This window comes from Ambystoma mexicanum, chromosome 2q, assembly GCF_040938575.1.
Source record: "Ambystoma mexicanum isolate Mex_15411 chromosome 2q, UKY_AmexF1_1, whole genome shotgun sequence".
Taxonomy (NCBI): Eukaryota; Metazoa; Chordata; class Amphibia; order Caudata; family Ambystomatidae; genus Ambystoma; species Ambystoma mexicanum.
Genome location: NC_090924.1, coordinates 584,237,276 through 584,309,364, shown reverse-complemented (window position 1 = coordinate 584,309,364; position 72,089 = coordinate 584,237,276).

Below are 72,089 nucleotides of genomic sequence, written 5' to 3'. Positions count from 1 at the left end.
TGTGAATCAGGCCCTATGTAGCCACCAACACGGAACACACCTTCCATAATTAAGTACAGACAATGCATGTACTTAATGGATGCAGTGTGGACACAAGTTTAACTGCATTATTTTCAATTCGTAGTGGAAACAGGTTTAATTGCATCTCACTATATATGCATTTTAGGAGGCATTTAACATGGATTCCTATGGAATCCCACCTCTTAGCACCTGCTAAAAGCTGGCAGATTCCAAAGCAACCAAATAATGTAATGCCAGAATGAAAACGACTTGCAGGATTAAATACTTTCTTTTTTGCCAGGCAGAGCAGAAGGTGAAGGCTGAACCATCTATTTTGTATGTGAGGCTGATGTGTCTGCCAAAATGAGATAATAACGCCCTCCCCTTGGAGCTTTAAAGTAGGTGTAAACCCATGGTCAACCATGCATCAATGCTTTATGGATGGATATCTGTATGCATGCTTTAACACTTCAAGGATATAGAAAATTAGCCCCTGAGTGTTATGCCCAGTAAATGTCTTCCAGAGGAATTTCATGCAGTGTGTCTTTGTGCCAGACAGTAGAAGTGAAATTACAAGATTTCTATATACAGACAAATTGTCATGGTTAACCAGCCCAATACTCTCCCTTGCAGGCTATAGCCCTGATGTGGCTGTATGTGCATCCCTTCTCCAGAGTTGCCCCCGCAACATGAACATAGAGAGCTCCACAGACCTCTCTCAGCATGATAAGCTCAACCAAACTGAGCGCTCAGGTTAATGTTACGGCACTACAGGGAATGGGACTGAGAAAGGAAAATGTGGACAATTTACCATCTGCTATAAAGCTTATGGAGACCCATGTGAGGAAAGAACATGAACGATTGATGTCATGCCCAACCACTCTATACTTGTAGAACAATTTCATGCTGTTATTTGCAAATGACACTGCAAGTGTGGAGTAAGCCGGAGTCAGCATTAGGGATATCTTTTGCCCAATGTCTCCCCATACGAGTAGTGCTCTGCAACACACCAGACATGATATCTGCAACACTTCTATGGCATGGCAACAACAGCTCAGGATTGGAGCCAGGACTGTAAATAGCCAAAGGAGGCTGGTGAGATGTAGCCTTTCAATGGCAAATGTGTTGGTGCATCTGCTGGAGTCGTGTTAGCCTCAGGAATGGGCACTGAAAGCCTAGACCACAGTACATCACAATGTTGTGACTTAAATGTGCCATTATCTGATCCACCATGAATTCCATACACCCATTACTCGTATGCTCCCTCTGTTTGCTTAGGAGAATTTGCTTATGGCACCCCACTGTCATTTTTCCATGTAGTCAGTAATTCCCAAATCCCATAAATATAAATCTCCATTCCTGTGGATCTCTGCTACTCCAGCAACATACCATGAAGTGGATGATAGACAGAGGATACCAAAGTGTTCCAGATATAGGTGGTGTTTGTGTGACATAATTCAAGTGTGCCCTGTACATACCTAATGACTTTGTGCTCTGACCCACAGAAGACCATGATGACCTTGATAATTATGGGGGTGATGAGGATCGTGATAGCAGCGACAATCCTGGCCCTGACTTGGGTGAGTAGCCTGGTGCTCTATAGGGCACTATCTATCTACCAGTGTGCACTATGGAGGCCCAGCCCTCCATTGGCAGAAGACACTAGCCACATGGCACCAGTGACCAACACACATTCAACACCATTAAAACTACAGACATTGTTACAGTTTCTCAACCTGACATCCAGCAGTTGGGTCTGGGGAAATCCTGGTGGTGTTGGAGGTCAACACCACCGCTTTGATGGAGCAAACTCTTCCCACCCCAGGTAAGGAGCAATGCTGCATCTCCCCCAGAGACCTATGGTTTAATCCCACTCAAGGAACAGGCATCCATCATCCATTGTCATAGGCCATCCAGATGGTCCTGTTGCTGCTGCAGCATTGCTGACTGCCTAACATGCCCATGGATTCTTTTGTCAGAGTCTGCATCATCAACATCCTTATGAGACATGGGCACGATGCATCAGATAGCTATGTTGAGCAGCAAGCAGAATATGGTCACAATGAGGTGGAGCTTCTCGGTTTGGTACATAAATGCAAGGTAAAGCCACCACCTTTCTCCCCCAAAAAACAGCAAAATCAGCACAATAACTACCAGCTGTAATTCCGCCAAAATCCCCATGGAGTCCAATGGACTCCAATTAATGTGGGCTAACACTGCCTACCACCACTTGTAATGCAGCTACTAGTAATTCCACCAGAACAAGTGTGGGTACCAGTACTTCCGTTTGGTGGTATCTCGGTGGATTTACCACCAGACTCATAATGAGTCCCTTAGTCCAGTGTTAACCTCCTGAGCCTAGATGATGCCAAATCTGGCACCAGATAACCCCTAGCAGCCATGCCAACATGACCACATTAATTTGAGAAATGCATGTTTAATCCTGCCTTTGAATTCTAATTGTTGTAGTGCAGGCCTGATTGTAGTAAAGAGCCTGGTAGTTATAGTACCTGATTGCAGAGAAAGGGCACACACTGTGACTTGTATGATGTCTTTATCATAGAAATCAGGGTGAGAGGTCACATATTGTATATCTGTTTCATGGAAACGTATCATGTGTGTTGAGGAAGGGATTAGATCACAAAGAGGTTTTTAAACCTTAAGTGTTTAATTTGCGTCTTTTCTTAAAAACATATGTGGGGATAGAGTACCCAGAGACATTCAAAATTGGTTTTACAAAGCATATAATACAGGTGAGTACAAACCAGTCAGATATACAATATGTGACCTCTCACCCTGATTTCTACGATTATTAAAACATACGCCCACCTGGGTTTTTCAGGGCATAGCCAGGTGCCCTTATATATTTTGATGTCTTTATCGGACAGGGGTACATCCAGCAGAACTACCATAGGCCACACACTAGCTTCATATGCCAATTATGCTGTAAAAGTCCTTTTGTAGTCTTACTCCCCATATTTAGTCATGTTATTGAAATTGTAGCCACGCTTTCCCAGGTGCTGCCAGGGTGTGGCAAGTGTAGGCAATTGTATGCACACACTGCTGCCTTATGCCACTTTGTGGCCTAGAAGGCAGGTTTGATAGTTATATGTATAGGTGGGTATTAAATGTGACAAATTGCTTAAAATATGAAAGTTTGCATGAGCCAACCTGAAGTGAGGCCATGCAAGAAGTTTCCTAGTGCAGTGATTTCATTCCACAGAGCAACTTCCCCCTTCCCTGGAAGAGACTGTGCTATGGTGCCAGCACAGAGTGGTCAGTGATACCTCTATTCGTTTTAAGGATTGCTGAATGAGGTGGTTAATGCTCAGCACAGGAGGAAATAAAGAATACCCCTGCTTTGGTGCAGGGAGTCTTGATTCTATTAAAGACACAGAGGCAAGCATTATGCTTACTCTTCTTTAATTTACTCTTCAGCAGATTCAAATCTTTGTATCCATTTTCAGTAAAAACATATACATATACATTTTCTTAAGGACAACATAAACATACTCCATTTTTCATGAATCCCAGTGTCTCTGGTAGTGCTTATGCCATACTGAGGTCCATGTGGATTGCTGCCTTTGTCATTCCTACGCAGGCCTACTCCTCTTTCAAATGCCTCATCTGTAGGCTCACTCTCCTAGCCACTCCCTTACTGTGGCTACCATCTATCGGCCACCTGGGCAAATCTCCTCCTTCCTCTCTGATTGGGCGGAACTCTCCTCTTCCCTCCTGGTCTCGACCACTCAACTCCTCCTTCTTGGAGACTTAAGCATCTACATGGATGCTTCCTGTCCTTCCTATGGACTCTTTTGTGACCTGTGTGACTCGCTCTCTCTTTCTATTCTCCCCTCTGGCCCGACTCACTCTGCAGGGCACACTCTGGATGTTCTGATCGCTTCAGACCTTCCCCGTTCTATCCCTCTCACCACTCCTCTCTCCTAGAGCGATCACTTTCTTTTCTCCCATCTCTCCCTCTCCACCCCTCAGGCCAAGCCAACTCCAGCACTGCCACATACCTTCTTGGTTATCCGACCCATGAAGCGTGTGTCAGTTGAGGCTTTTGCCACCACTTTCTCACTCCCTCTCCCCTACGGCTGACTCACACCCTTACACAGCCCTCTCTATGCTCCACTCTGCTATATCTGATACTCTCAATGTTCTTACCCCTGTCATGAGGGTCTGCTTGAAGCCCAAAGCCAAGTGCAACTCCTGGTATGACTCAGACCTTGTCACCCTTAAATGCAAGTGCAGGATGGCTGAGAGGAAATGGCGTGTTTCCTGTACGTCCTCTGACAAACTGTCCTGCCGCCTGCTCCAAAGGCTATACAGGCTCTCTGTCCGCACCGAGAAAAGAGCCCTCATCAAAGCCTGCGTCTCTGCACCATCTAACAACTCGGCCAAACTCTTAAAAATCTGCAAGGAGCTGGCTAATCCTGCTGCAGTCTCTACCTCTCCTGTCCCCTCCCAGGCCCTCTTTATAGGCTATCCCTTTTGTTACAAAGGTTGTAGATATAGCGCAGCTATAATAGGGATTCCAATTTGGATCTACCCATGAAATATTGAGATTATTTCTTTTCTTCATTTTCTTAACCGGGCCTTTTAGCAGACCCTATTTCTAGGTTTCTTGAAGCTATAAGCATTGTGCTGTGAAAATATTGATTGTTACTGTGATAACACACTGTCCAACTGGCAAATATGAGGCAATAGTTTGATACACTGGACACAGGCAACACAACACGGTACTAGTACAATAGTGTGCAGTCAACACACTGTACCAAATTTGTTGAATCTGTGTATATTTTCAAAAAAAGTCACTTTAGAACTCTGGACTGTACGGACAAAAACAGTCCAAATTTAGTGACCACCTGTCACCACTGAACATGTAATGTCTTTAAATATGCACTAAATATTTGCAATACATGCTGTTCTGTTTACACCACTCACTGAGCTAGTGACAAGGTTTATTTTCAATTTATTTTCTATGTGTAATTTTTTAGTTTTCTACACCGAATTACTAATGTGCATACATGTGGCCTAATTAATAAAGGACGCCACAATTGTTTTTCCAGTACTTGGATTTGAACTTTCCTCCAACACTAATTTGGAGAAGTGTCAAAATTGTGACTACAACAATCAAGTGTAGTTCAAATGTTTGAGGACAGGACCATCCCTCTGTACAAGACCCTCCCAGGTCCTCTGCAGGGCCCTGGCTTCTCATTTAATCTCTAAAACTCAGGACATCTTCCTCTCCTCCTTCTCCCTATACTCCTTCTCCTCCTCTGGCCCTTCTGTGGCCACCACTCCACCCCCCTTCTCTGCCTTTCCCCTGTTCTCCCTAGACAAGGTTTCTAGACAAGTCTGATCTATGAAAGTCTCATCTAAACAGGTTCTCTCCTGTTCCTTTAAAACCATCAAGGACCATATCGACACTTTGGCTCCTGCTCTTGCCTCCTTCTGCAACCACTCCTTTGCCACTGGAAGTTTCCCTCCCCCGCTGAAGCACTCCCTTGAGCACCCTCTTTTTAAGAAACTGCCGACCCATCCTGCACAGCTAACCATCACCCAATCTACATGACTCCTTTTCTGGGCAAACTCCTGGAAACGCTGGCCATCTCCCAGCTTAATCTCCACACTGAATCTGCTGGTTGTCTTCATGATCATCAGTTTGGCTTCAAAGCTGCCAGAAGCACAGAAACTCCTCTCTTGAACATCCATCAATACCTGCTCCCCAACCTCGAAACAAACACCCCCTGTGTTCTCATCTTACTTGATCTCTCTTCTGCCTTTGACACAGTCAACCATGCCATCCTGCTCAACCGTCTCCGTGATAACCTGGGTATCATTGATCAGTCCCTGGCTTGGCTGACTTCTTTCCTCTCCGATCGACCCTCCCAGGTCCAACTTGGGTCCATCCTCTCCTCTATCTCTATCTCTACCTGTGGTGTTCCCCAGAGGTCCAACCTCTCCCCCTGACTGTCCAACCAATACCTGGCACTTCTTGCCCATCACATTGCTGCTCTCTGCCCCAACTTTCAGTGTTATGCAGATGACACTCAACTCATTTTCAGGCTCCCTTCAGCCACCTCTTTGCCCTCTCTCATCTCTGTCTGTCTGCTATCCAGGAGTGGTGTGCCACCAATGATCTCTGCCTTAATGCCAGTAAGACTGAGATTCTCCTCATCGGCACACCTGCTCCCACCTTTCCTGTCACTCTCTGGCCAGCCTCTCTTGGCCCTCTTCCTGTGCCCGCGTGTCAGGCTAAAAACATTGGGGTCATCTTCGACTCCACACTCCCCTTCTCTCCTCACATCTCTGATGTCTCTAAGGAGTAACACTACCAGCTGCACCTCCTCAGAGGTATTCTTCCTTTCCTCTCCTTCCCCTAGAAGCTCACTGTCTCCAGAGCTCTGGTTCTCTCTAGACTGTACTACTGCAAGAGCCTCTTTCTAAATCTGCCTGCCTCTATCCTCTGCCCTCTGCAGCTCATCCAAAACAGGACTCTGAGACTTGTCCTTGGCCTCAAGCCCAGTGATTGTATCTCTCCAGGACTGAAATCTCTGCACTGGCTCCCAGCGGCTGCAAGGATTAAGTTCAAACCCTTCTGCATTGTCCAGAAGGCCTTCTGGTGCCTGGGGCCTCAATAACTTCAACTCTCTCTTCCTAAATATCTTCCTTCTCGAGCTCTTCGCTCATCCGCCTCCAACTCCCTCAGGGTCAGTCGCTTCTCCAAGCAACAAGTTGGTGGTAGATCTCTTTCTTCGGCTGGGGCCTCCCTCTGGAACAGCCTCCCTGCCGCTCTGAAACTTGAGGAGAACCATCTCAGGTTCCGGAAGCACCTCAAGGCCTTCCTCTTTGCTTCTGCTTTCTCTCCTCCTCTCCCCTGCTGAACTCCTGGCTGAAACTGAAATTGCACTGGCCACCTGGCTACCCTCTGTTCTCGGGCCCAGGTCCACTCCCCGCCAGTTGCACACCTGCACTACCCCCCTGGCAACCTCCTGTTTTTGTATCCCTACAGCTGACACCTGTTGTCTGCACTTATCCCTGCACTTGCCACCACTTGGCTGCACTTCTTATTTATTTCTTATTTATTTATTTATTGTATTTATTGGTTTTTATTTCTTTTCTTTTATCCTATGTACTGAACTGTCCCCTCCCCGTCCCCTGCACTTGTGCGATCTCAATGTCACCTGGCCTAGTAAGATCGTTGTCTCTGTCCCCCCTCTGATCCCCCCTCCCATGCTTCGTCATGCCTTGAAACACTTGTGTATAGGTGCGTTATAAATGCCATATCATATCATATCATATCATATGTCACTTCCTGTCTTGGTCCCTTCCTCTTCTTTTGATGCCTTTGAACTGATATCTGCAGTAACTCTGACAACTTTATAACAAAACTTGAATAAGTATCGGAAGGTCCCTTTATCCGGTCCATTCATGCACGAATTCCTCGCATGGTCAACCTTGGCAACTTGGACTACCGCTAGCTATCACTGTGCTCTTCCGCTTTCAGGTTGTCTTCTGGTCCTCCCCTGTCAGAGAAGACACATGTCAGGGAGGGAAATACAGACTCAATGTGCAAAATAGCAAGGTCATACATCATTTATCACGACACATTAATTTCGATTGCGTCGATTGGACGGGATAATGCTCGCCTGCGTGTCTTTAATGGAATCAAGGCGCCCTGCACCAAGGCAGGCGCAATCTTTATTGTATGTTAAGGCCAGAGGTGAGCATTCATCTTGTTTAAAGCAATGAACTATGGCTCCTTCTGCCCTTGTTATAGGCTTAAAGTAGAAGGTCCTAAACGTATTGTCGCTGGACCTGTCAGCTGCTCTCAGTATGTCTTGCACGCTGGCGCTGGTTTTGAAAGATTTGGGAGCCATGGCAACCCTCAGTGAGTTTGCTCTAAATCTAGATACATCTACACCTGCTAGTACCATGATCTTTCGTACCCATTGCACTATGGTTGCTGCTGCTACTGCCCTAAAAGTTTTTCTGCGCATAATGAGTAGTTATGTCCTAAGCGCGTATTCCTTGATACATTCCACTAACATAGCTTGGACTGTTCTCGGAAGTAGGGGTATGAGATACTTGAAGTGTGACATTTGGTCCTTCTTACTGTGGAGAAAATCACTTCATCTAACCCAAAGGATTTCTGGTCTACCTCTAGTTCCTTCACGTCCGATACTCTTTTACATGATACTAAGCCCAGTAGCATGGCTAGGTTCCCTGATAATTGGTGGTCGGATAAGTCTCTATTACGGGGCCAGTTCAGGAATAGGCAAAGAACTGTCGATACGCCCCATATTTGGGCATATTTCAGAAGGGGGAGTGCTAGCCTTAACCCCCTGCATCAGTCTCACGACTGCGGGGTGTTCCCCTATAGGTGCTCCTTCTAAAGGATTGTGTCCTGCTGAGATGGCTGACCTGTAAATTCCAATTTGTACGAAAGGCTTTCCCTTCTTTGGCTAAAGCTGCTAGGAAATTGAGTACTTGTACTAAAGGGGCAGAAAAGGGATGAAGGTTGTGCTGGACGCCCCATATATTCCAAGTCCCCCAAGACGCCTCGTACCTTTTGAGTGTAAAGGGAGCCCAGGACTGTTTGATGAGCACCGGAGCTGAACTCAAAATGCCTGGCAAGGCCATTTGCTCCTGATATCCTGCACCCAATGAGCGGTAGCTGGTCGGTCTTTGTCAGAGGATGATCGTTCCTTGATGGATCTTGTATGAGATCCTTCCTGGATGGGCGGACTCATGGAAATCTGCAGAAATGTCCATAAGAACTTGAAACCACTCTTGCGATTTCCAGTTCATGGCAATCACTATCACTTCCGCTCTTTATCTCCTTATTTTCACTAATACTCTCGCTAGCATCACGGGGGTGGAGGGAGGCGTAGTGAATTGTGCCCGCCCACGACTGCAGGAATGCATCTGCTCCCTGGGCTTCTGGATCTAACCTCCAACTGAAAAATCTGGGTAAATGGTTAATCTGGAGGCAAATAGGTCGTTGTCCGGACTGCCCCAGAGAGATGTGATCAGTGTGAACACTTCCCTGTGCAACTTCCAGTCACTGGAGTCGTGCCAATAGCGGGAATTCCAGGCTGCCACCATGTTTTGGTTGCCTGCCAGGTATTACGCTGTGACTGATATCTTGTTCTCTAGGCAATAGTGCCAGAAGTCCTTTGTTAGCTCTGCTAGCATGTATGATCTCATCCCACATAAGTGGTCAATATAACGCACTGCTGATATGTTATCCATCTGATTAGGATGCAGCATTCCACTTTGTCTTTGGTGAATGCTTTCACTGTGAACGAGCCCGCAAGCAGTTCCAAGCAATTGATGTGGAGGTTTAGTTCCTCCTGGAATCATGTCCCCCCTGTTTCCAGCTGTCCACATCTTGCTCCCCAGCCTACTTTGCTGGCGTCTGACTCTATGATCAGCTCCGGGGTGTCCCCAAAGATGGCTCGTCCGTTCCACAGTTCCATGTTTTGGAGCCACCATTTGTGCTCTGATTTCGCTTCTGAGTCCAGCGGACCCAGCTCGGGATATCTTAGGCCCCCTTGAAGGTGGCATATTTTTAGTCTTTGCAGAGCTCTGTGGTGCAGGGGTCCCAGGAAGATAGCTTGTATTGAGGCTGCTAGGAGCCCTACTATTCTTGCTAGAGCTCAGAGCGATATTAAGTTCTTGGTTAGGGTAGTCTTTAGATTTTTATTTATTGCTCTTATCTTGTGATTTGGCAGTTCTAGTGTTCCTTTCGTGGTGTTGACTATGAACCCTATGAATTCTAGATGTTGTATGGGAGTAGGCTCTGATTTCTCCCGGTTTATTTGGAACCCTAACGAACGGAGTAGTTCGGAGGTCCATTGAGTCTGCCTGCCTAGTGCGTGTCTGTCTTCTGCTAGTATTAGGTTGTCGTCTAGGTGGACCATCACTTGGATGCCTCTCTCCCTTATGATGGCTGCTATCACCCTCATAATCTTTGTGAAAGACCACAGTGCTGAGGCTTGTCTGAATGGAAGGCATTTGCATTGCCATGTCTGCCCGTTCCAAATGAAGCTTAAGTATCTCCGGTGCTTTTTGGCTATCAGGATTGTTAGGTAGGAATCCTTCAGATCTAATCTCACTAACCAATCTCTCTTGGGGAGGATGTCCCTGAGAAGGTGTACTCCTTCCATCTTGAAGTGTCTGTATGTTTGCCAGCTGTTCAGCTCCTTCAAGTATATCACTGGGCAAACCTTATCTTTTCTCTGCACTAGGAACATGTTGCTTATGAAAAACTGTGCTGAGGTGCTGTGTTTGATCACCCCTTTGCTTTGTAACATCTCTAGCTCCTTGTCCAGCAGAGCTCTCTCCTCGTGCGCTGCTACGAAATGTTTCGGCCTTGTGTGCTGTACTGGTATCACGCAGAACTCCAGGCAGAAATCTTTTACTGCTTGTAACAGCCAAGCATCGCTTGAAAGCATTTGGCAGTTTTCTAAAAATAATAGCGTCTTGCCGCCCACGGGGGCGGGGGGGGGACAGGGCGTCAAATCTCTCACCTGTCGGCACATTTGGGTGGTGGCAGTAAACGCGTCTCCTGCCTCCTCTGTAGCCATGTCCGCGAGCTGGGAAGGAAGTGTCTTGTTGCTGTGATTCCTAGTAGTGTGCTCTGGGGTTTTGAGGTCTCCTCTGTGACTGAAAGTGACCGGACACACGACCTCTGTTGCAGCCGGTCCCGGCAAAAACTCTTGTGGGGAAAACTTTCTTGATGGATCCTTTGGCTTTTTCGAGCGCTGTGTAGGTGCCCACACACCTCCCCATCTCTTTGACAAATGCTCTGCCAAAAAGCAGGCCTTGTGCGGCTTCTCCTCCCTCGTAGGAGGCTAGATCTCATAGGTTGTATACAAATTGACTGTTTCACAATTGACCTTTTCACAATTGACCTAACTGACGATTGACCTAATTGACGATTGACCGAATTTAAAAGGTCAATTAGGACATAAATGCAGGGGGAAAACCCCCCACAAGCCCCCACCCAATCCAAAACCCCTGCAACCTCCCATCCAATCCCCTTATATTATTACAAACCAACCATATATATATATATATATATATATATATATATATATATATATATAAAATTAAAAGATTAAAAGGTCAATTGTACAGAAGGTCAATTAGGACAACTGTAATTCGGTCAATTAGGTCAAAAGGTCAATTGTGATTGGTCAATTTGGGTAATACTGATCTCCTAGCTTTGAATCAACCTTTAGAAGGCGGCTTCTTCTCCTCTTAGATAATAGGGCGCAATTTGCGTTACCGAGCAGGCCCAATTAGCTAGGAACTCGGGATATACCGGAACTCCAGTGTCCCTGGCCCTTTCTGCTGAGTCTATGATCTTAGCTATGGGTCCGGATAAGCCTAAGACTTTCTCCAGACATCCTCTCCAGGCTCGGTCCATGCCCTTTCTCATATCCCTGGCTGCTCTCGAGATGAACGTGGTCATCTTCAGGTCCAACTCTGAGGTCTCTGCCCCGTCTCCTGGCAATTCCGGTGTGGGGCATTCAGAGCACATTCGTAGGCTTACTTCCTTCTCGATGGGTTTGCGCAGACTCTGTGCCATGTATGCCGTCACTCTGGGTGATGGGCGCCAGTTGTTTGATCTTGGGTACACTAATGGCTCTGGGTCAAACATGTCTTTAAACTCTTCTTTGGGCACCTCTAAATGTTTCTCTTTGTGCTTCCATTTTCCTCCTTTGGACTTATAGAAAGCTTTAGAGTCTGAATCTTTGGATTCTGATGAGGAGTCATCATCCCCTCATGCTTGCTCTCGAATTCCTTGTGGCTCCACTATGCTGCTGATTATGCCTTACGAGTTACAAACTCGGTGACCGTTGGCTTTGATTGCAGTTGCTCGTTGACAAAATCAGAGGATAGGCCCTACTGTGGGCTCGGTGCTCCACGCATGCGCGTAAACACCAGCAACTAGTGCGATATTTCGGAATGCTAAAGGCAATCCAGAGCGCTGTGTAGTACTTATGAGGTATTTTCCGCCTGGAATGTCATCCGAAGCCGAAGCGTTAGATAGATACTCGCGGGCCTGGCTGCACTCCGGTTCTGTTGTGCCTCGCTGTGCATGCATGTGCTTGACTGAAAACAGCGAGTGGGGAAGTTACATATAATAAAAGAAGTGAAATCAGTATACGCACGTGTTAGTAACGGCCATGCTTGCCTTTGCAGAGTATTATTGCTTTAAACATCTGTGAACTGTAATATAAAATAAAATATTTATAACGAAAATACAAGTGTTATAGAGAGAGCCTATAATCAAGGTACTTAACTCTGAAGAGCAGAAAAAGAAAAAGAAGAGGAAGGGACGAAGACAGGAAGTGACACATGGACCTCAGTATGGCATACAGACTACCAGAGACACTGGGATTCATTGGAAATGGAGTATGGTTATGTTTTCCTTTAAAAATAAAAAAAAATAAAAAAAAAAATATATATATATATATATATATATATATATATATATATATATATATATATATATATATATATATATAGGTTTTTACTGAAAATAGATACCAAGATTTGAATTTGCTGAAGAGTAAATTAAAGAAGAGTAAGCATAATGCTCGCCTCCAGTCTTTACATTTACATAGAATTGACTAAGGACGAGCACGGATTGCTCTAATGGTTAAAGTAATGTTTGCAAAGCATGTCATGTGGCAAGTGCAGGGTCCCTGAAAGATTGAGGTTGAGTGTAATCTGTTCTCCTTGAACTCCTGTCATGACAGTCATGTGTGTCCCATCACTTCTGCATGTTGTCCCCCAAATGAAGGTGCAATGGATGAGATAGGGTCACATGCAGAAGAGGTCTGTGATGGATGGCATGCATTTGTTTTGTGGTGGGGTTTCATGTACATAGCCAGAAGTCAAGCCTGGCATCAGAATAATCCCTCCATGCTAGATGGCAGGTTCCTCCGAGTCAGGATCATGTAGTCACGGGTGGATCCGGGACATCTGCTACACACCTGCATCAAGAACTTTCTGCACATTTATGGAGTAATGATGACATGATCTCTTTCACTGGGTGCACAAATGCCAGGTGTGTGCAGCTTCTGGCCCTAACTATGTCGGGAAAGTCTGCATTTGCACAAACCTCTACTGTCATATGGTTTAAGTCCACAAGGTTTGTGGAGAAGGACATGTGGTGATGCATCATCTCATCACAATAACATGTGTAAAATGATCTATGAGAATTGGGACTTGGTGATACCATACACCAGGGCCACAGTGTGCTGAAATGTGCTGTTGGCATGGAAATGGAGCTTCAACAAGGGGGGAATGGATGTAACAGTATGCCTGTCAGGCTCAATATAGCGGTCAACTCCTGCTAAAAATGGTGGCCAGATACGTGCTGTAGGTGGTGAGCACCTACTTTTCTGTGAGGTTTAGGTGAAACAACCTGGGACTTTACACCTCAATCTCTTCTACCCCTCCTTCTCTATTGGTGCTGCTGCTAGGGAAGCAGGGATGCAGGCTGATGGGTTGACTGGAGTGGGGCGTGCAGGGCAGGATCTTCAGCTGTATGGCAGGCAGGCTGGAATGCAAGCAGATAGGCTGCCAGGGTGTGGACTGTGGGGCAGAGTGTTTAGCACCTGGGGGGAGCTATAGAACAGGCTGATGGGTTGCCTTTTGTTGGGGGTCTGGTGCAGGTCGGTGAGCTGTCTTGGGTTGGGGCTGCACAGCAGATCTATGGGCTTCCTGGTAGAGGGCTGTAGGGCAGGCTGGTGGGCTGGCAGCTATAGAAGGGGGTTTGTGACTCCTGCTGCGGCTGGGCCAACTGTGCTTGAACAAGGATTCTCTGTAGTTGCCTCAGTTGGAGTGAGCATGTTTATTCTCCTTTTGTGGTGTCGGAAAAGGGAAACTGTTAGATCTGTGGTTTAAGGGCTATTCACACCCTCTAGTTCCTATTTGGTGCCTTTGGAGGCTTGCTGTTGATATTATTAGCATGCTGTATTTCGGCAAGTTGTCCTGCCTGTGTGAATTACAACTTGTACTCATCAAAATACCACCTGCCTGGAGCCGGTAATATTTTCATGTGTAAAAGATGGTGCTAAAACAAGTGTGATGTTGCTGTATTATTCCATTCAGCATGTATCCAAAGTGTTAGGTGTAAAATTCAAGGTATAAGCTCAAGATATTGAGGATACCTGAAAGAAAATGTTGCGAAGTGTAAAAGCAAGGCTTAAATGATTTGTTTGGGGGAAGTATTAATTCTGCAATAAACATATTTGCTCGTACTCTAGGACCCCGGGTCTTAGAAAATGAGCACCCGAGTATGTAGAAAAACAGAAATAGTAAAACTCCAGAAAGCATGTGGTGGCATTTTCTACCCACTTTCTGGCATTGGCAGCCAGATCAGTATTTGCCAAACTCTCTTCAACATTTTTCCAGTTTACAAAAGCTGTCAGTAAATTACGAATATGTTACTGCTTCTTCTTTAAGGTCACGGTTACTTTCTCCACCTTTTCACTGCAATGGGAACTCCTGAAATGTGTGCAAAACCAACATTTTAGTGATTCCTCATTCTTAAATCATCATCCCACATGCAACCAGATAAGCCATATTCTCGTTGGTTTCTAGCTTGCATTTCACATAGTTAAATTGTGACCCAGATTCCTGAATTGCTAAGCAGCTGCAACACGTGCTGCCCCGAGTATAAGGTCTCCATTGCAGTTTACAATACCCTTCTAGCTGAATATAGCCTGTCCTGACCCTTGAATCTTGGGCTTGACCTGCAATATTGCAGAAACTAAAGAATATTGCCCTGTCATCCTGAGGCTGGCAAAGAAACACCGGAAAAATAAAAGTATGTGGCTTAATATTAAGTACTTCAGATACAATCATTTACGGTGCAGCAGCCCATATGATACCAAGCAGCTCACTGCACCCCCTGTTTTGCAGGGCTCTACGGGTGCAGTAAATCTGGAAGTCACAAGAGACAATGCATTGGCCATCCATGAATACAACTGTATCGTAGAGACACACCTGCGACACCCCTTGCAGGTCCCTTTAATTTACGGATATAGCTAATGCCTAGACATCAAGGAAATACATTTCAGTCTGCCTTTCAGCATTGCTGAAGAGGAAATCATACCCAATTTGCCTTCTGAGCATTAACAAGAACCCGCACTGACGGAGCTAAGGCAAGCAATAGCGTCTTTAGACTCCTTCATGATTCAAAGCAGCAATGACATCATTATATCAGAAAATAAGACAATGGGGGTCATTCCGAGTGAGGCATTAAGGGGTTAACGCCGCCGGTAACTGTGCCGGAGCCGTCAACTCCTTACCGCCTATTACGAGTCTGCTCGCGGAACCTGCTAAGGGCGCCTGGCTTTACCAGGTGCCCTTAGCGGGTCCCGCGAGCAGACCAGGGTGCTAACAACGAGCCCGGGTTCCTTGAATGAGGAATTACCGGGCCGTTCAAGGTTGGAATGGCCCGGTAATTCCGCATTTAAGGAACACGGACCCGGTACCCGGTAAGGGGGTAGCCATGCCGCTTTTAGCGGCATAGTTACCTCCTACCGTGTAATGACCCCCAATGTGGTCAGAGTTGGCCTTGAATCCATGTTAAGGCGGTTAAGAATAGGCTATTGGTCTGGGAAAATAAAACAACCAAAATTGCCAAACTAACAAGAGAGATGAGAACATTAGGAGCCAATGTCAAAAACCTAGAAATCAGGAACCACAAAAATGATTTAAGAATTTTCAAAACATTGGAAGACAACAAAGGAGGTGACATTGGCAAATTCATGCAGAGATTCTACAAACAGGTCGGAGCTCTTCCTCCAACATGTTTTCTGGATGTGCAGTGCACCCATAAATTTGGCCAAAAGAAAATGTCAGATGATACACAAGCTAGCAGGTATTATAATATATATTATCAGGTATACTCAAGTTCTGGAAATACTGCATATGGTGAAGAACCGCATTCTCCTGAAATGGAATGTCTCAAATAACTATATCAATCCAGTGGAAAAACATAAAAGGTTACAGGTTGTGCCCCAACTCCGTTCCTTCATTGAATACGGCCCAATTAGCCCAGACCATTTGCTTGTCAATTATAAAGAAAAAGTGCACCAAATAAAGAATCAGATGATTTGAAAATCTTCCTGAACACACTGGGCACTTTCAGAGCCTTGTCGGTATACCACCGAGATACTGCCAACGCAAATAGCATTACTGCTACTCGGTCCGGCGCTATCAGCGCCGGATATCGAATAGTAGTGGAGCAGTAAGTCCATTGGACCCAATGTGGTTGGAGGAGCTATTAGCGCCGGGGCAATTAGCCTGGGCAGTTAAGTCCTGGACCGCCTGCAACCACTAAGCAAGTTTCTATCTGGTTCAATTCCTTGATAGATATAGCTGGTTAAATTGTTAGATGGTCTAAATGGATGGACAGATGTCTTCTGTACATACATCCATTTCTTGTTGGAATCTCTATGAAATTGCTTTCTCATTTTAAGGAGTAATTTCAAAGGAAAGTGGGCAAGATTCTAAATACTCACAACTGAAAAGGGCCGTCAGGTTGGCTCTTCAAGCTGGGTGCTCTCATTTTGACTTTCTTGCAGACAACAGTCCAGTTCCCCTGACAAAATGTTCCCAAAAATGAAAGCATCCCAGTGGTATAATCAACTCTGCTTAATGAAACCAAACAATACGCTCAAACCTGAAGCACAATGGTATTTGAATAAGCCTGCTTGCTAGAATGTCCGTAGTGGTGCAAACTTAGGGGACGGCGGGCTTGTACTTCCAGTTCAGCAGTCATATGAACAGACATGGTTTTGTCAAGTTTGCAGAATTCTTTGGACTCCCTTGAAACTGCATAGACTAAAGTTTCTTCATGAATACAATTGTGGGTTTTGCAAACAGGAAAATGGGTCACTGCAACGTATGCCTTTTGCTTCTAAACACTGTAAAGGTGCATGAGAAGGCAACTGACCAGGAGGTGTCGTGGTAGCTGGCAAAGACCTTTATTGAATTAAACTACCTAGCTATCCCTAAATCTAAGAGAGGATTCCCTGCCTCAAACTAAATGTAAAGGATCTATCAGAATGTCAGTAAACTGAAAACCCAACGTCTTGAGTTAAAACCCTACTTTTGTCCCTTACACTACAACTAAAGAGTCTTAACCAAAAGTAAAGTTCTCTCACCAGGAGAATGACCCCCTTCTCCTGGTGTCTTAAAAGACAGTCTCTTCAGGGCTCCAATCAATACCAGGGGGAATGACTCCCTTCCCCTGGTCTTGGTTTACACATAGCTTCAGATGCGGACAGGAGGAATGACTCCTCCCCCTCACTTCTCTTGTAATGTTGAAGCTGGATCCAGCGGTAATGGCTCCCTTCCCCTGGACAATGGTTTCACTAAAGTTCCAATTTTGTTCAGTGGTAATGACTCCCTTCCCCTGGATGTTAGTATCAACAAAGTTTCAAATGTGCCGAGGGAATGACTTGCTTCCACTGGATATTAGTTTCAATAAAGTTCCAGTTGAGGTCGGGGGAATGGCTCCCTTCCCCTGTCTTCTTAGGTAACTTTCACGACAGTCCCAGCCTCTCATTAGCCCGTCAGTGGTCTTTTCATTACCACTGTTTGGAGAGTTCCTCCCTCCAATATTCACCTTGTACTTATTTGGGTCCCAGATGCTTTCTTTCTTGTCAGGCCCACTTTGTTCATTCTTCTCCCAAGTACTGCCATGAGGAGGATGACTTGTATGATGATATTCGTGACCTTGGTTTGGGTTGCAAACCCTGGTTTCTATTCTTCTTTTATTGAGCCACTTAGTTGACTCCGCTGCCAAGTACTGCCACGAGGAAGATGACTCGTAGTAACATAGACTTCAACTTGGTGCGGGTCTCAGACCCTCGGCACTCTTCCCTTCTCACTAGGCCCACTTGGTTGCCTCATTTCCCAAGTGCTGTCACAATGAAGATAGTTTTTATTGTTATTCACATGCGGTTTATCCTTCCCCTACAAGTCCTTACCTTTATTGGCTCCGGGTCTCTTGTCTGGTTCTTCCTGTGTGCTTGCGTCTTCTCGCCGGGCTGTATGGGGGTGTCTGGCTTCTGCTGCTCCTGCTCTGCATACCTTCTTCCTGCTCTCTTCACCAACTGTTACTGAACTGCTCAGTCCACCTCTCAGAGGTCACGCTGCCGTCTTCCAGGCTCCAGTCATGTTCTTGACCACATCCAGAGTACCGGGCAAAAGACTCTCATCATCAGCCCCTGCCTCTCCTTTGGGAGCGGACTCCTCTCGGCTTTCCCACTGCATTCTCTGAACTTTCCGGACTGGGCTGACATTCGGCTAGTGTGCTGTTCTCCTTCTCAGAATCCTTTGATTGTTTTTATGTGTTTCTCAGGATGACTCCCCCATGGAAATCTATACCGTTCTGTATCTTCTCTGTGCCATTCTTCATGGCTCCTGGGGGCCACCTCATCTCAGTACTGGCCTTGCTGGTAATCTTCATGCTTTGGGTGATCTTTTTTGTGCCAGTCCTTGAGTTTGTCATACTATCTGTATTGTTAGCAGTCTTCTTCGTTTTAGTAGCAGTTAATGGTATAATGTTACAATAACAAATTGAAATGATATCAAATGGGGTTGGTGGAAAGGTGGTGGCAGGCTTGAGAGGCATAGGTTGTGCTGACTTCTACTCAGGTGGTCATCCCTATTCCCAGGAGGGGAGTCCCTTCCCATGAGATCCTCCCCAATTAAACCACCCCTAGTGGGAATATTGGGTAGCAACCTCACCTCCCTAGCCTCAATGGAAAGGTCTCCCCAAGGGGAGAGGTGATGACACCGGCTCACATACCCTTCCCCTAATGCTGCTGGCTTCCCCATATCCTTCTGAAGGAAATATTGACACGAAATCAACATTGCCCTGTTGTTTTCCTTTCCTATGTTCCACATTAAAGCAGAAGGGCTGTAGATCTAAAAAACAGCACATTATTCTTGACTTGGTGCCTTTTCTTAAGCTGAGCCAAGTGAGTGGTGAATGGTCTGTTATAAACGTAAATGTCTTGCCTGCCAGGTAATACTTTAAGTGCCCAAATGCCCGCTTGATGGCCAATACCTCTAGTTCGATGGTAGAATAGTTCCTTTCCTGTGGGAAGAGCTTCCTGCTCATGTATATAATTGGATGCTATATGCCACCGTACTCTTGAGACAGCACAGTTCCTATCTCGTCCTTATTGGAGTCCGGTTGATGTATGAATTCTTTGTTGAAATTTGGGACCTTTAATATTGGCTCACTGCATAGGATGGACATGTCAAAACTAGCCTGATCTTATTTTTGCCAATATAGGTTTTGTGGTTCAACATTCTTTAAATTATCAGTAATTCAGGCGATGATGGGAGAATAATTTGGGATGAAACTCCTGTAGTACCCAGTAAGTCCAAGGAATTATCTCTGCTCCCTTTTGTTTTTTATGGCAGGTGTTGCCTGGATGGCTCGCACCTTTGCCACTTGGGGTTTGACTAACCCATTCCCCCAAAGAATCCCAAGTACTTCACCGCTGACTAGGCTAAGTGACACTTTGCGGGGCTGGCGGTTATGTCAAGGTGAACATGTGGTCCTCCCGGGTCTTACTATGGATCACTATATCCTTTATATATGTGCCACAACAGGTGGCAAAGAGTTGCAATATCTGATCATTCAGTTTTTGGAAGGTGGCTGCTGCACCATGGTGTCTGAAAGCAAGGACGTTGTTGTGAAATAGTCCTCTGGGGGTGGAAAAGATCATATTTTCTTTATCCATTGGATTTAATGGCACCTGCCAATAGCCTTGGTTGAAATCATTCGTGGAGATACAGACCGCTGATCCCAGCCGATCAATAAGGTAATCAATCTTGGGCAGCGGGTAATGGTTGAACTGGGATATGCCATTTCATTTCCTAAAGTCTATACAACACCTCCACGATTGATCAGGTTTTGGGACCAGAAATATCGGCAGACTTTAAGAGAGTTCAATGATGTCTGCAGCAATAATCTTCTCCACTTCGGATGACTATTTCCTTCCTGGCTTCTGGAATCCTGCGAGGCTTAAGATTGCCCACTTTACCTGAGGGCGTGCAAACACAGTGTTGGACTGATTTCACTCATCCAGACTCACTACTGAAACCATCTTGGTATAATAAATCCTGGATGTCTTGTTGTTTTTCTTTGGATAGTTCTACAGGGACTAAGGGCCTCATTACCCGGTAGGCGGTGAGCCATGGCGCTATTAGCGCCATGGCTCATGCCGGTAAAATACCGGCACCGCCTTGGCGGAAAGGGGATTTACTGCCCCATTCCAAGGTTGGAGGGGCGGTAAATCCCCCTTCCGCCATTGCCCTTCCCAATTCCCATTTCTGCCCCATAGGGCTCTATGGGAATGGGGAAGGCGCTAATTACGGCACCGCAATTTTGCGGTGCCGTAATTAGCTCCGAGGTCCCTTAGCGGGTTGGATTTTAACGCCTGCAAAAAGCAGGCGTTAAATCCCCCAACCCGCAAAGGGACCTCGTAGTAAGGCGGTAGGGATTTACCGGTACCGGTATTTTACCGGTACCGGTAGATCCCTACCGCCATCCGTGTAATGAGGCCCTAAGTTGTTTTCAGCCTCACCTTCCAACAGCAAGGTGGCCCTCAACACAGTTGAGTATTCTATTGAGTCTTCCCTTCACTCTTTCAGGAGGTTGACATGATGTATTTGAGATTTGAGTCTCCTATCTGGTTGGGAGATCTGGTAGTTATATGGTACAGTTCATTCTATGAAATCATAGGGTTCATGCCAGGTGCAGGTGTAAAACCAGGTTGGCATTCGAAGGAGGAATGTACAGCAGAAATGTGAAATTCGTTCCATGTCCCTACTACTCCTTCAAATGCAGTGAAAATCCCCTGGAGTAAAAAGAATAAGGCATAAACAGCTTAGTTCTTGTTTTTACTCCTTATGTTCCACTCCACCCTTATAAAAAGTACTCCCATGAAAAGCTTTAGTGCAATGGTGAATAGGAAACCACGCTGGTGGTATACCTAATTAATCCTTTTATTACCTCCAAAATGTGATTCTCGAAGTCTTGGGAAATAGATAGGCCTTAGCCTGTCTTTTTCAATAATGTGGATGTTACATTTTACATGTACTTGTCTATACAAGACCTCATATCTGCCTTATTATTTAAAAACTGGACTACTAAATCAATAGAACCCGGGATTACTGGTCGGGTAATGCCCATGGGGAGACAGTTACAAGCCTGAGCAAAGAGAGGACTTTAACGTAGCCCCAGAGGCATTACCCGGCGGGTAATTCCCCCCCCCCCTGTGGGTTCTATTGCTATTGGTATCCCCAGGAATTTTCCAGGGATACTAGATAGCATTAGAACCAAAAGGAGTTACTTACCTGGTTTGGCGGCAGAGAACCGGAGCACCGAAGGGAAATGGCTGCCAGCTGTCTAGCATCGGAATAGAATGATGATAGTAGACTTGTCATTTTGTTCCGTATGCAGGCAGCTGGTGGCCATGTTGGGTGTACATTTTACGACACAAACTACATCAGCATTAATTTTATATCGTGCTGCATCTGCATAGATTTCATGTTACCCAACGATACAGCTATCAGTGGGTAATAAAAAATGTATGCAGATGTAGCGCGAAATCCGATCTGTCACACACTTTTATTGTTGTGACGTCAAGCTCACAAAAAGGATACCGGCGAGCTGGCAGCAGAACGTTAGAAGAGTTCTCCAAGAAGGGCTTTGTCGTGCTCGTAGCAACCCGAGGACCAATCACAGCGCTTGTTACACGCTCATTATCCCTCGCCGGCTGCTAATAATTAAAAAGCATTCCTTCCTGCGCTTGATGAACATCTGCGGAAAAGACTAAAGCCACTGCTTTATGAAATGGCTATAACTTCCTCAGGAATCCCTAGATATCCTCAGCATGTGGACCAGGGCCTGCCTTACACAACCTAACACTTCTAGATGGAACCATCTAATAAACTACGCAAAAAAACAGTAGTAAAAAAAATACTGTTTAACACCCAGTACACCAGTGGCATTTTCCTGAAGTTGATATGTTGAGTTCATCATAGTCCTCCTCAGGTTTCATGGTGGATGTTGAATTAGATATCAAGTCTGAAAGACTTTACCTTCTCAGAGAAACTTCAATTCTTCATATCAAAATAAGACTTCATTCTTCCTTCATTCTGTCGGCTGTTTTCCTAACAAAATGCTTTGATGGCTTGGCTGTAGCTTCCATTAAATGGACCAACTGCATGGGATGTTGGAAGGGAATTACACAATCATTATCTGCCCATACTACTCTGATACCCAGTTGTATTTGAGGAAATCCCACCGATGGCCCACCCTTCCACAAATACCAAACTGGTATAATGAGATGGTGGATACTGTCTGTGCATGGGGTTTTCACAAATACATGTCAACACCTATCCACACACTGTCGCGTTTGCTGTTAAGGGTGGTGAAGGGCTGACAGGATTGGCTTGCTGGTCAAAGTGACCACCCACCACCACAGGTCCTTCCTTCACTGGTGTCACATAACAGCCTCACCTGCCACCTGTTCATGGTACTTATAGCTGCAACTCCACCATAAGTGGTGACCTTCTATCACCAATTGCATATGGGCTGAGCGGGAAAGGCGATGAATGAGGGCAGGTTACTTGCTGCCCCTATGAACAGAGCACTCTACTGGAAGCAACACAGGAATCCACTCTGTGCACGAAGGAACAGCATCATATGTGCAAATATTACCCAGCCTCGCAAGGAAGCCTTTAGGGTGTTGTCCCTAGAGGTGCAGGGTGGCTCTGTACATATCAGCCAATAGGAGGCTTTGGGGATGCTGCATGTTTATAATTGTTTTTCAGTAGCACAAACCTAGCTGGGAAGCAAAGCAGTGTTGTACAAGGGGGACGGGAGGCATTGCACAAATGAGCATCCAATAGGCATAGTATGTGCTACCTCTGGTGATGGTGAGAGCGAAAGGTCACATTTCAGAGGTCAATAGGATGTGGTGTTGGAGCAGTTCTGGGGGCAATGTGAGTGACGTTGGACAAATCATGAAGCAATTGCCAGTGGCACGGGGCATTACATAGGTCACAAGAGCACATAGGACAATGGGGGGAGGTGCATGGGGAGGTTTTGTGGTCAATGTAAGTGCTATGGGGCAATCAGGGGCAATGGGATGTGGCACGTTGCAGTTTTGAGAACAAAAGAGTGATGTGAGGTAATTTAGGGGCAAGAGAAAGTGACATTGGTGGGTTTGTGGGAAATATAGATGGCAGCTTGACCATGTGCTGAACACGGGCATGATTTTTCTAAGAATGACATCACCATTTTTCTGGGGGCAGTACAGATGTACTCATATTGGCCCCGAAAATTGAGATGTCAGTTTAAACAATATTGTGTCAGTGTTTACCCAGTAAAGTGCATTATAATGCTGACTTTTACTGAGGCAGCATTGGCATTTCCTTTTGAGACTGGCATCACATTGTTCTGCTAGAAACATAAATATCAGAAGGATAAAGTGCTTAACTGCAGCAACTCAAGCATGGCTATTTAGACTGGCATCATTATTTTCTGGGGGCAAAGACGAAACCAGCACAAGAATGTATTTTACTTGTTCAACACTAGAACAGCATCACAGAGACTGGGATTATACATTTGACACTGTTGAAACTGGCATGACATTTATAATATAATTTAATTAGCCATGGCATTTTACAACTGACTTGTCAATGTGAAAAAGGCAGGATGATGTTCAAGGGACAGGCAAGCACATTGAGCATACCTATGACATATGTATTAATCTGCCGTGTGGTGATGATTCTTGCAGAAAATTCTGATTGCGTTGTGTGCTCCGAGAGTCATCATTGTATTATGTTATCTAGCGCAGTGATGCACCATAAATGATACATTGCTGGCACAATCTTTAAAATGTTGACTTTCCACTGGTTCATGTTTAATGGGTGACATTTGTACCAGGTTGTAGTAGCACACTGCATCAGGCTTTCTTTCAGTAATGTGGCTGAGGTATATTTCTCTACTCTACATCCAATATTTCTATCAGGCGCACATTGTTCTGAATGGCGCTTATAGGATTAGCTGCTATGAAAGCCCCCTATGTGTTACTAGTGGCGTGTGACCCCTATGCCCCCGCACGCATGCACAAAAGCATACACATGCACACTGCAGAGAGACACGGGACGCGTGTTGCTGGTACGGGGCCCCGGCGGCAACTGGCGACCGGGATCTCCTTTATTCAATAAGCGCATGCTCGAGCCAGAACGAGGCTCGCGCATGCTCACAACGATATCGCACTACGCAACAACCCTCCTTTTTCCCAAAACAATAAACAAGTTTAAACCATATCCATGACAAACAGAACCTTGGTGCACAGGAACAGTTCTCGACCTCCTAGGAGACCGGGTCCATGATGAAGTCTTGGAACCTTGACGGGTGTTGGCGCCCCTCCCGGCTCGGGTACCTTCTGCCCTCCTCTCGAGGTGGTCTCGGTGTCCCCAGGACCTCTGGAGGACCTTCATCTGCCAGCGGTGTGGCCGGCCGGGGTTCTGGGGAGAACGCTACTTGTGGCGCCCTTGGTGGAGCTTCCGGTGGGCAGGCCTCGATCCTCTTGAAGTAGGATATGTTTCTCGTGATTGTCCCCCTCTAGGTCGCCGTGACCATGGACCCTTTGATGTGCGTCGCTCCTAATGGCTGGGCCTCATACGTGAGGGATAGCTTCCCTTCCGGACGCCTGTTCTGGACCAGAACGGTGTCGCCCACTTCGATAGTCTTTAGCTGCAGGTTCCGACGTGTACTTTCCCGCTCATTCTTGAACCTTCGCTGCAGGTGCGCGTGGTCGTTGTCGATCACTCTTGGGCGGTGCCCCTTTACCTCGGGCAGCAGTCCTCGGGGGCAGCGGTTGAATAGGGCCTCGGCCGGCGTGACCCCGGTGGACTGATGAGGGGTTGTCCGATACTCTCGAAGGAACTCAAAGAGGTTCTGATGCAGTTCCCCTCCTCCATCCAAGATCTTATTGAGTGTTCGCATGAAGCGCTCGGCCTCTCCGTTTCATCTGGGCCAGAGCGAGGTGACCCTTCAGTGCTTGATGCCTCTCTCCTCTAAGTACCTGGCGAACTGCTGCCCATGGAACGGCGTGCCATTGTCAGAGCACAGCTCCGTGGGGAACCCGTGGGTGGCAAACATTTTCTCCAGCGCCAAGATGGTGTGGTCGCTGGCTGTCGATTCCACCAGCTCCACCTCAGGGTACCGGGACCATTGGTCCACGACCGCTAGAAAGTACGAGCCTTGACCCGTGGAGCCAAAGTCAGCGTGCACTGTGCCCCACGAATGCTCACTCCTCTCCCACCTCTCTCCGCCGGACTGGCCGGCTGGCACGGAATGCATGTGTGCACAAACTCATCCACCCTTTGCTCCAGGTCAGGGAACCATACCTTCAGTCTTAGGCGCGCCTTAGTTTTGGCGGCTCCTTGATGTCCCTTGTGCGCCAGATGTAGCACCTTGGTCACCAAGGCTCGCGGGATGACAATCAGACAGCCACGTAACAGAAGGCCGTCCTCTGTTACCGAGAGCTCATTGCGCACCTTCCACAGCACTTGGAGCTCCTTTTGAGCTCCGGCCTCCCATCTGGCATTGTTGGTGAGGACTTCTCTCCACTCCCCGCTGTCCATTGCCCCCTTGATGACCAGGAAGATTTCATCTTCTCTCGAAGCATCCGCAATATCCTTGCATGCTAGGGCCACTGGCAGGGCCACCTCCACGACATTGTGTACCATCTCAATGCAGTCCACCACTTCCGCGGTGTCTCAGGGGTGCCTGGTCCCTGGATGTCTGGACAGGTAGTCTTCTGGTTTATGGGTGCCCGGACGATACTGTAATTTGACACCGTACTCAATCAGCGACAGCATCCACCACTCTATGCATGGAGGTGGCTTGGAGGAGGCGCCCGTCATGATCGGAATAAGTGGTTTATGATTGGTTATCACCACAACAGGTTTTCCCAATATGTATAGCGTAAAGTGCTTGCAGCCCCACAGAATGGCCACCTCAATCAGCAATTACCTTTTCTCGGTTTCTGTGAGTGCCTTGCTGGCATATGCTATCGGGCACATGAGTCCATGTGAGTCTGCCTGCATTAGCACTGCACCCAGCCCGACCGGGCTGGCATCGACGACTATCTCTGACTCCCTGACGGGCTGAAATAGGCCATGGTTTCCTGGCCCGACAGTGCATACTTGATCTCGGCGAACACCCTTTGTTCCTTGGATGTCCATGCCCATGCAACATTGTTCCTCGTCAGTGCACTCAGGGGCTCTGACAGCGAAGCCAAATCGCGAATGAACCGCCCGCAATAGTTCACCATGCCAAGAAAACTTTGTTTCTCAGCCAGTGACTCTGGGGGGCCGCCTCGCGTATGTGTCTTACCTTCTCCGGGTCGGGTCGAGAAGCCTCCTGCATGGAATACAAACCTGAAGAATTCTATTCGGTCCTTTTCGGAACTCACATTTCTTTCGGTGTAGTATCAGTCCTAGGCTCTTGAGTCTTTCCAACGCTCGTTCCAGCCTCTTCAGGTGTTCAGTTTCCGACTGGGCAAAGACCAGAATATCATCCGACATGTTAATGACACCTTTTAGTCCCGCCAGGGCTCCACGGATGATGTTCTGGAAAACTTCTGCCGCTGACAAGACACCAAACTAAGTCTTTTAAATTGATATATTCCTTCGTGGGTCGTAAATGTCGTTATGTAATGTGACTCCGGGTGGAGTTCCAACTGGTGATACCCCGATCTCACATCGAGCTTGGAAAAGACTTTTGCCCCCTGCAGCTCGCCCACTATATCGTCCAGCGTAGGCGTGAGGTGGCATTCGCTCTTTATGGCATGCGTTCGGCAGTCTCATGTCCACACAGATGCGGACAGCCCCCGGCTGCTTGGGCTTTGTTACCACCACTATGGGGGAGACCCACATTGTTGGGCCCTCAACCCTCTCAATGATGTCCAGGTCAATGAGCGATTGGAGTTCCTTTTCAACTTGCGCCCTCAGATGGAATGGAATTCTTCGGTGCTTGAGGGCTGTCGGCCTCACTGACCCATCAATGTGGAGCCTAATAGGGTCGCCTTTCAACTTGCCCACGCCCTGGAAGATGCTTTCGAACCGATGCAGCAGGCGATCAATGTCTGTATGGTACACTGCCAGCGTGAAATGTACGATGTCTAGGGCTTCAGAGGCAGCGCAGCTCAGCTGGGAATGCGGGTTTACATGAGTCACAAAAAACCTGGCCTTCATCCTCTTCAGCCATGTGACACTGGGGCCACAAAGACTCCCTGAATTGGCAGGGGCGTGTCCTCCCCAAAGGAGTATATACAAGCTTTGGACTCTTCCAACTTGGGAGGACCTGGGAGAGCCTCATAGTGTTCAGCTGCTAGGACGCAAACCGACGCTCCTGTGTCAATCAAGACAGGAGTGGGCACATCGCCAATGTTCACGGTGCATGTCAGTTGCCTGCTCTGCTTCGCCCCAGTGGCAATGCTTGAGATGAAAAAGATTTCCTCCTCATCTTCCTCTTCCTCAGCAATGTCCAAATCCTGCACACCCTGCTCGATCGTCGACACACTCTCAAAGCGTCTGGGGCTACCCCTGCTCGCCCTTGCTGGCCCCTTAGATGCAGCTACTGGGGTTGTGGCCCTACACACTCTCGTGTAATGTCCTGGCTTGCTACACCTTCCACAGACCTTTGTCTTTGCAGGGCACTCCCCAGCATGTGGCAGGTGGTACCCACAGTACGGACAAGACTGCAGGTTTCTGGGCGTCGAGGGACTGTCCGCTCTTTTGGGGCCCAGTGCGTCCTCCCTGGGGCAGAGCACCCAATGGCAAAGGCATCCTTGCTCTTCCCTGGATGCATAACCGCGCCCATCTTTGCGCCTCTAGACTCCGCCAGTTCATATGCTCGCCCAGTGTCCAGGATTTGCGCCAGCGTCAGGCATGGCTACCTAAACACCTGCCTCTGCAGTTTCCCAGCGCTGCACCCTTGTATCAACTGGTTCCGCACCATCTCCTCCTTATTCACCCACATGCAGGTGCTTGCGAGGTGCCTCAGCCTTGCACAGGACTGGTCCAAGGACTCTTCCCCTTGCTGCTTCTCCACACACATCACAAATCTGTCGAACTCGACATTTGCCATGGGAAGGAAGTGGTTCTGGAGGGCCTGTTTCACCGCATCATAGGTGACCACCTGAAGGTTTAACGAGTCAAAAATCCTGTGGTCCCCCGTGCCAGCTGAGTACACCATCGTGGCCACCTTCGCATCATCATCAGTCTCACCCGAGGCCCTAAAAAACATTTCCAGTTTCTTCACCCATAGTAGCCACTTCGGCCCCAGTTTGGACGGTGGGCCCGAAGTATCGAATTCAGGCATGGGTGCCAAGGTGCTATGCATCCTGCGTGGGACTGGCATGGGGGCCCCATCCTCTCCTTCTTCCTCACCCATGGTGGTGGCTGGGGTGGGGGTGTAACAGCAGGGTCAGCCTAGGAGTGTTGTCCACTAACCTTCTCTTGGATGGGATAGGTGCCCAGGAACAGATGGCACAGGATGATGATGGGCCTGCAGCTGCAGCAGGTGAATCCTTCAGCCTTTCTAATATCAATAACCACTGCCCTATATCATTAAAGGACCATGGAGTGTCCAAATATTTAATCTTGAGGTTCGGATCACAGCCGGCGCACGAGCACCCGTGTGGGCCGCAACTGCCGTGATCCTCGTGCTTCCAAGATGGCCGCCGGCCAACTGCGTAGGTCCGTCACCGTGTGGGAGACAAACACTCTCTCCAACATCAGCCGGAGCAATGTCGCGTTCTCCTCTGCCACGGATCCTCGTCACCAGTGTTACTACTGGTGTGTGACGCCCAGGAACCCCGCATGTACACACACAAGCATACGCCTGCACACTGCAGAGAGAAGCGGGACGTGTGTTGCTGGTACGGAGCCCTGGGGGCAACTGGCGACCGGGACCTCCTTTATTCAATAAGCACATGCGCGAGCCAGAACGACGCCTCGCCAAGCCACAAACCACAAACAAATTTGGACTTGTGTTCAAATCCAGGGGAAGGGTGTCCAAATGTCATGTAGCCAGTAATGTCCGGAGGGTGCTAACAGATACTATGCAGAATGTGGTGCTGATTGCTGAAACATTGTGGAATTGTATATGGAACAACGCTTTGCCAAGCCACAAGCCCAAAAGCGCATTTTGACTTGTACAATTTTCAGTCTTTCATCCATGCTTCCTATCAATAAATTGGAGGTGTAGGCTGTGGTGGAAGTGGAAAAAAGTAACTAGTGGTACTCTTGCTGCATCCAGAAAGGAGGGAGTGGGATGGCCTGACAGATGGTGGGGGAGGTTCAGCTGTGGATTGTGGGTACGGAGGAACCAGGATCACAAATCTTGGCCTAACAGTGAAGCAGGGATTTCAATCCACTCTGCAAATTTGACTACATGCCTTCCAAGCTTTACTCAGTACAAATAGTTTGGATTTCAAGGCCTACAGTAATAATGTCTTATAGAGTTTACTTGCCTGCAGGCGGGCATGGAAACACCGGCACCATCACGAGATGGTGCCGGTGTTTCCACTTCCCCATTCCCATTGAATCCTGTGGGACTCAATGGGAATGGGGATTTACCGAATTCCGCCTCTGGAATTCCCGGGACATCGGGGTCGTAATGCCCTGGTAATTCCGGGAATCACTGAGGCAGAATGGTAATACGAGTCCGGCGGTAACCGACCTGGAAAAACCGGCAGGTTACCGCCGGACTCGAAATGAGGCCCAGGGTCTCTCTGCTGTTTTATTGCTTCTCGCTGTTTCCCTTTGACCTAACGGGATTACGTCCTCCATCTTTGCTTATAAGGCTGCTCATTCTAATTGAGTTCTTGAGTTCTGCATTGAGCAAGCTTTTATAATGTGTGACTTGTGTTTCAGCACAGCAAGAAGAGTATATGTTTTCTAACCTAATGGATGCAAGCATGTTCTTTGTGTCTAAGTGCACTTTGACCTAGTGTTCTTGTAGCTTCTTGTTTGAATGCATATGACTTGGTGTCTAATGCACCTACGTGTGTTGGCCTCAGCTGTGATGTCATTTGTTTCTTTCGTGATCACAGCTCATCTAGTGGTTCCATCGCCTGCAGATTTATTGCTTGGTGATGTCATCTGGGTAAGACCTGTACAGTTGTCTCAGGGAATAACATCTCACGCATTGGCGATACAATGATAGTGAGGGGGTAGATTCTATGAGTAAGGTACAGCATTCGTATCTGTACCGTCGAAACGGGGGGGGGGGTTACACAATAATGGACACGTTCATTTGTATCGCTTCAAAAGGCTCTGCCACTGATAAAGAAATGTGTTTGCAACCTGATCACCTTAACGCTGGTCTTAGTCAATTATATATTTGGCTTTGGAGCATCCAGGATGCGTTTCTTTACCAAAGGTACACTCTGTAAAAAGCAAACAAACTAGTGGTACAGGGTACCAATGATTTATATTTCACTTCTATCTCATTGTGTAGGCATGAAAACATCTTTCTTTCCACGTGTGTTTTTAGCAGACATAAATTATTGACATTCTTTGCCTTGGTTCAGACCCATGGAGCAATTGCACCTGTGCAAGTGGAATTAGCACTGGGGCCACAAAAATTGCCCTAGTGTAAAATACATGTTCTTTCAATACATTTTTGCACCGGAGCAAAGGACAAAGGCTAGGGGAAACATTGCACTAATACACAAATGCAGAGATTAATATGTTTGCTTTAGGGAAATATTTGCCCTATTGCTAATTGCACTTGCACAGGTGCAAATCTTCCATAATACTGCCATCTTGTTTTTTTCCATTCCAAGGCTCTTTTCAATTAAATGTATCAGTGAAATTGAATTCATATGTGATAGAACTAGAGTTCAATAGTTCATGGAACTAGAAGAGTTCAGAATAATTATTTTTAAAACAAGTTCCAACACAAAGTAAAAGGGAAAGTAATATGAGGGGGTTTGGGGAAGACAGCATGTGGAGACAGGACCACCACACATCCTCCTCGCAAGCTTTTCAGGAATGGGGTCTAGATGTTATTAAACATATTCCTGTATCTAGTTGTGCAAGGGCATAATGAGTAAATACATGCATTAATACATTCCCCATTGTCTGTTTTCATCAATTGGTTTATCCAAAAAAGTATATGTGTTTTGACAGATGAGGTCTGCTGTTTCGAAATACTAACTATCGAGACTGTTGAAGGCGGATTATGTTGTCATTAAGTAGTCAATCAGATCGTCTGGCCTACATCAAATATTGGTGTGAAATACTCTCTTTATAAAAATGCATACTTTTAAATGTTCTTCTTAGGACCATGCATGCTAAGTTGTACAATTGGCTGCACTCGTTTATGACCCTCATGCTAATAACATTTGTTCTTCCATTGCCCCCGACCACCTAAAGGTTTTTATTTTGATTGACAGAAAAGCATCTCTATATTTTAGATAGTCATGGAAATACTTTCAAACACTCGAGTGTATTCAGTAAGAAATGTGCAGACATATGGGCCTTTCACCAGAGCCTTTCGTAGGTCGATAACCCTTTCACTGCCCTTAGGAAGTATATATGTAAATCGTAATTCCCATAAGAAATCATGGAAGTCCAGGCAGTGTTTCTTTCCCTAAACATAGTGCACTCCAACTTCAAGCTGCTTGAAGATGACGAAAAGCCATACATCTACCAGCTAGTCAGAGTAAATGTCCCCAGATGTACATAGGCAACATGTTTCTTACACTTTGTCTTCCTTTTTGGATATTTACATATAAATTATGCATGTGAATCATAAAATATGAGTATCTGTACTCACTGTATCATACGCCAAGCATAGAGTTCTCCCTCTCTCCCTCTACATCTCTCAATTTTTGTCTTTCTCTCTCTAGCTCTCTCTCTCTGCTCTTGCTGTTGTAACTCTCTCTCTGTCTCCCTCTGCCTGTCTATCTCTTTCTGTCTCATTCTATGTCTCTGACTCTGGCTCTGTGGGTGAGAGTCAAGTTGACAGTTGGTGTTTGATAGAGCCACCCCAGCTGTTGCTGATAGCTGTGCAACCAGAAAAAACACATATATCTTAATTGGGAATGGGCTGTGCATTTTATTGCAAACACAGCTATTTAAAATAGAAAACTATTTAATCCCACTAACCTTGCAGACTTTATTGTTTTAAAAATGTGCAATTTTCATATCTAAGAATCACCTCAATATATATTTTAGTCAAAATAAGAATGTTACTCTTGTCTTACTAAGCAAAGCACAAAATCAAAACCTAGAATAAGCATGCAAATTATTATCTGATAGAAAGTTCTGGTACAATTCTAATGTTTTTTTTTCAAAGTACCCTTATGAGAAAGCAAAGTGGACAAATAACACAAATGAGGGTTTCAATCCGCTTTGCATAAAATAAAGGATCATTTTGGGAACATATGAATGACCAAACATTTTTTATATTTGACAGCTATGTCTATGATAAAAGGGCTGTGTGCTGGAATCAATAAGTATGCAATGTACACTAGACTTAGGCATTATTTCATTTACACAAACCTCACCCTAACCCTAACCCAAATATGTTTATAACTTTGAACAATACATGCTGGTGCATGCACTCTGCGTACTTAGGTATGGGGGATAACTTCCTGCAATGGAAGGAAGTCCACTGGGGCCCCAAAGAACCGCATGAGGTGATGTTTTCTTCCCCAATTGAGAATTCTAGCGAGTTCTCAGGGTAGAGAAGCATGTGCACCTCCTCAGTTGCTAATGCACAGACATCTTAAGGGAATTATATAATTATGATTCAGGTTTCCCATTGAAGTCAATGAATCCCCAACAAGCAGTTAAATCAATGACTGCAAAATATCAAGCCAAGACAGAGCCCAAATAAGATTCTCAAATGGCACCGTCCACAATATTCAAAAACCAGTGGACTACTGGCCAACCAAGTTCTTTTGTAAACAAATGTAGACATCCTTTGATTGTTACCTCCCCAGTTTCCCTCTTTCTTTTTATTTCTCTCCTCACCCCAGTATACTCTCTCCTCCACACTGTTAGCTCTGTTTCAGAGTGTGCGAGTTGTAGGAACAGCATTCACATTTTGTTCTTAGCATAGATTCTTTTGTTGAGAAACCTTTTTTGTTGAGATGTTGGAATCTGTGACATGTTTGACAGATTTGTCACAATGTGCAGCCTTACATGTAATAAGAAGCCTTTTTCTTTGTAAGCCTCATTGAAGAAATCTATTGTTTCTTTTTTAGGAACACAAGAATGTTGCTTTTGTATGAAAGTAGCATTGCATAGAGCATTCATCCATTGAAATGTGATTATATGCTTCCCGAGATCCTTACATCCCTTCCATTTTAAGGTTATTACGCGGCACATGAAAGGTTTGCCTCCTTTTAACTTTTGCTATAACCCGCATTAATGAGTCCTGTGATTGGCGTCAAGGCTGGGAAATATTTTCTATCAACAAAGCCGCACTCAGAGATGAGCTTCATGTTCCCCAATCTCACTTTCTTTGATAGACAGGCATGGTTCTACTTCCTATCAAACAGATCAGCCCAAGTTGGGCATAGTGATGAATATACTCCCACGCTCAATCTTTCAATGTTTCATTACCGAACATCAACTCGGGGATCGCTTGAGTTTTCTAAAGAGAAGGGAGAGCATAGCACAAGACAGTGTACACATCATTGCAAAACATGTACAGCTTTGTATGAAAACATGTCACTGCTAATATCTTTTTATTTTTATTTATTACACATTACTTGGTTTTAATTAAACCTTAGATGCAAACATGTACAAAACATAAAAACGTAAAACACATAAAAGTCATCATACTCCTCAAGGCCTATTCTTCAACCAAAAAAAAAAAAAAAAAAGAAGAAAAGAAAAGTAAGTCTAAGGCTGGTTTCCTCCCACATCTAGGCTTTTAGTGTCCTCCATAGCAGTGAAGATTCTTCTAACCAGCTGTAGTACAGCTAAGGACAGAGAAAGCCGACCACACCATCTTATGGAAGCCCATCAATCTTCCTGCGATTTCATTGTTGATTCCTCGATAAATCTCCCCAGGAGATTTTTTCTTATAGAGTTTAGGGGCTCACATACTAATACTGGGTGCTGCAGAGTCTCTTTACTTCTATTGCAGATTCGGCAGTTTAATATTTTTTCTTCATGGGCCTTTGTTCTCCTTGCTGTAACCTCCCGTGGTGAGTAGAGATTCAAGCAGAGTCTCGGGAAGTTTTGCTGCTCCAATTTGGAGGGGAATCTGTCAAGGTAGGACATTACATGTCCTCTTTTATAGAGTTCCTCAGGATCCCGAGCAAACAATTTATAGGATTTCACTTTCTGCTCAGTCTGGATCCAGTCCAAATCCATTAGTTTATACTTCACCCTCGTTGGATTTTCGATGAGTGTCATTTCCGAAAGAGCAATGTTTGTCAGTATGTAAGAACAGGCCTCGTACCAGGAATTAAAAATTGCTACCTGCTGCCCTTCCATTGCCTCCTTGATGATCGAAAAGCCACTCACTGCTAGTGGTTGGAGACATTTCCTCATTAAAGATAAGGATTTCCATTCCATTTGGGAGTATAAGGAAGACAGACCCAGTTCCCTTCGAACCCGTTCAAAGTGTATTGAATTCGGCAACACCATAACCCTCTTCCAGAAAAGACTTTGCAAATGGTTCCAGGTTTTGGGGTCCATAAATAAGTTGGCTTCAGCAGCATAGGTTAGTATTTCCGCCACTTTCAATTTATAGAAGTCCAAAATAGGTACCATGAAGAATTTACACTAGCGTTTTTTAATGAGTAAAGCTTGCGATGTCAAATTTTTGGCTTCGCTTCTCAAGTGTGCTATTCGTGCGGCGTCATTCAAGCTATTATTTAGAGACGACCCCAGATACACCATTGAACCATATACTGGTATCTGTTCTCCATTTAGTGTCCAGGTTCATTTCTTCCGATTCCTTGTCCTTCCACTGTCTCCCAGAATCAGTATTTTGGATTTTTTTGCTTTATCTTTAGGGCATTTTTGTCAATGTAGTGAGACAAATCCATTAGTTGTCTCTGCAGCCCAATTTCCGTCTGATCAAGGAGCAGCAAATCATCTGCAAACAGTAGGCGTCCCACGGAGTGGCCAGCTATTTTCGGTGGAAAAGATCTGGTTTTTGTAAATGCTTCTGCCATGTCAGATATAAAAAGACAGAAGACCACTGGTGCCAGGCGGCAGCCCTGTTTTAAACCGTTTTCTGACAAAATTTCATCATATAATATACCCTTTCTGTCAGTCTGATTTTTAAAATAGTGTCCCTGTGTAGTGCTTCCATAGGTTCTCTCAGGGCTTGAGGACAACCCCATTTCTTCAATTTGTCCCACAGAATTCTGCGATCGACTGAGTTGAAAGCCTGTTCCAAGTCAATCGAGGCAATGTAGATTGCCCTTATCTTCTTCTGGTGGACCAGGCACTTCAGTATGTTTATGATGAAAATATTTAAATTAGTGCCTATCCCTTTACGGAAACCAGACTGCCACTGGTCCTGGTGGTTGGATTTGGCATTCCATTCATTGAGGTGTCTCAAAATAATTGCTGTGAACATCTTACCCACCACATCTAGAAAGGTGATAGGCCTATAATTACAGGGATTTGACCTATCATACTTCTTAAAGATGGGGACAATTATGGAACAGGTCCAGGATTGTGGTATTTTCTTCTCCCTTACCACGGTTGTAAATAATTTTAACATGAACGCAGCCCATCTGTCCGGATCTTTCTTTAGGATCTCATTGGTCAGGCCATCCGGGCCTGCCGCCCTTGACAAACTTGAATTTTGTATCAAGTCGACTATTTCTTGGTCGTCAAATTTAAAGTCCCATGGAGCGTCTGTATGTAGTAGTGACTCAATTTGCCTTTAGATGCGTATACAAGTTTAAAGTGTGCCTCCCATACATCTGCAGAAACTGAATTTGTAGTTCTTGAACCCTACGGGGTATTTAATTCATTGATTAACTTCCACAGACCTGCTGTATTTTTGTTACTGGCAAGCTGCAGCATTTTTTCGCCTTATTCATAGTGATATAACCAGTTCTTAAAGTTGATTTTAGCTTTTTTCAACATAGTTAGATTATGAATGGTTTTGTGCTTTTTACTTGTCACCCCAATCTATTTACCTTTTGCTTTTTTTCGGCGATTTGCTTATTATAGGCATGCTTAGGTAGGTATGCAAGCCTCTTGAAAGCTACTGGCTTTTCTCTAAAAGCCTGTAAGAGGACTGGGTATTGGAGTATGCCCCCCGTAGCACAATATGGATCTGAGTTCAAGGCCATCAAGGACATTGTTACAAGCAGCAGATTTATTTTATTTATCCTTAAACGATTTCCTCCCGATGAGACCTCAAAATTCTGATCTTCTTGATGGTACTCCTTCAAGGGGTTTCCAGCTGCCCAGTCGGTACATACAAGCTCAAGAAGGTTGTGATCACTTGAATCTGTAGGTATCACTTGCAATGAGACCAATTTTGCTAGTAGGTCTTCTGTAACAAAGATATAATCGATGATACTTGTTTGTGATCCTCTCTTCCATTTTGCTGCCACTGATTTATCACCCTGCAGATTGCCGTTAACCACATAGATGTTTCTTTCAATTAGCTCTGCCTCCAGGTCCAGGTCCCTTCTTATGTTTTTAGTTGCATCTATAGTTAACGTTTCTATTTTGACACCTCTTTGGTCGAAACACTCCATGTTAAGATCTCCACAGAGTAGTAGCACCGAGTTGGGCCAAATTGACCTTATCTCATCAATTTCCCTTAGAAATATGTTTTTGGTACTTTGCTTGGCCCTTAGGCTGCTTCTCCAGTATATATTACAAATTAGGTGCGTCTGTTTATTTGGTATCCAGTACGGAGAAGTGATTTGAGCCACGGTGACTTGAATTTCCAGAATGTACGTTTGTAGAGTTGATTACAGTTAGACCACTCGATTTTTTTGTGGCCGTTAGGAGATGTGCCATTGGACGACCTTTTTCCCCATTTGTTGCTGGATTTATGTATACTTCATAGCCTTCCAGGACAAGTATCTCCCTTAACCAGGTCTCCTGGAGACAAATAAGATCGTATTTTATGAAATTTAGTTCACTTCTTCGGAATAGGTGCGCAAAACCCCTAATAATCCAACTGACTATTTTCTATGTAGTATTTTCTATGTTGTTCCCATTCTGGCGTTATAGTGAACCTGCCAGTGCTCCAGGCAACCAGCTCAAATCTTCTTCACTGTCCACCTTTTGCCCCATCATTTTGTCTGCTACACTTGTGGATGCCAATTTTAAGATCATCAGTTCCCTCTTTGTCGCTGGTTCCTATATGCTTCAGAGCCATGGACTTTACTGGGTGGATGGCTTTTTCACCATTTCCCTCAGGCTGATGAACAAGGTCACTTATGCTTGTGCTTAGATTGGCCAAATCCTTCAATACAAAGCCGTGAGCATTCAGTTTTGACCCATCTTTAAGGAGTAGGTTTTTAGTGTATTGTGATGTTATATGAAGAATCACATTGTCAAAGCTTAACTCACTAGGGAATTCGATTAAATTGATGTCCTTTGATTTAACTGGGTCCAATGCCGATACACATCGCAGAAGCCTCATTACGTTGTTTCTGTTCATAACAATGTTATCTGCGAATCCTAGAGTTCTTGCCAAGGATAATTTAAACACCTTGGTTTGCATGGAGAATCTAGTGTCTTTCATTGTGACTTGTTTGGCCTTCGTGGCTGCTCCAACCGTCTTGCTGGTTTCACCCCATGACATTGAACGTCTTTGGTCCCCAGATGGGTCCCCCTGGAGGAACTCACTTGGGTGTTTCACCTCCGCCTCCATTGAGTTTCTCTGTGCTGCCATGGTTCTTTTCTGCTCCATTGTCAGAAAGTGTGTTTCTCGTTCAGTTTGAGGGCTTTCTTCGCCCGAGTCCGAAGAATAATCTGAAATTTCCACGTTGTTGTTTAGCTTAGACCTCCATTTTGGAGTTGTCTTGGCCTTTTTCTCTTTCAGGGCAAAGGATCTTAATTCCCCACATCCATTGGGGACCACCCTCACGGTTTCCTCTTGGGTACTGTTTGAAGCCTTCGATTTATGACTTTGGGTACCTTCAACACTTTGATGAGGACCACTAGTGTCCTTCTGCTGATGTTTATTTGACTCCTGTTCCATTGTACATGAGGTTTCTGAGTAAGTAGACAAGTTCATAAAATCCTTATCAGAGTCACTGTCAGATGAGGCTATTCAGAATCCTCTTCTCTGACTGTGTCTAAGTCCGTCCCGCTCTGGGATGGAAGGCCTTTGGTTTTGAGCATTGTCATCAAGGATGCTGAGGCTTTCCCTGGAATTTGTATATTTCTTGTCAAGCATAATTTATTTTGCTTGCACTTCACCCAGACACTCTTTTTAGCCTGATCTAGGGTGCCGTTGTTTTCCAAGACTTTTGATTGTCCATTGTGGATTTCTGAGGAAGATGGTGGTTTCTTCAAATAAGTATTTGTTCCCTTTTTATTGAGGACCATTTCCGGACTATGCACCTTCCTCAATCCTTTGTTTTGAACTTTAAACATATCGTAGATTTCGATTTGCGGGATTGGGGTCCAGTCACCATTTTTCTTACTTTATCTGACTTCTTGTTGCCAGGCGACGATTGAATACAAGCTTTAGCCGTGTTAGGAACGGAGGCTATGTTCTCCAAATTTGATGTAGTCATATGGTACTTATCAGTAGCCATCGATGCATATTTCTTGTGGCAATTAGAGGGACTTCCCTTGTGGGCGCAGGTGAAGGTGATAGGTCTTTTAAAGTGTGTATGACAGGATCCTTAGAATGTGTGTGGTCTGTTTGGCCGCTTGTTGAAATTGAGGAACAATTTAACCTATCCGCTCTCCGCTTTTCTTTTTGAAGGATAATGGGGTCCAGTATGCTCTCAAGGATTTGCGTGATTTAGTCTGTGTTTTTGTCCAAACTGGATTGTAGAGCTGAAATGAAACCTTCTACAAAAATTAACTTAGAATGCATCATGGCGAGTACTGTTGTCTGGTCTCGCAGTTGATCATTTTGAGTCTCGATTAATTTAATAAATGGAGACATCGTAATAGCAAACGCTGAAATCAACTTTGCGTAGATTTGCGCCATTCCTTGAGTCTGCTGTTCCACCTGTGATGCTGCTAAATCCAGCAAAAGGTCTTCGTCTGACAGTGGTGTAGTGCAGAGTTGTCTTTTACTTGAGAAGGGGGCCTGCTGTCGGGCTTCAATTTGTGAGGGCCTGCTCACGGAGCCTTCATATTTCTTTGGCGCAAATCTTTGGTGCGGAGGATTTCCCTTAGTATTAGTGTGAGCCTCACTAGCCTTTCCCAGTCCCGTCTGTGGAGGGCTCTGTGGTAAGGAGTCCATTATTGAAACGGCACCAACATTGCATTGTGACACTGTTTTTGTTATGGGGAAAACTTCGACTGGTAGTGAAGATGTCTGGGTAAGAACCTAGGCTAGATGTAAGGCCCAGGGGGTTCCAGCCTCTAGCGGAAGAATTCTGTCGTGAAAATTTCTGTGTGAACAAGGAGGAGTCAGCCTCAAAAGTAAATAAGTCCCTAGAAGGAGAGGCAGAAAGTAGGCTATCCCTCCCCACATCTCTGATGGTGGTTTAAGTAATGGCATTTCACCTTCATGACCCATTGAGTGTGTGGTTTTTTGGGGGTGGGCAAGGGTGCCTCTACCGATGGCAAACATTCAGCCGGTGACAGGGACACCCTGTCCTTTTTCCTCGACATTGAAGAAGAAGAAATCGCTGTTCCCTCATCTTCCAAGAGTGTAGGTTCCTGAGACAACTGCGTATTTAAAATAGTTAGTGTCATATCATTCATGTTATTGGGATTTGGCAACAAGGATGTTACATGTTGCATTTCAGTGTCCTCCCCATGGATTTGAAGTCAATTTTCATGTGTTGAAGTTTCTTTAAGAATTTCAATGGATGGTGATAGAACTACCCTTGACATTCTTTTCAAGAGTCTCGTCAGTATTTATGGTTTGTGAAAAGAAAAACAAGGAGAAAAGGTTCTTTACCTTATCCGTGTGCCGGTTACTTTCTTTTCGCGTTCCGGCCTGGTCCACTCCCTGTTTTCCAGTTTCGATGGAAATCCTCTTATAATCCTAAATTAGCTGCTCTGTATTTCTCCGTCTTCCGATTTGGTGTGCTTCAGTTTACTTCTATGGAGTTGGGACACAGCACACGGCAAAGCAGCACACCAAAACAGTAGATTTCCAAAGAAGACCGCCCTTGACTTCGCACAGGCTTTACGCCTCAAGGGTGCCGGTCTCAGCAATTTATTCAGTACTTACTGTAGGCGGAGCCAAGCAACCTTGCTCTCTCAAAGTGAAAGCACCTGGAGGCAAAGTACTGGGGAATGATGGGACTTTAAGTCCACAAGTCAAATTCTGACACGCTCTGTGTCACTCTATGTAGCTGTAGCTGTAGCAGAGGCTCTTCGTACTCGTGCAATGAGTGAAGTGTGAAGTGAAGTGGAATGAAAAGGTCGACTCACTCGTGGCACGCAGCACAGCAAAACAGTAGATTTCCAAAGAAGACTGCCCTTGATTTCGCACAGGCTTTACCACTTTCACTGCTAATTTCTATTGAAAGTCAACTCTTCCAGTGTAGGCGTTGGTGAATGTTGCTATGTAGCACCCTATGATTTAACTGTATCTAGACATTTATAATCAAGATCGTAAAGCAATGGTGACTCATGCTCTGGGCCAAGGTGGCCTAGAAGATAACCTTTGCTAGAAATCAAATCAGTGAGTCAACCGTATGTTGTCCACTCAATAGCCATACCCTGAAAAGCATTCTCCCTGCACCATGGGCAAATGGTGTCATCTGCCTTGTGATAATGAATGGATAAATGGTTCCTCTTCCTTACACGCTCAAATCTTGCATAGATTTAAGGTGCAATGCTTTCTAAACACCATTTCCATCATCTTGTGATCTTGCTTGATGAGAAAAATGTGGAACCTGCTATTCAAAAAGGCTTTCGAAGATGAACAAAGAGGCAACAGAATCAAGGTGCTGGTTTACAACTCTGAAGCTCGGTAAAATCACGGCTGAATGTGCCATCATCCCTCAAAAAACTTCTGCCATTCAGGAAGCCAATTAATATCCAAGAGAACAGTGATGGGACCATCTCAACGATCACAGCCTTCCAAAAGGTGCTGAGTCACACTAAACATCTTTTTCTGGGATTTCAAACCTCTTATTGCAGATAGGAAACACTTGATGGAATACTTGAATTCCCATCCAATTTATCTGAGTCATCATTGTCAATACAAAAAAGATTATTTTCAGTGTGTTGCAAAATAAGTGGTGGCATGTTCATCATGTTACAAAGCCATTGGCTAAAGTCGATTTGCTATCCTATTTTGGAAGTAAATGTTCACTGTCACCAGGCCAAACTATGAAGGCCTGTTAGGCTGACATTTACCCTTTCAGTGTGCTTTGGACATATATACACCCTTGAAAAAGTGGTTAAGTTATGCCACAATGACTATACCTAGCCTCATTTGGGTGGATGGGTCAGAAAGTGCTGCTCTCTATCTCCCCCTGCCCAAATCCCACATATTCCCAAGCCAATTGTTTCGTTTTTGACTCTGATCTTTAGGGCCCTGTAGGGGGCAGAAAATGGAATTCCCCTTAAATTTCAATATCTATAGTTACTGATTAAATTCTATTCCTCTACGGATGAAAAGTAATTATATCAAAGACATTTTTCGAGGATGCGTTTTTGTCTCAATTTTGTCTAATATGTTTATGGAAGATGGTCCTTAAATCCTGATCATGTTCGGGGTTGACCTTTAATGATGTGGACATGTGCACATCCCTTAACTTATGTTCACAGAGTTAGCCATCATTTTATCTCAAGCATCGTCTGGTTTTCAATGTCAGCTCTATTACATACTAGAATGCACTGATGAAACTGTGCAATAATGAATATCAGTAAAATAAAATAATCTCGATATTGAGCTATTGAACACCTAGATCACAAGGTTTTGTTGGTATTTAAATAAGACTATACTGGAACAACATTATCATACCATGGATTTTTGGATAATTTGCCTTCTGGATCTAATGAATTCAACCTGATAAGGAGTCACATTAAAATAGAAAATGCCAACACATACTTCACCCAGCAAGCATTTTCAAGGTATACAAGTAGCATCAGGATTTACAACATGAATATTGCATTGCTAAATGTTATGAAATATCAAAGAGAATTTGTTATTATTCTTAAGGAATTTGAGGCAAAGGCCAACTCTTTTCCTGCTGTAATCAAGAGTGGTGGTGCCCCGATATTCAGAAGGGCTTCAATGCTAAGCTCAATCATCATCACGACAAAATTGTTTCACCACAAGCTAAGCTAGCTTCTCCTACTAGTAATACATCTGATAATGTTCTCGACCTGTGCCCCTCTGATACTACCGTCCCTATTTTTAATTTTAAAGAAGTATCAGAAGCTGAGGTGTCTGACATTGTTCAGCACCTCAAGCCATCCTCCTGCCTTGATGACATCTGTCCTACCACTAAGATTAAGAACGTCTTTAGTTGTCTGGCTCCTCTTGTTACTAGATTGATTAATTCATCCTTTGCTAGTGCTACTGTTTCGGATTTTTTGAAAAATGTTTGGATCTCTCCTGTTTTGAAAAAGGACACTCTTGCCCCTGCCTCTATAGATAATTATCACCCAATTACCAACGTCAGTTTTCAGTTGAAAATTTTAGACAGGGTTGCTTACACACAATTACAACAACATATTGAAAGCAATCACTTATTGGGTTCCATGCCGGTCAAGTGGCACAGCGAGTAGAGCGCTCCCTTTGACCTCCGTGCAGAGCCTGCTAATGCAGGTTCGAATCCCGGCGGCCACACTTAGACTTTCATCCTTCCGAGATCGATAAATGAGCCCCGCACACTGTGGGTAATAATAAGCAGCACTCAGATACCTGAGGGTTCTTAGCGCTATATAAGAGCCAAATTATTATTATTTTTATTTATGCAGTCAAGTTTTAGTGCTCTCCTTGGCACTGAGACTGCTTTGGTCGTTTTAAAAGTCAATTTATGTCACATTGTTGACTCTAGACAGGTAACACTTTTCATGCTCCTGGATCTTTCCGTGGCTTTTGACCTTGTTGATCACTCACTGCTGTTGGAGAGACTAGGTGCCATTGCAAATTGTTCCAATAACGCTCTGTGCTGGCTGTCCTCATTTCTGGGTCCTAGATCACCTGTTTTCTCTTCGGGGGGCTTTAAATACTTAGCTGAATTGCTTAGATTTTTGTTCCGCAGGGACCTTTCCTCTCTCCTACTCTTTGTAATGTATACACTCGCCCTTTCTTCGATCTTCTCAATCGCATTGGCGTAAGTTAAGCTAACTATGCCGATGATACTCATGTGTTGATCAAGCTGACTAGCAAATATGACCTAGATCTTATAAAATCACCCCATCTATGCTACTGTCGAAGGTTATATGATAAAGAACTCACTTGCCCTCAATGACAATAAAACTGAGTTCATGCTCGTCGGTACCTCTCAGCGCCTTGCTAAACTGGAATCCAGATACTCTGCTTTCGACAGCTCTGGAGTTTCCATTAAGGCCAGTACTTGGGTCAAGACCCTTGGGGTATACCTCTATTCTAACCTTAATATGAAAAAACATGTTAATCAACTGAAGGCCTCTTGTGCCTATACGACACGTTTTATTAGAAAAATCAAACCATTTTTGTACGATTCTAACACCATGGCCCTTGCTGCTGCTTTGGTCAACTTTAATCTTGACTACGAAACAGCCTTCTGGCAGGCACCTCACAGTCTAACCTGGCCTGCTTACAGGTGGCACAAAATAATGCTATTCGAGCAGTGTGCGTACTGTCTAGAAGGAATCGCGTCTCTGAAACACATAACTCTCTGCATTGGCTTCCTGTTATGCACTGCATTACTTACAAGGTGCTAACTCTCAACTTTAAGTGCCTTTCGGATAAGGCACCATCTTACCTGAAGGCAAGGATCAAGCATTCTCATACTTCCCACTCACTTTGGTTCAGTAATCTCAACAAACTTGAGTAGCCACGTTACAGGCTTATTCACTTTGGAGACTCTATTTTTTACTTCGTTGCTCCATGACTCTGGAACTCTCTTCCGCTCTCTCTTCGTCTTTGCTCAGTTTCTTCGTTTTAAAAAATCTCTCAAAACATTTATTTTTAACTCTGATGATTACATCTTTTTAGTGATTTGGGCATCCTTTCTTGGTCTGTGGCTCCTCTTCCCTTTTCTTTCTTCGTACTTGCTGCGCACTGAGGCCTTTGGGTGATTGCGATTTATAAGAGTTGATTAACATTAACATCATGTGGGATCGAACCCAGAGAAAAATACAAATATCAAAGATATTTACTAAAAAATATGCAGCATGTTGCCTTTATATTTGACTTCTAAAATGCAAAAATACTTGTATTTGATCAGCAATTATGAGCACAAAATGAATAGATAATTCCAAATTGGGAAGCAGACATAGTAGAGAAAGAGAAAAGAATAACCGGGGTAAAAAAGATGTTAAAATAAAGAAAAACCTTTTTTAAGTACCATAATCTACAAACCAAATATAGTAAATTCACGTTTCAAGAAATACATGCTTCTAAATGTTGTTGCAAATTTTTACTGTGTTTCAATTCTGAGTGGGATTACTTGATGTGCCCATCGATTGTCATAGTGTCTTAATTGTAATTATGACCATAGTTTTGGAAATTTGTTAAACTAAAATAATATAGCAGCATTTACAGAACAGACTAATATCTAGAAATAATCTTGATACATTTAATATATGTAGTCCATATGAATTCTGCAAACAAATAAATAATGTGTAAAATCACCTAGGCATTACAATAATATCTCAATTTCAAGAAACAGTTAAGCTTCTTTCACTCTTGATATGCTATGCCAAAGAATTTAGATTGACACCCACTAAACATATAATATCACCTTTTTTATTTTTTATTAGTATTGTGGTTTTTTTTATGGGGGAGTGTCTGTTCTCAGCACATTGCAACTATAAGGACCAAAATTCACTGCACTCATGGGCGATTAAATAATCATGAACACCTGGGGACTGCCTTTCTGAAGACAGCATGAGGCTCAAAACCTCTTGGAGGAGGACAGCACCTGAGTTGCCTGGTATACTGAGAACTGGAGTGCGCCCTTCATCTTGCGGTACAAATAAAGAATGGTATAATACTTTCTTGGATCTTCCCATTATCTTTCTTATAAATCTAAATATCAACTTTTTCTATAGATTTCTTTGTTAGTCCGTAGTAACTTGATTTCTGCTACTCTCTTGTGCAAAATCAATTAGGCATTAAAATAATATTTATGTGAATTTACAGAAATGTTTAAGCTTCTTTCACTCTTAATATACTATGCCAAAGAATTTAGATTTACACCCACCAATCATATAATATTAATGTTGTTGTATTCCCTATTAGTATTGTGGTTTTTTTTATGATAGTACATTCCACATGAAATTACTAATGTCCATTCGAATTCAAGAAAGGTACTATTTTCCAGTTCAGAGTGTTCTATAATAAATAATAAATAATGGTGTTCTCATGTGAAGGCACCACCATTGTTTTTCCTTATTGGTATGGGTGACATTGTGAATTGTAAAATCATACATATTACGTGATTGTGTCTGACACCATGACACTATTAATGTAGTTAATTTGAATAATGCTAGTGATGTAGTGTATTGCATTGATATTTTGAATGTTGGTAAAAAAACTATTTGAAGTAATTATAATGTCAGAAAAATCCTCATTCTGGGGATATGTATTTGAATTATGATTAATGTCTGTCCAAGAAATTATGGTTTTGTTAATTTTAACAAAGGAAATCCCAAGCTCATAATAAGGTTAACGTACAATGTGCCGGATTTGTCACATCTAGAACCCCACATGCCTCTATTAATGCCTATATTAAATTGGTTATAGTTGGAACCATTTATTTTGAAGACAGTCATCTATGGATCAGCAATAATGATCTATCCCATGTAAATGTTGAGATAAAAATTGATATAAAATATGTTAATGTAGTGAAAAGGGATATGGGGATTTTTTAGCAGTTACTGACACATCAACAAACAAGAATTGGCAAAGCCATTCATTTTGATGTTTGCAAATGTTATTTGCATGTTAGATTCATACGTAAGAAAGCAGTACATGCCTGGCCTCTACTTAATTCAAAACATGTCTGTAATTTAGTATTTCCTGACAAATTACATTAGTACTAAACATAGTAGAAATACCTATCTTTACAGTGGTATAGGAAAGTCTTTTTACCATATGTATCACTAATGTTATGCATTAACAAACTTGTTTGCAGGCATGTTTGGAACATTTTAGGTAAGCATGTTGAATCTATGGATGAGCTAGGGTAGCAGGTGAGGGGTGAGCTTGCTTAGGAACATGGTGGGATGCTGTTGGTGGGGTGAGCATGGTAGACATGCATGATCTAGGATGACAGAGATTAGGTAGTGATGAGCTAGGGCACGTGGGTTGATGCGAATAGGTGGGGATATAGGGCGGATGGGTGTATGATGGGTAACATTGGCTGGGTGGGCAGCAGTAAGATAGAAAATGCAAAGGCAGAGTCGGTGGAGTTGTGCGGGTTGAGGTGGGCCTGTGGGGTAGGTAGCGCTATGGATAGAGGAGTGAATATGGGTTGGCGAGTAAAGAGGAGTAAAGTATGGTGAAATGTTTAGACTAGTGGGGGTAGAATGGGTGAGATTAGAGATGGGTGAGAAAAGGTGGGTGGGCTACAGATGGGTGAGTGGGGATGGGATAGAGTGTGGGTGATGGGGTAGAGTAGAGTGAAGGTTGTGGGGGCTAAAGTGGGGGCAGAAACTAGAGTGGGGGTAAGAGTAGATTGTTGTGGTGAAGTGCTGTAGTTGTGGTCTGGAGTGGTGGCATGGAGTGATGATGGTGTGGAATGATGGCATGAAATGATGGTGTGGAGAGTTTGATGTGGAGAGTGTGGCATGGAGTGCTGGAGTGGAGTGTTGGAGGGGGTTTTTGGTGGCTAAGAGTGTGGATGTGGTGTAGTTGTATACAGTGGTGTAGAGTTGTGGTGGGTGTAGATTTTTTTAGAGTTGAGGTGCAATATGGTTGTGGGTTTGTGTGGAGTGGTGGAGTGTAGGAGGCATGGATTGGAAGTGAGGAGTGATGGTGTGGAGTGTTGGTGGAGGTGTGCAGGGATAGTGGTGGTGTGCTATGCTGTGGAATGGTGGTGCAGAGCTGTAGAGGTAGAGAGGTGTATGGGAGTAGTAATGGTGTGACATTCTTGTGTTGTGTGATGTTGTGGAGGGGTGGTATATGAGGGGGTGGTGTGTGTGTTGGGGTGTAAATGTATATGGTGTGGGGGTGTATGGTTGTGATGATGGTGTTAAGTGGTATTGTTCAGTGATGGGGTGGAGTGGTATACTGGTGTGGAGTGGTGGTCTTTAGTGTTGTGGTGGTATAGAGTAGAGGTTTGGAGTGGTGTGGAAGTGTAGAGTTGTGTGGTGTGGTGGTGGAGAGGTATGGAGTGTGGTGGTTGTGGAGGTATGGGGTTGTGGAGATGTAGGGGTGCAGAGGTGAAAGGTTGTGGTGATGCAATTCTGTAGTGGTGTAGAGTGGCGGGGTTGAGTGGTGGTGTATGGTAATGTTGTGTGCAGGTGTAGGGATGTGGAGGTGGAATTGTGTGAAGGTGTGCATGGGTGGTGAACGTTGTGGTGGTGTGGAGTGTTTATGTGTTGAGTGTAGGGGTGTGGAATTGTAGAGGTGCAGAGGTATAGGGTTGTTGTGATGAAGTGTCATGGTGGTGTGGAGTGCTGGGGTCGAAGTGTGGTGTATAGTAGTGTTTTGTGGAGGTGTAGGGATGTGGAGGTGGAGTGCATAGAGAGTGTTACTAGAGGGAGGGACTGTGATAAAGAGGGTATCAGTGTGGTAGTACAATGGAAGTTTGGTAAGGAGGTGGGGTCCTGTAGTAGAGAGATGATGTATTTTCTAAGATAAGGTTGGGGTTAGTAGAGAGAGGGGGTGGAGTGTGGCAGAGTGAGGGAAGAGTGTGGTAGAGAGAGGGAGTGTAACAGAGTGGGTGGGGTAGAGAGACAGGGTGGTGTGTTATAGATATGATGGAGGGTGTTAAAAAGAAGGGATTGTGGTACAGTGGGGGAGTAACTTAAAGAGAGGGAAGGGTGGTAGAGAGAAGGGGAGTGTGGTAGGGAGAGTGTGCATGGCGATAGTGATGGGGGAAGGGTGGTAGAAAGAGCTGCGTTTTTCAAAGGGAGAGTCTGTTTTAAAGATGGGATGGTGGTAGAGAGAGGATGGGAGTGTTGTAGAGAGGGGGAGTGTGGAGAGAGATGGAGGAGCATACAAGAGCATAACACAGAGAGAATGGACGTATTGCACAAAGGGAGGTGGCAGTGTGGTAAAGAGAGACAGGGCAGTGTGACAGAGTGGGGGTGTATGATAGAGAGAAAAGGTGGTCGAGAGGGGCAATGTGGTAGAGCAGGAGAGGGAGTGAATGTGATCATTAGAGAGATGGTTGTTATATGGTAAGTGAGGTGTAGAGAAGCGGTGTGGTGGAGAGAGAGAGGCAGGGTTGTAGAAATAGAGAAGCAGATTGGGATCAATTTAAAAATAACATTCGGCCTGTGAGGAGAACTCCCCTGTTTTCACCTGATGTTAATGGCTAATCTCGTCAGTCGATGTCCACAGTTTGTGTCTATAGTGTGGTCAGTGTTGTGCCAACACCAGAAAGCCTGTTGGACAGGATTTGAGGCATGGAAAGACATGCATACTCAGATCACCATTTGTCCCAGCCCTGAAAGTCAGAAAAGAACATGACGACATAATATTGCATTCGTGATTGGCACACATATTGTGAAGCAACCTCTCATCGGTAGTTAAGAAGGAAGCCATCAGAAAAAGAATCAACAATATTTTGGCAGATTCATACCACACACATTTCCAGTTGCCATGTCAGTGTAAGATTCATGTTCGCAACCCCCATTCTCTTCTCTCTCTATTGCGGAAGCAATGGCTATGGCTATGGATTTATGGTGGAGCAAGTGCCAGAACATGCACCAAAACAAAACACATTGAATTCATTATCCATATTAAGTCCCAGATGCTCAGTTTCTAATATACAGGTACATCATGCCTCTGTTTGGCACATTTGTATTTCTTTCTTTCCCCCTCTATCTGAGGTCTTGACATCAAGTTCCATACATCTGATATCTTTCTTGCAGCTTGCTTGATGACTCTTTTGCTAGTGTACAGCAAGTGGAAATTTGTGATCTTGAATTCCAGACATGCAGAAACACACGTATTCTCACTTTGATTTCTCTTATAGTGCTTTCTATTTCCGTTGATCTTGTTGTCAATCTGTATAAGGTTTAAATTAAAGATAATTACAAAGAGAAGAAAGAAATTACTTTGCAATGTACCTGCCAGATATGTCTCTTGAAATATGTCTCTCAAGTTATACAAAACAATCAGAATACATTCTGTCAGTATAGACCCCAAAGTTACATTTTAAAATTGAATCATTGTGTATTTTGTCAAACATTTATATTCATTGGTCGATGGACTAAAATATGTCACCCACCACATGTTTTACATTGGGTGGACTAACAGGGTAATTCATAGAATTTCGCAGAAAAGTGTCGCAAGCGGCTGGCGCAGAGGGTCCGCGTGCGATTGTCTGCGCCAGGCGCGTGCGCCAAAACCGATTTCCGCGCACAGCGTATTCATGGATTTCAGGCACCCAAACCAGCCGTGGCGCAGAGTATCGCAGCGACCCTGCAGCAGCGCCAGTAACGCCCCCAAGAATGCCCTCGCGCAAGGAAAAGCCATCAAAATCGCTAAATCATCGCAAAGGGCTGCGCCAACCCTGGACCAGTTTACAGGGCTGCCAAACAAGGAACGCAAAGCGGGTAACGTTCATATCAGGGGTACGCGGGAAGTATTAAATGCGATTAGCCAGGGTATGTGTATGACAGGGGTACGCGTAAAGTTTTACATGCGATTAGCCAGGGTACGTGTATTACAGGGGTACGCGGGAATTATCACACGCGATTTGGCTGGGTACGTGTATGACAGGGGTACGCGTGAAGTTTTACACGCGATTAGCCAGGGTACGTGTATTACAGGGGTACGCGGGAATTGTCACGCGCGATTTGGCTGGGTACGTGTATTACAGGGGTGCGCGGGAATAATCACACGCGATTTGGCTGGGTACGTGTATTACAGGGGTGCGCGGGAATCATCAAACGCAATTTGGCTGGGTACGTGTATTACAGGGGTGCGCGGGAAGTTACACACGCGATTAGGCTGGGTGGGTCCTCACAGGTGTTTCCTGAACACCCTCCACGGCCCCTGCAGGCAGCCCACAAAACAGGGGACTACCCTGCACACCTGCTCATGTCTCCCACCCCCCACCCCCCCCAGCAGTGTGGGGCACCCTCCACCAAGCCCCCACCCATGTCTCCCACCCACCCCCACCCCCCAGCAGTGCAGGGCACCCTCCACCAGGCTCCCACCCGTGTCTACCACCACCCCCACCCCCCAGCATCCAGGGGCACCCTCCACCAGGCCCCCACTCATGTCTCCCACCACCCCCACCCCCCAGCCACCAGGGGCAGCCTCCACCAGGCCCCCACTCATGTCTCCCACCACCCCCACCCCCCAGCAGTGCAGGGGCAGCCTCCACCAGGCCCCCACTCATGTCTCCCACCACCCCCACCCCCCAGCATCCAGGGGCACCCTCCACCAGGCCCCCACTCATGTCCCCCTGCACCCCCACCCCCCAGCATCCAGGGGCACCCTCGACCAGGCCCCCACTCATGTCTCCCACCACCCCCACCCCCCAGCATCCAGGGGCACCCTCCACCAGGCCCCCACTCATGTCTCCCACCACCCCTACCCCCCAGCAGTGCAGGGGCAGCCTCCACCAGGCCCCCACTCATGTCTCCCACCACCCCCACCCCCCAGCAGTGTGGGGCACCCTCGACCAGGCCCCCACTCATGTCTCCCACCACCCCCACCCCCCAGCATCCAGGGGCAACCTCCACCAGGCCCCCACTCATGTCTCCCACTACCCCCACCCCCCAGCAGTGCAGGGGCAGCCTCCACAAGGCCCCCACTCATGTCTCCCACCACCCCCACCCCCCAGCAGTGTGGGGCACCCTCCACCAGGCCCCCACTCATGTCTCCCACCACCCCCACCCCCAGCCACTAGGGGCAGCCTCCACCAGGCCCCCACTCATGTCTCCCACCACCCCCACCCCCCAGCCACCATGGGCAGCCCCCACCAGGCCCCCACTCATGTCTCCCACCACCCACACCCCCCCAGCAGTGTGGGGCTCCCTCCACCAGGCTCCCACCCATGTCTCCCACCACCCCCACCCCCCAGCCACCATGGGCAGCCCCCACCGGGCCCCCACACATGTCTCCCACCACCCCACCCCCCAGCAGTGCAGGGGCACCCTCCACCAGGCCCCCACTCATGTCCCCCTGCACCCCCACCCCCCAGCATCCAGGGGCACCCTCGACCAGGCCCCCACTCATGTCTCCCACCACCCCCACCCCTCAGCATCCAGGGGCACCCTCCACCAGGCCCCCACTCATGTCTCCCACCACCCCCACCCCCCAGCAGTGCAGGGGCACCCTCCCCCAGGCCCCCACTCATGTCGACCACCACCCCCACCCCCCAGCCACCATGGGCAGCCCCCACCAGGCCCCCACTCATGTCTCCCACCCACCCCCACCCCCCAGCAGTGCAGGGGCACCCTCCACCAGGCTCCCACCCGTGTCTACCACCACCCCCACCCCCCAGCATCCAGGGGCACCCTCCACCAGGCCCCCACTCATGTCTCCCACCACCCCCACCCCCCAGCCACCAGGTGCAGCCTCCACCAGGCCCCCACTCATGTCTCCCACCACCCCCACCCCCCAGCATCCAGGGGCACCCTCCACCAGGCCCCCACTCATGTCTCCCACCACCCCCACCCCCCAGCAGTGCAGGGGCAGCCTCCACCAGGCCCCCACTCATGTCTCCCACCACCCCCACCCCCCAGCAGTGTGGGGCACCCTCGACCAGTCCCCCACTCATGTCTCCCACCACCCCCCAGCATCCAGGGGCACCCTCCACCAGGCCCCCACTCATGTCTCCCACCACCCCACCCCTCAGCAATGCAGGGGCAGCCTACACCAGGCCCCCACTCATGTCTCCCACCACCCCCACCCCCCAGCAGTGTGGGGCACCCTCCACCAGGCCCCCACTCATGTCTCCCACCACCCCCACCCCCCAGCAGTGTGGGGCACCCTCCACCAGGCCCCCACTCATGTCCCCCTGCACCCCCACCCCCCAGCAGTGCAGGGGCACCCTCCACCAGGCCCCCACTCATGTCTCCCACCACCCCCACCCCCCAGCCACCAGGGGCAGCCTCCACCAGGCCCCCACTCATGTCTCCCACCACCCCCACCCCCCAGCAGTGCAGGGGCACCCTCCACCAGGCCCCCACCCATGTCTCCCACCACCCCCACCCCCCAGCATCCAGGGGCACCCTCCACCAGGCCCCCACTCATGTCTCCCAGCACCCCCACCCCCCAGCAGTGCAGGGGCAGCCTCCACCAGGCCCCCACTCATGTCTCCCACCACCTCCACCCCCCAGCAGTGTGGGGCACCCTCCACCAGGCCCCCACTCATGTCTCCCACCACCCCCACCCCCCAGCAGTGTGGGGCACCCTCCACCAGGCCCCCACTCATGTCCCCCTGCACCCCCACCCCCCAGCAGTGCAGGGGCACCCTCCACCAGGCCCCCACTCATGTCTCCCACCACCCCCACCCCCCAGCCACCAGGGGAAGCCTCCACCAGGCCCCCACTCATGTCTCCCACCACCCCCACCCCCCAGCCACCATGGGCAGCCCCCAACAGGCCCCCACTCATGTCTCCCACCACCCCCACACCCCCAGCAGTGTGGGGCACCCTCCACCAGGCTCCCACCCATGTCTCCCACCACCCCCACCCCCCAGCCACCATGGGCAGCCCCCACCAGGCCCCCACTCATGTCTCCCACCACCCCCACCCCCCAGCAGTGTGGGGCACCCTCCACCAGGCACCCACCCATGTCTCCCACCCACCCCCACCCCCCAGCATCCAGGGGCACCCTCGACCAGGCCCCCACTCATGTCTCCCACCACCCCCACCCCTCAGCATCCAGGGGCACCCTCCACCAGGCCCCCACTCATGTCTCCCACCACCCCCAACCCCCAGCAGTGCAGGGGCACCCTCCCCCAGGCCCCCACTCATGTCGACCACCACCCCCACCCCCCAGCCACCATGGGCAGCCCCCACCAGGCCCCCACTCATGTCTCCCACCCACCCCCACCCTCCACCAGGCTCCCACCCGTGTCTACCACCACCCCCACCCCCCAGCATCCAGGTGCAGCCTCCACCAGGCCCCCACTCATGTCTCCCACCACCCCCACCCCCCAGCATCCAGGGGCACCCTCCACCAGGCCCCCACTCATGTCTCCCACCACCCCCACCCCCCAGCAGTGCAGGGGCAGCCTCCACCAGGCCCCCACTCATGTCTCCCACCACCCCCACCCCCCAGCAGTGTGGGGCACCCTCGACCAGTCCCCCACTCATGTCTCCCACCACCCCCACCCCCCAGCATCCAGGGGCACCCTCCACCAGGCCCCCACTCATGTCTCCCACCACCCCACCCCTCAGCAATGCAGGGGCAGCCTACACCAGGCCCCCACTCATGTCTCCCACCACCCCCACCCCCCAGCAGTGTGGGGCACCCTCCACCAGGCCCCCACTCATGTCTCCCACCACCCCCACCCCCCAGCAGTGTGGGGCACCCTCCACCAGGCCCCCACTCATGTCCCCCTGCACCCCCACCCCCCAGCAGTGCAGGGGCACCCTCCACCAGGCCCCCACTCATGTCTCCCACCACCCCCACCCCCCAGCCACCAGGGGCAGCCTCCACCAGGCCCCCACTCATGTCTCCCACCACCCCCACCCCCCAGCAGTGCAGGGGCACCCTCCACCAGGCCCCCACCCATGTCTCCCACCACCCCCACCCCCCAGCATCCAGGGGCACCCTCCACCAGGCCCCCACTCATGTCTCCCAGCACCCCCACCCCCCAGCAGTGCAGGGGCAGCCTCCACCAGGCCCCCACTCATGTCTCCCACCACCTCCACCCCCCAGCAGTGTGGGGCACCCTCCACCAGGCCCCCACTCATGTCTCCCACCACCCCCACCCCCCAGCAGTGTGGGGCACCCTCCACCAGGCCCCCACTCATGTCCCCCTGCACCCCCACCCCCCAGCAGTGCAGGGGCACCCTCCACCAGGCCCCCACTCATGTCTCCCACCACCCCCACCCCCCAGCCACCAGGGGAAGCCTCCACCAGGCCCCCACTCATGTCTCCCACCACCCCCACCCCCCAGCCACCATGGGCAGCCCCCAACAGGCCCCCACTCATGTCTCCCACCACCCCCACACCCCCAGCAGTGTGGGGCACCCTCCACCAGGCTCCCACCCATGTCTCCCACCACCCCCACCCCCCAGCCACCATGGGCAGCCCCCACCAGGCCCCCACTCATGTCTCCCACCACCCCCACCCCCCAGCAGTGTGGGGCACCCTCCACCAGGCACCCACCCATGTCTCCCACCCACCCCCACCCCCCAGCAGTGCAGGGGCAGCCTCCACCAGGCTCCCACCCGTGTCTACCACCACCCCCACCCTCCAGCATCCAGGGGCACCCTCCACCAGGCCCCCATTCATGTCCCCCTGCACCCCCACCCCCCAGCATCCAGGGGCACCCTCGACCAGGCTCCCACCCGTGTCTACCACCACCCCCACCCTCCAGCATCCAGGGGCACCCTCCACCAGGCCCCCATTCATGTCCCCCTGCACCCCCACCCCCCAGCATCCAGGGGCACCCTCGACCAGGCCCCCACTCATGTCTCCCACCACCCCCACCCCCCAGCATCCAGGGGCACCCTCCACCAGGCCCCCACTCATGTCTCCCACCACCCCCACCCCCCAGCAGTGCAGGGGCAGCCTCCACCAGGCCCCCACTCATGTCTCCCACCACCCCCACCCCCCAGCAGTGTGGGGCACCCTCCACCAGGCCCCCACTCATGTCTCCCACCACCCCCACCCCCCAGCAGTGCAGGGGCACCCTCCACCAGGCTCCCACCCATGTCTCCCACCACCCCCACCCCCCAGCAGTGCAGGGGCACCCTCCACCAGGCCCCCACTCATGTCCCCCTGCACCCCCAACCCCCAGCAGTTTGGGGCACCCTCGACCAGGCCCCCACTCATGTCTCCCACCACCCCCACCCCCCAGCAGTGCAGGGGCACCCTCCACCAGGCTCCCACCCGTGTCTCCCACCACCCCCGACCCCCAGCAGTGCAGGGGCACCCTCCACCAGGCCCCCACTCATGTCCCCCTGCACTCCCACCCCCCAGCAGTGTGGGGCACCCTCCACCAGGCCCCCACTCATGTCTCCCACCACCCCCACCCCCCAGCATCCAGGGGCACCCTCCACCAGGCCCCCACTCATGTCTCCCACCACCCCCACCCCCCAGCAGTGCAGGGGCAGCCTCCACCAGGCCCCCACTCATGTCTCCCACCACCCCCACCCCCCAGCAGTGTGGGGCACCCTCCACCAGGCCCCCACTCATATGTCCCACCACCCCCACACCCCAGCAGTGTGGGGCACCCTGCACCAGGCCCCCACTCATGTCCCCCTGCACCCCACCCCCCAGCAGTGCAGGGGCACCCTCCACCAGGCCCCCACTCATGTCTCCCACCACCCCCACCCCCCAGCATCCAGGGGCACCCTCCACCAGGCCCCCACTCATGTCCCCCTGCATCCCCACCCCCCAGCAGTCACGGGGCACCCTCCACCAGGCCCCCACTCATGTCTCCCACCACCCCCAGCCACCATGGGCAGCCCCCACCAGGCCCCCACTCATGTCTCCCACCCACCCCCACCCCCCAGCAGTGCAGGGGCACCCACCACCAAGCTCCCACCCGTGTCTACCACCACCCCCACCCCCCAGCATCCAGGGGCACCCTCCACCAGGCCCCCACTCATGTCTCCCACCACCCCCACCCCCCAGCAGTGCAGGGGCACACTCCACCAGGCCCCCACTCATGTCTCCCACCACCCCCACCCCCCAGCAGTGCAGGGGCACCCTCCACCAGGCCCCCACCCATGTCTCCCACCACCCCCACCCCCCCAGCATCCATGGGCACCCTCCACCAGGCCCCCACTCATGTCTCCCACCACCCCCACCCCCCAGCATCCAGGGGCACCCTCCACCAGGCCCCCACTCATGTCTCCCACCACCCCCACCCCCCAGCAGTGCAGGGGCAGCCCTCCACCAGGCCCCCACTCATGTCTCCCACCGCCCCCACCCCCCAGCATCCAGGGGCACCCTCCACCAGGCCCCCACTCATGTCTCCCACCACCCCCACCCCCCAGCCACCAGGTGCAGCCTCCACCAGGCCCCCACTCATGTCTCCCACCACCCCCACCCCCCAGCATCCAGGGGCACCCTCCACCAGGCCCCCACTCATGTCTCCCACCACCCCCACCCCCCAGCAGTGCAGGGGCAGCCTCCACCAGGCCCCCACTCATGTCTCCCACCACCCCCACCCCCAGCAGTGTGGGGCACCCTCGACCAGGCCCCCACTCATGTCTCCCACCACCCCCACCCCCCAGCATCCAGGGGCACCCTCCACCAGGCCCCCACTCATGTCTCCCACCACCCCCACCCCCCAGCAGTGCAGGAGCAGCCTACACCAGGCCCCCACTCATGTCTCCCACCACCCCCACCCCCCAGCCGTGTGGGGCACCCTCCACCAGGCGCCCACTCATGTCTCCCACCACCCCCACCCCCCAGCAGTGTGGGGCACCCTCCACCAGGCCCCCACTCATGTCCCCCTGCACCCCACACCCCAGCAGTGCAGGGGCACCCTCCACCAGGCCCCCACTCATGTCTCCCACCACCCCCACCCCCCAGCCACCAGGGGCAGCCTCCACCAGGCCCCCACTCATGTCTCCCACCACCCCCACCCCCCAGCAGTGCAGGGGCACCCTCCACCAGGCCCCCACCCATGTCTCCCACCACCCCCACCCCCCAGCATCCAGGGGCACCCTCCACCAGGCCCCCACTCATGTCTCCCACCACCCCCACCCCCCAGCAGTGCAGGGGCAGCCTCCACCAGGCCCCCACTCATGTCTCCCACCACCCCCACCCCCCAGCAGTGTGGGGCGCCCATCCACCAGGCCCCCACTCATGTCCCCCTGCACCCCCACCCCCCAGCAGTGCAGGGGCACCCTCCACCAGGCCCCCACTCATGTCTCCCACCACCCCCACCCCCCAGCCACCAGGGCCAGCCTCCACCAGGCCCCCACTCATGTCTCCCACCACCCCACCCCCCAGCCACCATGGGCAGCCCCCACCAGGCCCCCACTCATGTCTCCCACCACCCCCACCCCCCCAGCAGTGTGGGGCACCCTCCACCAGGCTCCCACCCATGTCTCCCACCACCCCCACCCCCCAGCCACCATGGGCAGCCCCCACCAGGCCCCCACTCATGTCTCCCACCACCCCCACCCCCCAGCAGTGTGGGGCATCCTCCACCAGGCACCCACCCATGTCTCCCACCCACCCCCACCCCCCAGCAGTGCAGGGGCAGCCTCCACCAGGCTCCCACCCGTATCTACCACCACCCCCACCCCCCAGCATCCAGCGGCACCCTCCACCAGGCCCCCACTCATGTCCCCCTGCACCCCCACCCCCCAGCATCCAGGGGCACCCTCGACCAGGCCCCCACTCATGTCTCCCACCACCCCCACCCCCCAGCATCCAGGGGCACCCTCCACCAGGCCCCCACTCATGTCTCCCACCACCCCCACCCCCCAGCAGTGCAGGGGCAGCCTCCACCAGGCCCCCACTCATGTCTCCCACCACCCCCACCCCCCAGCAGTGTGGGGCACCCTCCACCAGGCCCCCACTCATGTCTCTCACCACCCCCACCCTCCAGCAGTGCAGGGGCACCCTCCACCAGGCTCCCACCCATGTCTCCCACCACCCCCACCCCCCAGCAGTGCAGGGGCACCCTCCACCAGGCCCCCACTCATGTCCCCCTGCACCCCCACCCCCCAGCAGTTTGGGGCACCCTCGACCAGGCCCCCACTCATGTCTCCCACCTCCCCCACCCCCCAGCAGTGCAGGGGCACCCTCCACCAGGCTCCCACCCGTGTCTCCCACCACCCCCACCCCCCAGCAGTGCAGGGGCACCCTCCACCAGGCCCCCACTCATGTCCCCCTGCACCCCCACCCCCCAGCAGTGTGGGGCACCCTCGACCAGGCCCCCACTCATGTCTCCCACCACCCCCACCCCCCAGCATCCAGGGGCACCCTCCACCAGGCCCCCACTCATGTCTCCCACCACCCCCACCCCCCAGCAGTGCAGGGGCAGCCTCCACCAGGCCCCCACTCATGTCTCCCACCACCCCCACCCCCCAGCAGTGTGGGGCACCCTCCACCAGGCCCCCACTCATGTGTCCCACCACCCCCACCCCCCAGCAGTGTGGGGCACCCTGCACCAGGCCCCCACTCATGTCCCCCTGCACCCCCACCCCCCAGCAGTGCAGGGGCACCCTCCACCAGGCCCCCACTCATGTCTCCCACCACCCCCACCCCCCAGCATCCAGGGGCACCCTCCACCAGGCCCCCACTCATGTCCCCCTGCACCCCCACCCCCCAGCAGTGCAGGGGCACCCTCCACCAGGCTCCCACCCGTGTCTACCACCACCCCCACCCCCCAGCATCCAGGGGCACCCTCCACCAGGCCCCCACTCATGTCTCCCACCACCCCCATCCCCCAGCAGTGCAGGGGCACCCTCCACCAGGCCCCCACTCATGTCTCCCACCACCCCCACCCCCCAGCAGTGCAGGGGCACCCTCCACCAGGCCCCCATCCATGTCTCCCACCACCCCCACCACCCAGCATCCAGGGGCACCCTCCACCAGGCCCCCACTCATGTCTCCCACCACCCCCACCCCCCAGCATCCAGGGGCACCCTCCGCCAGGCCCCCACCCATGTCCCCCTGCCCACAGGCCCTGACAATCCTCAAGCATGTGCCTCATGGCCAGCCACCACAGCCCAAAGACACAACCAAGTATTACATGTGCCCATGATACTACTCCAATGGAAACAATGTAAATCAACACATGTGTCTCACACACACACAATGGTTGCAAGTGAACCTGAAAACCCATATCATGACATGCATGAAAACAATGGGATGAAACCACACATTGAAGAATGAAAAAATCAAAATAATGTATTAAAAACAACAGCAATGGCAATCAAACTTAACCAAAATACACAAGTAAAAAAATAACAAAATTAAGCTGGCTGTCCCTTTTCAAATTAAAATCAATAAATGATAATCCAAAAAAATATCTTCCAAAGTTCAAGTCCATGAAAAGGAAATGAAGGGAAAAAAGAAATAGAAAACCATTGCTCCATGGGAAAAAATATTCATAGTAAAAAAAATATCCAAATCCAAAGTCCAACTATGTACAATGTATTCAGGGTCCATCATCTCAAGAGAAGAAATGAAACCTACCAAAAAACCTATCTAAAATGGAACTATATACAAAAGGTGGAGCAGTGTCCGTCGACTCCAAATAAAAATAAATTATAAAGGAAACCTATCACTAAATAACTATATACAATGGCGGTGGGCCAGTCCAGCGGCTCACTTAGTGGTGTTCCGGGCCAGGGCATCATCGAACTCCTCGTCTATGACCCGGAGGCGGTCCTGTTCCATGGCCCCGAGGGTCCGCAGGGACGCCGACATGTTCACCTCCAACTCCCTGCGGATTGCCTTGAGGCACTCGGCCCGCCTCAGGGCCCTCCGCATGGAGTTCTCCGCCCTGACCATCGTGAGCCGCGCCTCTTCCGCCTGCCGCCGCTCCGCATCTATGGCGTGGCCCAACCGCTGCCACACGGAAGACACTTCCTGTCCAGGGTCCTCCTGCCCCTCCGATGTTGAAGGCCCCGAGCTATCGTGGCTCCCACCTACAGCCTCCTGCTGCTGCAGCTGCTGCTGTCCATGTGCCCTGTCCGATGGTGCCTGCACATCCTCCTCCAGCTGGGGTGCAGTCGTTGATGTGGCCACCCCTGCTGGACGTCCGACTCCCGACTGTGGCAGGGATCTGTTGTCCACCAGCCTGGCCGCACGGTCGGAGGCAGCTCCACAGGGCACCCAGGTGACACATGGGTGGGAAGATGGCATGGAGGACGACTGGGGCATAGGGGGTTCTGTGGAGAAGGGGGTAGGAACAAGGTCCAGGAAATGGAGGAATCCAGCCCTGGTGAGCTGTCCCAGTGGGTCAACGCGGTCAACGAGCCATGCGAGAAGACGTGCAGACTCATCATGAAAAGACTGCAGGTCAGCTCGCATGGACTGTTGACGCAACGCCACCCCACCCTGGACAGGCTCAACCTGGTGCAGGATAGCCACATTCGCAGGGAGAGGAAGGCCAGGTGTTGTAAGCCAATCCTCTCCCTGAGAACGGTTCTGGAGGTAGGCATCCCCGCTGGTGCAAGATGATGCAGTGACAGGAGCAGGGACAGGATTGCACACAGGCACCTCCGAGGCGGCCTGTGCTGCCTCCTGTCCCTGATCCTGCACTGCACCACTAGCACCAGTGGAATCCTCACCTCCAGACCCCGCCACTGTCGCTTGCACGGCCTCCTCCTCCACCAAACCCCCCACCAACCTGGATGACTCCGTGCCATCTTCCTCCGTTGGGCCCTGTGGGGTCCCAGCTGCCCCTTCTGCTGCCGAGGAGTCCAACTCCAACTTCCGCCTCTTGGACCTCCCCTCGGCAGCTGCGGCCTGGGACGCGGCACCGGACTCCTCACTCCCCGACGAGATCACAACCTGGGAGGGGATCCGGGCCTTGCGTCTCTGGCTGGTGGTGCGACCCCTGCCGCTGTGCTCCACAGCACCTTCTCCGCCCTCTTCATCAGTTGACGCTGCAGACAGGGAGAAAGAAAACACAGGCATCAGGGCACTGTAAAATGGACTCATACACACATGACAGTTATACATGAGTGGCATTGGTAAACCTCAGACATGGCATCACAATCCCCAACACACATGTCATTTCAACTTGCACACATGAGCCATACCACAGCCATATTGCAACAGCCAGCACCATCCATTCACATGAGCAGCCAAATGTCATCCACACATCACATGCAACATAGGGAGTACACCACACATGCACACACAACACCAAACTTGCATGCATGTGTACACCTCCGCCAACTGTCGCAGTGTTTTGATCGACATCCATGTCACACCTGACAATCATTCCTCCACATCCTGTGCCATGCAAGCCCACACAGACAAGCACCATCCATGTGTCACACATGAGACCCCTCGCATGTGTCACCCTCACGGCCCTGTACACCCCCCCTACTTGGCCACATAAAAATACATGTTCAACCTGCACACTCCTGGCACACCACCACACGCACAGCTTACAATCAGTATGCATGTACACTTACCGCTCGACTCCAGACGGGTATGCTTCTCAAGGACCTGGATGTGGAGCGCTGGGGATATGCGTTCCAGGACCCTCATCTGATCTTCCGACAAGTGGTTTCGGCGCCCCTTAGCATCCGCTGCCTTCAGGAGGCGCCGGGCCTTGTTGAGGGTCCTGGACCTGAAGTCCTCCCAGCGCTTCCTGACACGTTCGTAGTCGCGGACTGCCACCTCCTCCGCGTTGATGGCAGTCACGATGTCCATCCAGATCCGAGTCCGTCCTTCCTTGTCGGCGCGCAACCTTCCGAAGAGGGCATCATACTGCCCCAGGACATGCTCCACCAGGACACCAACTTCGGTGGCAGTGAAGCTGGTGCCCCTCTGCCTCCTTGGCCGGGGGTTGCCACTGGTGCCAGATGTTGCAGTGCCCGACATGGCAACCCCAGAGGCAGGAGTGGGTGGGCAACTGGGTCCTGGGGCTGGGCTGTGGGGCGATGGAAAAGCAGTCGGGAGTCTTCGGTTCCAGCAGGGGTGGTCACAGCAACAGCACCCCTGGCTGATGTGCAGGCAGCAAATGGCAGGGCACGTGGGAAGCAGGCAGTCAGGCAGCAGCAGATGGCAGGTGGGAGCGTGCTCAGGGCTCTGGGGGGCAGTAATTCGGCCTTCTGGGCAGGAGCGTGGTCTTCCGTGTGTGAACGCGTGGCCAGCTTGATACGGAGTGATTTTGCACGTGAAAATCCAACACGTCTGCGTGTAATTCGAGGAAAGGCCCTTAGCGCGTAAACGCGTCAGCACACTGTACATTCATTGGCCCAAAGGCCAGCAGCGTATGCGCGTCTATGAAGTCACGTGCACGTTGAATAGGGCACACGTTGGAAATGTTGCGGGTTAAAAAAATGAAAGACACGTCCGAGTGTCAAAGCGTGTAATTGGTGGAAATGGCCTTAGCACGTACACGCGGAAGTGACAAAGGGTGTAATTGGTGGAAATGGCCCTACACGCAGAAGTGACAAAGCGTGTAATTGGAGGAAATGGCCCTACACGCAGAAGTGACAAAGCGTGTAATTGGTGGAAATGGCCCTAGCGCGTACACGCCGCGTAAGTGACGCTGGACGTGTGGGCCTGCATAAAAGGTACGTTTAGAACACCATTTCCTTGTACGTGCTTTTCGTGGAGAGCGAGTGGGTGAAATCTGTACTTCTTGTCGTTTCACACGCGATTTACTTCACGGCGTTTCAAGTTCGTACTCCCTGTTACCTCTGACAGCTTTTTCTCTTTTTTCTCTTTTTCTGGTTTTCCTGGGCCTGTTCCCTCAAACAGCGTTCCCTTCTACTGTTGTCCTGTCTCCTCAGACAGCGTACAATTCTTCTTTTGGCAGGGGTGTTGCCAAAGCGCACACGCGCTTCATTTTCACGCTCTTTTTCCTGGCAGACTGTGAGTCACGCACGTATCTAACATCTGTGCTCGCCCCGTGTGTAGCCTACCCCTTCAGAGGCCAGGGTACGTGTATTACAGGGGTACGCGGGAATTATCACACGCGATTTGGCTGGGTACGTGTATGACAGGGGAACGCGTGAAGTTTTACACGCGATTAGCCAGGGTACGTGTATTACAGGGGTACGCGGGAATTGTCACGCGTGATTTGGCTGGGTACGTGTATTACAGGGGTGCGCGGGAATCATCAAACGCAATTTGGCTGGGTACGTGTATTACAGGGGTGCGCGGGAAGTTACACACGCGATTAGGCTGGGTGGGTCCTCACAGGTGTTTCCTGAACACCCTCCACGGCCCCTGCAGGCAGCCCACAAAACAGGGGACTACCCTGCACACCTGCTCATGTCTCCCACCCCCCACCCCCCCCAGCAGTGTGGGGCACCCTCCACCAAGCTCCCACCCATGTCTCCCACCCACCCCCACCCCCCAGCAGTGCAGGGCACCCTCCACCAGGCTCCCACCCGTGTCTACCACCACCCCCACCCCCCAGCATCCAGGGGCACCCTCCACCAGGCCCCCACTCATGTCTCCCACCACCCCCACCCCCCAGCCACCAGGGGCAGCCTCCACCAGGCCCCCACTCATGTCTCCCACCACCCCCACCCCCCAGCAGTGCAGGGGCAGCCTCCACCAGGCCCCCACTCATGTCTCCCACCACCCCCACCCCCCAGCATCCAGGGGCACCCTCCACCAGGCCCCCACTCATGTCCCCCTGCACCCCCACCCCCCAGCATCCAGGGGCACCCTCGACCAGGCCCCCACTCATGTCTCCCACCACCCCCACCCCCCAGCATCCAGGGGCACCCTCCACCAGGCCCCCACTCATGTCTCCCACCACCCCCACCCCCCAGCAGTGCAGGGGCAGCCTCCACCAGGCCCCCACTCATGTCTCCCACCACCCCCACCCCCCAGCAGTGTGGGGCACCCTCGACCAGGCCCCCACTCATGTCTCCCACCACCCCCACCCCCCAGCATCCAGGGGCAACCTCCACCAGGCCCCCACTCATGTCTCCCACTACCCCCACCCCCCAGAAGTGCAGGGGCAGCCTCCACAAGGCCCCCACTCATGTCTCCCACCACCCCCACCCCCAGCAGTGTGGGGCACCCTCCACCAGGCCCCCACTCATGTCTCCCACCACCCCCACCCCCAGCCACTAGGGGCAGCCTACACCAGGCCCCCACTCATGTCTCCCACCACCCCCACCCCCCAGCCACCATGGGCAGCCCCCACCAGGCCCCCACTCATGTCTCCCACCACCCACACCCCCCCAGCAGTGTGGGGCTCCCTCCACCAGGCTCCCACCCGTGTCTCCCACCACCCCCACCCCCCAGCCACCATGGGCAGCCCCCACCGGGCCCCCACACATGTCTCCCACCCACCCCACCCCCCAGCAGTGCAGGGGCACCCTCCACCAGGCCCCCACTCATGTCCCCCTGCACCCCCACCCCCCAGCATCCAGGGGCACCCTCGACCAGGCCCCCACTCATGTCTCCCACCACCCCCACCCCTCAGCATCCAGGGGCACCCTCCACCAGGCCCCCACTCATGTTTCCCACCACCCCCACCCCCCAGCAGTGCAGGGGCACCCTCCACCAGGCCCCCACTCATGTCGACCACCACCCCCACCCCCCAGCCACCATGGGCAGCCCCCACCAGGCCCCCACTCATGTCTCCCACCCACCCCTGCCCCCCAGCAGTGCAGGGGCACCCTCCACCAGGCTCCCACCCGTGTCTACCACCACCCCCACCCCCCAGCATCCAGGGGCACCCTCCACCAGGCCCCCACTCATGTCTCCCACCACCCCCACCCCCCAGCCACCAGGTGCAGCCTCCACCAGGCCCCCACTCATGTCTCCCACCACCCCCACCCCCCAGCATCCAGGGGCACCCTCCACCAGGCCCCCACTCATGTCTCCCACCACCCCCACCCCCCAGCAGTGCAGGGGCAGCCTCCACCAGGCCCCCACTCATGTCTCCCACCACCCCCACCCCCCAGCAGTGTGGGGCACCCTCGACCAGTCCCCCACTCATGTCTCCCACCACCCCACCCCCCAGCATCCAGGGGCACCCTCCACCAGGCCCCCACTCATGTCTCCCACCACCCCCACCCCTCAGCAATGCAGGGGCAGCCTACACCAGGCCCCCACTCATGTCTCCCACCACCCCCACCCCCAGCAGTGTGGGGCACCCTCCACCAGGCCCCCACTCATGTCTCCCACCACCCCCACCCCCCAGCAGTGTGGGGCACCCTCCACCAGGCCCCCACTCATGTCCCCCTGCACCCCCACCCCCCAGCAGTGCAGGGGCACCCTCCACCAGGCCCCCACTCATGTCTCCCACCACCCCCACCCCCCAGCCACCAGGGGCAGCCTCCACCAGGCCCCCACTCATGTCTCCCACCACCCCCACCCCCCAGCAGTGCAGGGGCACCCTCCACCAGGCCCCCACCCATGTCTCCCACCACCCCCACCCCCCAGCATCCAGGGGCACCCTCCACCAGGCCCCCACTCATGTCTCCCAGCACCCCCACCCCCCAGCAGTGCAGGGGCAGCCTCCACCAGGCCCCCACTCATGTCTCCCACCACCCCCACCCCCCAGCAGTGTGGGGCACCCTCCACCAGGCCCCACTCATGTCTCCCACCACCCCCACCCCCCAGCAGTGTGGGGCACCCTCCACCAGACCCCCACTCATGTCCCCCTGCACCCCCACCCCCCAGCAGTGCAGGGGCACCCTCCACCAGGCCCCCACTCATGTCTCCCACCACCCCCACCCCCCAGCCACCAGGGGCAGCCTCCACCAGGCCCCCACTCATGTCTCCCACTACCCCCACCCCCAGCCACCATGGGCAGCCCCCAACAGGCCCCCACTCATGTCTTCCACCACCCCCACCCCCCCAGCAGTGTGGGGCACCCTCCACCAGGCTCCCACCCATGTCTCCCACCACCCCCACCCCCCAGCCACCATGGGCAGCCCCCACCAGGCCCCCACTCATGTCTCCCACCACCCCCACCCCCCAGCAGTGTGGGGCACCCTCCACCAGGCACCCACCCATGTCTCCCACCCACCCCCACCCCCCAGCAGTGCAGGGGCAGCCTCCACCAGGCTCCCACCCGTGTCTACCACCACCCCCACCCCCCAGCATCCAGGGGCACCCTCCACCAGGCCCCCATTCATGTCCCCATGCACCCCCACCCCCCAGCATCCAGGGGCACCCTCGACCAGGCCCCCACTCATGTCTCCCACCACCCCCACCCCCCAGCATCCAGGGGCACCCTCCACCAGGCCCCCACTCATGTCTCCCACCACCCCCACCCCCCAGCAGTGCAGGGGCAGCCTCCACCAGGCCCCCACTCATGTCTCCCACCACCCCCACCCCCCAGCAGTGTGGGGCACCCTCCACCAGGCCCCCACTCATGTCTCCCACCACCCCCACCCCCCAGCAGTGCAGGGGCACCCTCCACCAGGCTCCCACCCATGTCTCCCACCACCCCCACCCCCCAGCAGTGCAGGGGCACCCTCCACCAGGCCCCCACTCATGTCCCCCTGCACCCCCACCCCCCAGCAGTTTGGGGCACCCTCGACCAGGCCCCCACTCATGTCTCCCACCACCCCCACCCCCCAGCAGTGCAGGGGCACCCTCCACCAGGCTCCCACCCGTGTCTCCCACCACCCCCGACCCCCAGCAGTGCAGGGGTACCCTCCACCAGGCCCCCACTCATGTCCCCCTGCACCCCCACCCCCCAGCAGTGTGGGGCACCCTCCACCAGGCCCCCACTCATGTCTCCCACCACCCCCACCCCCCAGCATCCAGGGGCACCCTCCACCAGGCCCCCACTCATGTCTCCCACCACCCCCACCCCCCAGCAGTGCAGGGGCAGCCTCCACCAGGCCCCCACTCATGTCTCCCACCACCCCCACCCCCCAGCAGTGTGGGGCACCCTCCACCAGGCCCCCACTCATATGTCCCACCACCCCCACACCCCAGCAGTGTGGGGCACCCTGCACCAGGCCCCCACTCATGTCCCCCTGCACCCCACCCCCCAGCAGTGCAGGGGCACCCTCCACCAGGCCCCCACTCATGTCTCCCACCACCCCCACCCCCAGCATCCAGGGGCACCCTCCACCAGGCCCCCACTCATGTCCCCCTGCATCCCCACCCCCCAGCAGTCACGGGGCACCCTCCACCAGGCCCCCACTCATGTCTCCCACCACCCCCACCCCCCAGCCACCATGGGCAGCCCCCACCAGGCCCCCACTCATGTCTCCCACCCACCCCCACCCCCCAGCAGTGCAGGGGCACCCTCCACCAGGCTCCCACCCGTGTCTACCACCACCCCCACCCCCCAGCATCCAGGGGCACCCTCCACCAGGCCCCCACTCATGTCTCCCACCACCCCCACCCCCCAGCAGTGCAGGGGCACACTCCACCAGGCCCCCACTCATGTCTCCCACCACCCCCACCCCCCAGCAGTGCAGGGGCACCCTCCACCAGGCCCCCACCCATGTCTCCCACCACCCCCACCCCCCCAGCATCCATGGGCACCCTCCACCAGGCCCCCACTCATGTCTCCCACCACCCCCACCCCCCAGCATCCAGGGGCACCCTCCACCAGGCCCCCACTCATGTCTCCCACCACCCTCACCCCCCAGCAGTGCAGGGGCAGCCTCCACCAGGCCCCCACTCATGTCTCCCACCGCCCCCACCCCCCAGCATCCAGGGGCACCCTCCACCAGGCCCCCACTCATGTCTCCCACCACCCCCACCCCCCAGCCACCAGGTGCAGCCTCCACCAGGCCCCCACTCATGTCTCCCACCACCCCCACCCCCCAGCATCCAGGGGCACCCTCCACCAGGCCCCCACTCATGTCTCCCACCACCCCCACCCCCCAGCATCCAGGGGCACCCTCCACCAGGCCCCCACTCATGTCTCCCACCACCCCCACCCCCCAGCAGTGCAGGAGCAGCCTACACCAGGCCCCCACTCATGTCTCCCACCACCCCCACCCCCCAGCCGTGTGGGGCACCCTCCACCAGGCCCCCACTCATGTCTCCCACCACCCCCACCCCCCAGCAGTGTGGGGCACCCTCCACCAGGCCCCCACTTATGTCCCCCTGCACCCCCACCCCCCAGCAGTGCAGTGGCACCCTCCACCAGGCCCCCACTCATGTCTCCCACCACCCCCACCCCCCAGCCACCAGGGGCAGACTCCACCAGGCCCCCACTCATGTCTCCCACCACCCCCACCCCCCAGCAGTGCAGGGGCACCCTCCACCAGGCCCCCACCCATGTCTCCCACCACCCCCACCCCCCAGCATCCAGGGGCACCCTCCACCAGGCCCCCACTCATGTCTCCCACCACCCCCACCCCCCAGCAGTGCAGGGGCAGCCTCCACCAGGCCCCCACTCATGTCTCCCACCACCCCCACCCCCCAGCAGTGTGGGGCGCCCATCCACCAGGCCCCCACTCATGTCCCCCTGCACCCCCACCCCCCAGCAGTGCAGGGGCACCCTCCACCAGGCCCCCACTCATGTCTCCCACCACCCCCACCCCCCAGCCACCAGGGCCAGCCTCCACCAGGCCCCCACTCATGTCTCCCACCACCCCCACCCCCCAGCCACCATGGGCAGCCCCCACCAGGCCCCCACTCATGTCTCCCACCACCCCCACCCCCCCAGCAGTGTGGGGCACCCGCCACCAGGCTCCCACCCATGTCTCCCACCACCCCCACCCCCCAGCCACCATGGGCAGCCCCCACCAGGCCCCCACTCATGTCTCCCACCACCCCCACCCCCCAGCAGTGTGGGGCATCCTCCACCAGGCACCCACCCATGTCTCCCACCCACCCCCACCCCCCAGCAGTGCAGGGGCAGCCTCCACCAGGCTCCCACCCGTATCTACCACCACCCCCACCCCCCAGCATCCAGGGGCACCCTCCACCAGGCCCCCACTCATGTCCCCCTGCACCCCCACCCCCCAGCATCCAGGGGCACCCTCGACCAGGCCCCCACTCATGTCTCCCACCACCCCCACCCCCCAGCATCCAGGGGCACCCTCCACCAGGCCCCCACTCATGTCTCCCACCACCCCCACCCCCCAGCAGTGCAGGGGCAGCCTCCACCAGGCCCCCACTCATGTCTCCCACCACCCCCACCCCCCAGCAGTGTGGGGCACCCTCCACCAGGCCCCCACTCATGTCTCCCACCACCCCCACCCTCCAGCAGTGCAGGGGCACCCTCCACCAGGCTCCCACCCATGTCTCCCACCACCCCCACCCCCCAGCAGTGCAGGGGCACCCTCCACCAGGCCCCCACTCATGTCCCCCTGCACCCCCACCCCCCAGCAGTTTGGGGCACCCTCGACCAGGCCCCCACTCATGTCTCCCACCACCCCCACCCCCCAGCAGTGCAGGGGCACCCTCCACCAGGCTCCCACCCGTGTCTCCCATCACCCCCACCCCCCAGCAGTGCAGGGGCACCCTCCACCAGGCCCCCACTCATGTCCCCCTGCACCCCCACCCCCCAGCAGTGCGGGGCACCCTCGACCAGGCCCCCACTCATGTCTCCCACCACCCCCACCCCCCAGCATCCAGGGGCACCCTCCACCAGGCCCCCACTCATGTCTCCCACCACCCCCACCCCCCAGCAGTGCAGGGGCAGCCTCCACCAGGCCCCCACTCATGTCTCCCACCACCCCCACCCCCCAGCAGTGTGGGGCACCCTCCACCAGGCCCCCACTCATGTGTCCCACCACCCCCACCCCCCAGCAGTGTGGGGCACCCTGCACCAGGCCCCCACTCATGTCCCCCTGCACCCCCACCCCCCAGCAGTGCAGGGGCACCCTCCACCAGGCCCCCACTCATGTCTCCCACCACCCCCACCCCCCAGCATCCAGGGGCACCCTCCACCAGGCCCCCACTCATGTCCCCCTGCACCCCCACCCGCCGGCAGTGCAGGGGCACCCTCCACCAGGCTCCCACCCGTGTCTACCACCACCCCCACCCCCCAGCATCCAGGGGCACCCTCCACCAGGCCCCTACTCATGTCTCCCACCACCCCCATCCCCCAGCAGTGCAGGGGCACCCTCCACCAGGCCCCCACTCATGTCTCCCACCACCCCCACCCCCCAGCAGTGCAGGGTCACCCTCCACCAGGCCCCCACCCATGTCTCCCACCACCCCCACCCCCCAGCATCCAGGGGCACCCTCCACCAGGCCCCCACTCATGTCTCCCACCACCCCCACCCCCCAGCATCCAGGGGCACCCTCCGCCAGGCCCCCACTCATGTCCCCCTGCCCACAGGCCCTGACAATCCTCAAGCATGTGCCTCATGGCCAGCCACCACAGCCCAAAGACACAACCAAGTATTACATGTGCCCATGATACTACTCCAATGGAAACAATGTAAATCAACACATGTGTCTCACACACACACAATGGTTGCAAGTGAACCTGAAAACCCATATCATGACATGCATGAAAACAATGGGATGAAACCACACATTGAAGAATGAAAAAATCAAAATAATGTATTAAAAACAACAGCAATGGCAATCAAACTTAACCAAAATACACAAGTAAAAAAATAACAAAATTAAGCTGGCTGTCCCTTTTCAAATTAAAATCAATAAATGATAATCCAAAAAAATATCTTCCAAAGTTCAAGTCCATGAAAAGGAAATGAAGGGAAAAAAGAAATAGAAAACCATTGCTCCATGGGAAAAAATATTCATAGTAAAAAAAATATCCAAATCCAAAGTCCAACTATGTACAATGTATTCAGGGTCCATCATCTCAAGAGAAGAAATGAAACCTACCAAAAAACCTATCTAAAATGGAACTATATACAAAAGGTGGAGCAGTGTCCGTCGACTCCAAATAAAAATAAATTATAAAGGAAACCTATCACTAAATAACTATATACAATGGCGGCGGGCCAGTCCAGCGGCTCACTTAGTGGTGTTCCGGGCCAGGGCATCATCGAACTCCTCGTCTATGACCCGCAGGCGGTCCTGTTCCATGGCCCCGAGGGTCCGCAGGGACGCCGACATGTTCACCTCCAACTCCCTGCGGATTGCCTTGAGGCACTCGGCCCGCCTCAGGGCCCTCCGCATGGAGTTCTCCGCCCTGACCATCGTGAGCCGCGCCTCTTCCGCCTGCCGCCGCTCCGCATCTATGGCGTGGCCCAACCGCTGCCACACGGAAGACACTTCCTGTCCAGGGTCCTCCTGCCCTCCGGCCGATGCCTGCCCCTCCGATGTTGAAGGCCCCGAGCTATCGTGGCTCCCACCTACAGCCTCCTGCTGCTGCAGCTGCTGCTGTCCATGTGCCCTGTCCGATGGTGCCTGCACATCCTCCTCCAGCTGGGGTGCAGTCGTTGATGTGGCCACCCCTGCTGGACGTCCGACTCCCGACTGTGGCAGGGATCTGTTGTCCACCAGCCTGGCCGCACGGTCGGAGGCAGCTCCACAGGGCACCCAGGTGACACATGGGTGGGAAGATGGCATGGAGGACGACTGGGGCATAGGGGGTTCTGTGGAGAAGGGGGTAGGAACAAGGTCCAGGAAACGGAGGAATCCAGCCCTGGTGAGCTGTCCCAGTGGGTCAACGCGGTCAACGAGCCATGCGAGAAGACGTGCAGACTCATCATGAAAAGACTGCAGGTCAGCTCGCATGGACTGTTGACGCAACGCCACCCCACCTGGACAGGCTCAACCTGGTGCAGGATAGCCACATTCGCAGGGAGAGGAAGGCCAGGTGTTGTAA